A 72,089-nucleotide genomic window follows, 5' to 3' on the forward strand; every position below is an offset into this window, starting at 1 on the left:
TTCAAACATCCAAAACTTAAAAGAATAATTCTGATTCAGCTTGGCTTGCTACCATTAAGGCTTGCCAGCTCAAACTTGCATCCGGTAACCTGCCGTGTCCAGTGACCCGAAGGGCCCATCCAAAATCCAGTCTGAGGTGCAGTCCCAAGTGACCAGAACCACGCGGCTGATCCAATCCCTCTAGAGGTGCCCTCCTGCCGGTAGACCTGACCTGATCCAATAACCAGAACCGTGACGGTCCAATTTAATTACAAAGGACTGTAAATATTAATAGGAAGAACAGTGACCCATAGTATATTTGCATTGTCTTATCTATCTCAACCCATCCCATCTTTAAATTCAGAACCCTGGTATTGTTAGAATCATTCTTGCACTGATTTATCTCTCATCTGTGTTATTAAACCATAACCCATTAGTGATTTGGATTAATGAAAGTAATTCCCATACAGAACGGAAACCAGAGTGTCACACATGAAGAGTTATGAGCGAGCGTGAGTAACTGTGGAGATTCATGTGTGGCATTCTCTTTTTCACAGTCATTAATATAGTGTAATAAAACCGATCTGTCATTTTTAAAAACATATTTCTGTTCCATTTTCGCGCATATTTTTCAAAAACGTCTCTCACTAAAACCTCTATAACTTCTTCAACTTTAGAGATAGAAACGTAATTTCTCAGCTCTCATTGATACCTAAGACCCTTAGCTACCTCCACAACTAAAAACAGCCTCGGAACAGTGTATGTGACCTGTTTTTATCACAAATCGCATAGTAAAAGTTTGCAGTGAATTGACATTTTAGCAAAAGTTCCCCACGTGTCTTTTCCCAACCAAAGGTTTCTTCAAAGCCATCCTGATCTAAAGTGTGTACTGTTGTTTATATTATAGCTCATGTGTGTTAGGACCGGTTTAGTGTTGCTTTCCTCCGAATTTCTATCCATTTAAGCATTTTTGCAATCTTTTGCATTAATTTACAAAGCAATTTTCATCTGTTAGTTTAAAAGTGTCATTTTCCAAAAATGGTTTTCTCTCTTGTTTGGGGAGGGAAGATTGCATTTAAACTCTAGACATTGGGCTTCATTCCGAGTAGGGCGGTAAGGGATACCGGGCACCGGTAAGGAGACCAGTGACGGTAATCCCTTACCGCCCTACTACGAGTTCTCTTAGCGGGCCCCTATAACGCTCACCTGATTCCCGTAGAGGCGCCGGTCTTGACTGGGCGTATACCGTATCTGCAAAGGTGATGTGTAACACACAGCTGGCTCCTTGGGCTGGACCTCTGTGCACTGTATGTCTGACTTGAAGGGTAAGATGTCTGCAGATAGAAAATATGGGATTAAGGAACTGGGTTATTGAATGTCTCTCTCTTCTTCCCTTTCTCTTCTCCTGTAGAACCCCAAAGGTTAACGCTCTCACCTTAGGTAAGTGAACGCCGTGCTCTCCATCTGCCTCGGGGCAGGGTGCTGTAACCAGTTTCTTCACTTGATAAGGGGAGCAGGCCTCTTGACTTCAGAGGACTGCTGTCCGTCGTTTACTGCACGAACGGTAAGTTTCGAGTAGTTCTAATGTCTTTAAAGTCTTTAGTAATGATGTTTCTTGTTTTGCAGGGTTCCGGCGATGGCGGATGATGGGCTGAAGTGAGTTGAAGATGGAGCCCGTGTGATGAATAGAAGCGCCTGGAAGCACGTAAGTAAGCGCTTGTTGCCTGCTTCACGATGCGCTCTAACTGCCTTTTTATTTTGCAGGTACAAGTTCGGAGCGGCTGCAGAGTGCCGGAATACCCACTGGGTTAGATGTGGAAAGGAGTAATGGCACGTGAGAATTAAAGTTCCCCAATGTCTTTAAACGCACCTTGTTTTGTCTTTCAGATGCGGGATGCAGCGCCGAAGGCCTCCGGAGCGTGCGAAGAGTTGGTAAGCTTTTGTCTTTCAGATGCCGGAATGCAGTGTGAAGACCTCCGGAGCGCACGAAGAGTAGGTAAGCCTTTGTCTTTCAGATGCCGGAATGCAGCGCGAGGCGTTGGTGACAGCCGATGGACCAGGTAAGTGAAGAGCTGTCACTGAAGACCGTAATGCTAACCTGTTCTTTCTTGTCTTTATAGGTGTTGCTGAAGACTGGATTCAGGATGGTAAGCCTTTTTCCTTAGGCCCAGGATCAGATGCAGAAGACACGATAAGCGTTCTGCTGCAGAGGATGCAGAATAACGCAAAGCAAGATTCATCCATCGGGTGTGGTTTAAATAGCCTCCTGTAGTGCTTAGGTGTCTCCTTCCACAGCCACGCCTAGGTAAGAAAAGAGTTCCTGCTTTCCAGAAGAGTTCCAGTGTTCTGAATCTAGGGAGTGGCTCCTGCTCACCCAACAGGAAAAGTAGTTCCAAACAGAAGAGGATCAGAGGCTCAACTGGCAGGCAAGTAAGCAGCATGGTCTGCTGCAGGTAAGTCCACCCAAGCATTATGAGCCCGGCGCTTCCAGCGCTGGGACTGGGCATACTTATGAGCCTGGTGCCACTGGCGCCAGGACTGGGTCCAAAAGGTCCCAATTGGGACTGGTTGGCACTCGGAACCTGGGTTATGGATCTGCTTCCAAGGGAGTTGGGAAAACCCTGACCTTTTGGAAGCAGAGATCATGACAGTACCCCCCCTCAAGGCCCCTCCCAAACCGGGCTTCTCCGGGGGTTTTGGCTTGTCAGGAAATGTTCGGTGAAATCTTTTGATTAGGCGAGGAGCGTGGACATATTCAGCAGGTTCCCAGGATCTCTCTTGGGGGCCGTAGCCTTTCCAGTCAATTAGGTAAAATAGTTTAGATTTGGAGATCTTGGAGTCCAGAATGCTTTTGACTTCAAACTCGAGTTCTCCATCAACTAGGATAGGTTTTGGAGATTTAGTTAGTCGGGTTTGAGGTTGCACGGGTTTTAATAGAGAGACGTGGAAGACCGGATGTATCTTCATGTGCGGGGGCAAGTCCAACTTGACCGCTACTGGGTTTACTATGGTAGTGATGGAATAGGGACCAAGGTATCTTGGGTTGAATGTGCGTGGCCCTTTTAGAGGTAGATATTTGGTGGATAACCAGACTTGATCCCCTACTTGATATTGAGGGGCTTCCTTCCGATGTTGATCTGCTCCTTTCTTGTATTGTTCTTTAGCCCTTTGAAGGTGAGAAACAGCTTCCTTAAAGGCTTGGGTGATTGTAGAATGCAGGTAGTCTACTGCTGGTGTTTCAAGATCTTGGAGGGGATCCAACTCCGAGGTTCGAGGGTGACTGCCGTACAAAAGAAAAAACGGGGTTTTCCCAGTTCCCGAATGGACAGAGTTATTGTAGGCATATTCGGCTATCCAAAGGATGTCTTTCCAAGTTTTTTCAGTTTGTTGCAGCATGCAGCGTAAATACTGTTCCAGAGTTTGATTGGTCCTCTCGGTTTGTCCGTCGGTCTGAGGGTGGTGACTGGTCGATAGTCTCACATCAATTTGAGCCGACCGACAGCAACTTCGCCAAAAATGAGAAATAAATTGACTACCTCGATCCGAAATTAGAACCGAAGGAAAACCGTGCAGTCGGACGATGTTTTCGAGAAATTCTCGGGCCAGAGTTGCTGCTGTTGGCAAGCCTTTGAGCGGAATGAAATGCGCCATCTTGGAGAATAAGTCCACGATTACTAGAATCGTATTGTTTCCGGAGCATGGAGGTAGATCGGTGATGAAGTCCATAGAAAGCGTATGCCAAGGGCGAGGTGGGATGTCAATAGGGCGTAAGAGGCCTGCTGGTCTTTCCTTTTGACTCTTGTTTTGGGCGCATACTCCACAGGACATTATAAAGTCTCTGATATCTTTTTTCCAAGACGGCCACCAGAAGTAGCGCTTGATCTTTTCTGAGGTCTTGGCCATACCGGGATGTCCTTCCATTAAAGAATCGTGATAACAAGAGATTACTTTTTTCTGTAAATCTGTGCTGGGTAGGTATAATCGTTCTTGGAAATACAATAAGTTGTCCTTTACTGCAAAGTCCTTTCCCTGCAGATGCCAATTCTGTATGTCTGCTGGAGTTACAAGTTGCCTGGCCTTATCCTTAACTTCCTCTATGGATTCTGTGGCGATTACACCCAGAATTCTTTGTTCGGGAATGATTGGTACAGGTTTAGGGTTGATCAAGTGTTCTTCCACTCCCATCCGAGAAAGGGCCTCAGCTTTACCGTTCTTTGTACCAGGTCGATAGGTAATTATGAAGTCAAACTCGGCAAAGAATAATGCCCAACGGAGTTGTCTAGAGGATTGGGCTTTTGCGGTTTTCAAATATTGCAGGTTTCGGTGATCCGTAATCACAGTAACGTTGTGTCGGGCCCCCAGCAGATAATGCCGCCAAGCCTTAAAGGCAGACTTGATAGCCAGAAGTTCCTTGTCAGTAATCGTGTAATTGATTTCAGGAGGCGAGAATTTGCGGGACCAAAATGCCAGGGGATGCAACTGATTGGTTACCGGGTCCTTTTGTGATAGAACTGCCCCCATGGCAAGGCTTGAAGCATCAGTTTCCACGATGTAGGGGAGTTCGGGGTGAGGGTGTTTTAAGATTGGTGCAGAGATAAATTTAGTCTTCAAATCCTGGAAAGCTTGTTCCGCCTCGGTAGACCATTCAAAACGTTTGTTTTTCTTTAACAAGGCAGTGATGGGCTGGACTATTCGAGAGAATTCGGGGATAAACCTGCGGTAAAAGTTAGCGAAGCCTAACATGCTTTGCACACCTTTTACGGAGGATGGTGATGGCCATTTGAGAACTGCATCGACCTTCTTTGAATCCATACGCACTCCGCCAGGTGATAATATGAATCCCAAGAATTCAACTTCAGTCACGTTGAAAACACATTTTTCCAACTTAGCGAAAAGTTTGTGTTGACGCAATCTTTTTTAGGACCATTTTCACGTGTTTCCGATGTTCAGATTCCGATGAAGAATAAACGAGGATGTCGTCAATGTAAACAACAACACACACATCTATGAGCTCTCTGAGGACATCGTTCATAAAATATTGAAAGGCGGCCGGGGCATTGCAATGTCCGAAGGGCATGACCTGATATTCAAATAGCCCATACTTGGTGCGGAAGGCCGTCTTCCATTCATCGCTCTCTTTTACTCGTACCAAGTGGTAAGCTCCTCTAAGATCCAGCTTTGTATATATGCATGCTTTTCTGACTTGGTCCAGGAGTTCAGGGATCAAAGGTAACGGATATCTATTCTTAACGGTGATCTGGTTCAGGGAGCGATAATCTATACAAGTTCTAAGGTCTCCTTCCTTTTTTGGAACGAAGAACAAAGCTGAAGAAGCAGGGGACTTGGAAGGACGAATAAACCCATTTGCCAGGTATTGATCCAGGTATTGTCGAAGGTGAAGGTTCTCAGGCTCGGTGAGGGCATAAATTCTACTACAAGGAGGAGTAGATCCAGGTATCAGGTCTATCTGGCAGTCATAAGACCTATGAGGAGGTAGAGAGTTAGCCTGATCCTTCCGGAAAACATCTTGGTATTCTAGGTATTCGGGAGGTAACTGGGGAGTCTCTGAAGAAATTGCTGCCAGTGCAACACCAGGTGGAGGGTGACAAGTAGAGACACATTCTGGAAACTGGACCGTTCTTGCTCGCCAATCGATCAGAGGATTGTGTTTCTCTAACCAAGGTATTCCTAGAATAATCTGAAACTGAGGGGCCTTGATCACATCGAACACGATCTTCTCATGGTGTCCATCTTGACTTACTAGCGTCACCTCTTGAGTGGTATGCGTTACTGGCCCGGAGGCTATCTCCGTACCATCCACCGTAGTAATGACGTCCTTTACAGCCTTGGGACAAAGAGTTAGATTCATCCTCAAAACCATTTCATGATCCACATAATTGCCGATGGCACCGCTGTCGACGTAAGCTTCAATTGCATGTAATCGATCCGGATTATCAGGGCTAATGAGGACCATAGGTATCACGAAATGCGAGGTCACGGAACTGGTTTTCACGCTCGGCAAGAGGACCTCTATTCTTGTCGGGCGAGGTCGTTTCCCTGCTCAGAGTTTGTAACTTTGGTAACTGCAGCTCCTACTGCCTTCTTGGCAGGTTTCACCGGACAGTCTCGAAGAAAGTGCCCTGAGTTTCCGCAATAGAGGCATAATTGCAACTGTTTTCTCCTTTCCCGCTCCTTTTGTGTTAGAGGACCTTTCAGACCCCCTATTTGCATGGGTTCCCCGGAGTCTACTCCTTTGGATGGAGTTGGCGGTTTGGAAAATACTCGAGCATCAAACTTGGAACGATCGGCCTTCCTGCTCTGCAGTCTGTGATCTATTTGAACGACTAAGTCTATATAGTCCGAACAATCTTGTGGGGGATTCACTACTTGGGCTAACACATCTTTGAGCTCTCCACGTAGACCTCTATAAAACAGCGTAATCCTTTTGTCCTCAGGCCATTGAGTTTCCACTATCAGTCTGTTGAAAGACGCAATATAAGCCAAAAGGTCTTGATTACCTTGTCGCAACGAAAGAAGCTCATTGTCCAAGGCCTGCCCCTGTGAATGTCTTGCAAACAGTTTTTCCATACTGAGCTGAAAAGCTTGAAAATCATGGAGGACCGGATCATCTTGATTTACTAGAGGGATCGACCAGTCTGCCGCATTGCCACTAAGGTACGAAAGCACGAAAGCTACTTTAGCTTGATCAGTTGGAAAGGCTGCTGGCCGGCATAAGAAATGCAACCGGCACTGATTGATAAATACTGCAAACCTCTTTGGGTCACCAGAAAATCGTTCGGGCGGAGCCAGAGGTACATTCCCAGGTAGGTTGATCTGCACTGGATTCATAGAGGATGTAGAAGGAAGATTTCCCCCAGATGCGGGTAACGGGGTCTGTCCGGCTTGTGACTGTAGCAATTGTCTAGCGAGATCATCTGTTCTCTCCTTGGAAATAATCAGTTCCCTTCTTAGAGCGTTCGTTTCCTGACGGGCTACATGCACTTCTGCCCTTAGTTCCCCAAGTAACTGGGCTAGCTGGTCGGTATCCGAGGTTTCCATCGCGCCTGGACGGGAGTTTTGTGGTAGGCTTTGCGTTCTGTAACGCTCACCTGATTCCCGTAGAGGCGCCGGTCTTGACTGGGCGTATACCGTATCTGCAAAGGTGATGTGTAACACACGGCTGGCTCTTTGGGCTGGACCTCTGTGCACTGTATGTCTGACTTGAAGGGTAAGATGTCTGCAGATAGAAAATATGGGATTAAGGAACTGGGTTATTGAATGTCTCTCTCTTCTTCCCTTTCTCTTCTCCTGTAGAACCCCAAAGGTTAACGCTCTCACCTTAGGTAAGTGAACGCCGTGCTCTCCATCTGCCTCGGGGCAGGGTGCTGTAACCAGTTTCTTCACTGGATAAGGGGAGCAGGCCTCTTGACTTCAGAGGACTGCTGTCTGTCGTTTACTGCACGAACGGTAAGTTTCGAGTAGTTCTAATGTCTTTAAAGTCTTTAGTAATGATGTTTCTTGTTTTGCAGGGTTCCGGCGATGGCGGATGACGGGCTGAAGTGAGTTGAAGATGGAGCCCGTGTGATGAATAGAAGCGCCTGGAAGCACGTAAGTAAGCGCTTGTTGCCTGCTTCACGATGCGCTCTAACTGCCTTTTTATTTTGCAGGTACAAGTTCGGAGCGGCTGCAGAGTGCCGGAATACCCACTGGGTTAGATGTGGAAAGGAGTAATGGCACGTGAGAATTAAAGTTCCCCAATGTCTTTAAACGCACCTTGTTTTGTCTTTCAGATGCGGGATGCAGCGCCGAAGGCCTCCGGAGCGTGCGAAGAGTTGGTAAGCTTTTGTCTTTCAGATGCCGGAATGCAGTGTGAAGACCTCCGGAGCGCACGAAGAGTAGGTAAGCCTTTGTCTTTCAGATGCCGGAATGCAGCGCGAGGCGTTGGTGACAGCCGATGGACCAGGTAAGTGAAGAGCTGTCACTGAAGACCGTAATGCTAACCTGTTCTTTCTTGTCTTTATAGGTGTTGCTGAAGACTGGATTCAGGATGGTAAGCCTTTTTCCTTAGGCCCAGGATCAGATGCAGATGACACGATGAGCGTTCTGCTGCAGAGGATGCAGAATAACGCAAAGCAAGATTCATCCATCGGGTGTGGTTTAAATAGCCTCCTGTAGTGCTTAGGTGTCTCCTTCCACAGCCACGCCTAGGTAAGAAAAGAGTTCCTGCTTTCCAGAAGAGTTCCAGTGTTCTGAATCTAGGGAGTGGCTCCTGCCCCACCCAACAGGAAAAGTAGTTCCAAACAGAAGAGGATCAGAGGCTCAACTGGCAGGCAAGTAAGCAGCATGGTCTGCTGCAGGTAAGTCCACCCAAGCATTATGAGCCCGGCGCTTCCAGCGCTGGGACTGGGCATACTTATGAGCCTGGTGCCACTGGCGCCAGGACTGGGTCCAAAAGGTCCCAATTGGGACTGGTTGGCACTCGGAACCTGGGTTATGGATCTGCTTCCAAGGGAGTTGGGAAAACCCTGACCTTTTGGAAGCAGAGATCATGACAGCCCCTCCTTTAACGCCTTGTCTGACCAGGCATTATGGACGGGACCCGTTAAGGGTCTTCCGAGCCAATAACGGTACTGCAATTTGCGGTACCGTTCTTAGCTCCTTCCCCATTCCCATTGAGCCCTATGGGGGCTCAAATGGGAATGGGGAATGGCTTTTTCAATGGGGACTTACCGGTCCCGCAAAGGTCGGACTTCACCGGTAAGTCCCCATTGAACCATACCAGTGCCGGTACCGTTATTGGAGGCAGTCATGGCGCAAATAGCGCCATGACTACCTCCAATCCCAGAATGAGGCCCATTGTCTTTTATTCCTGAATACTTGCTGATTACTCACATTTGTGTAGGATTGCTCATTTGTACTTCAGTACTTTGCAGGGGGGACTATTAACCTAAACGCTATCTGTTCACAAACCAAAACTGTTCTTTTCCCTGTGTTTTCTATTCTGCATTAATATAAGTGAATTCAATTGCTTGACTTATATTCTGAATTGTATTGTCACCGCTTGGTGATTGCTGTCCCATATTACACAGCCACAGCTTTGGCTGTGTAGTTATGGTTAAGTTGCTGTTTCCATTAGAAGAGCACTTTTTGGGCGCCTTATAACTCTGCTCCCCCTGTACTAATCCTCTTCAGACTTTGCATACAATGTATATGGGCCATTCTGAATATTATTACAAAGTTTGCTGAGGTTTGGTTAAGGGGGGGCAAAGTTATAGGGGGGGTCCCAAAATGTATTTTTTTCCCATAGACTGAATGGGGAAAAAACTTTGCTCACGCCTACAGCCCAAACCACTGGACGGATTTTCACCAAATTTGCGGCAGGAGCAGCGGCTTGGTCCCGAAAGTGTGCTTTTGCAAATTTGGTGAAAATCCATACAGTAGTTATTTAAAAAATGACCAAAAAGTAGGTCAAAATAAATTAGTGATATCTATGTTCGGTCCGCGGACACTTTTCCCTGTTCGCTCCGCGGACTGTGTCCTGATTGGTCAAACGGCTTGCCTCATGTCCGCGGACATGTGACCTGTCCGCTGATTGGGTGGTGAAGAGCGTGAAGCGCGTCAGATTTTTGGAAACGCCCTCCATCTTGTATCCACAGACGTCCGCGGACAGTGCGGTGTCAAATGGTGGGGAAATACAATTTTGGCAAGTGTGTTGGTCTGTAAGACTGTTTGGGGATGGTTGGGGGGTAAGAGATGGTTCAAATATTGTATCTATTTAGGTGGTAGGCACCGCTGTTGCGTTCGTTGTGTCCACAGACAATAGCGCTGTCCTTGATGTCCGCAATCGTTCCATATGGGGATGTTCTAAAGACACTATCCGTCCGTCCTGTCCGTATTGTTCGTAGGCAAGTTGAAACTGTTCTAAGAACACACGCTCTGTCTGGGATTTCTGCAAATAAATGGAAAATGGAGGTGTCCTGAGGACACTATAGATGTCCGTATTGTCTGCAGGCAAGTTGAAACTGCTCTAAGAACATATGCGGTGTCTGGAATGTCCGCAAAGAAATGAAAATGGAGGTATCCTAAGGGCACTATACTTGTCCATATTGTTTGCAGGCAAGTAGAAACTGTTTTAAGAACACACGCGGTGTCTGGGATGTCCATAAATAAATGAAAATGGAGGTGTCCTGAGGACACTATACCTGTCCGTATTGTTCGCAGGCAAGTAGAAACTGTTCTAAGGACACCCACGGTGTCCGCGGACATAAAAAATGCCAAAAGGCCTAGTTATAAATGTTTGATTCTATGGGTGCGATCATAGTTAAAAATGTTTGATTCTATGGGTGTGATCTATGGGTATGATATGCTGCGGTGGCTGCAGCCAGGGCCTAGAGTCGCAGCATATCACACCCATAGATCACACCCATAGAATCAAACATGGGTGTGATATGTTTTGGAGTTGTGGCCAGAGTGTACTCAAGACTGAAGTTATAAGTACTAAAGTTATAAGCTACTATGGGTGTGATATGTTGTGGTGTTTGTGGCAGGGTGCATGGGTGAAGGCTGTAGGCTGTAGGCTATACACCCAAGACTCTAGGTCCTGACCACAACCACTGCACCATGTCACAGTCATAGATCACAACTATAGATTCGATTATCTTTCAAATGGTTTCATACTGTATGATTTGTTGAGATTTGATACATTTTTTACATGAGTTTGGTACCTGGAAGAAGTATTCTTTTTCAAGTTCTGTGATAAAAGAAAAGAGCATGTTAGTGTATGTATTCTATAAAGACTTATTACATTTCATAATAGATATTTCAGCTTTTTATTTTACCCTCATATTTGGTTTACAAACCAGTGTACTGTGCATTTTGCTCAGTTTCTGTGTTTGTTTTTGAAATCATTGGGTCTGTGGGAAAAAAAATCCTTGTCGGATTAAAAAACCCTTTTTTTGTGTTAGGGTACAGTCTATTTGTTTGTTTACTTTCAGTGTTTACTTCTTGTTTCTGGTTAATGTTCTATCTGTTGGATTGTTGCAGGTTTCTGAAGCAGTTAGATACCTGTTGGCGTATTCTAACTGTCTATTTTTTGTTACAATTTATTGGTATTCATTTATCTCTTTGGTTGTTATACAATCTTGGGCTAGTTAGATACCTGTTGGCGTATTGTAACTGTTTATAGTTTTTTAATTGATTTTTTTTTAATGTTGAAGTACAGATTAATTATAAAATTTTGGTTTTAAGAAGATTAAAAATCATTTGTAAGATTTGCTGGTAATCTCTGCTTTAGAGTAATGGTAGTATCATTACATTCGAACCATCCACATTTTTGTTGCAGATTTCTGGAGCAGGTAAATTCCTGTTGGCGTATTCTAACTGTAATAATTTTTTTTTAGAATTTAATAATATTCATTTATCTGTTTGGTTTTTATAGGCCATGCACCCAAGACTCTAGGGCCTGGCCGCAACCACCGCAGCATATCACACCCATAGATCTTGTTGCTGATTTTTGAAGCAGTTAGATATCTGTTGGGGAATTCTAACTGTCTATTTTTTGTTATAATTTAGTGGTATTGATTTATCTGTTTGGTTGTTGCAAAATCTTGGGGCAGTTAGATACTTGTTGGCGTATTCTAACTCTTTATTTTTTGTTATAAATTAGTGGTATTGATTTATCTATTTGGTTGTTGCAAAATCTTGGGGCAGTTAGATACCAGTTGGCGTATTGTAACTGTTTTTTTCTTGTTATAATTTAGTGGTATTCATTTAGCTGTTTGGTTGTTATAGAATGTTGGGGAAGTAGGATACCTGTTGGCGTATTCTAACAGTTTATAGTTTTTTAATCGAAGTTTTGTTAATGTTTAAGTACAGATTAGTTATTAAATTTTGGTTTTAAGAAGATTAAATAAGCGTTTGTAAGATTGTAAGATTTGCTGGTAATCTCTGCTTTAGAGTAATGGTACTATCATTACATTCGAACCATCCACATTTATTTTTTATATATACAGTGTAGTGACCAGATTTTTTTACCAAGTGATACTTGACCATGTGTGAATCCAGTCAGCTTGCAGTTGTTTTTGGTACCATCTGCATTGTAATGTAGAAGCATTAGTATTATGTATTTACTATGTGTTTGTATTAGTAAGGTGGAGCGATTATCTGAATTGCAGGTAGTACATAATCTGCCATGGTTTGCATGTTGTACAAGTTGCTGAAATGGAATGGATTTACAATTTGGTATGGATACATACACAAAGCATTCGTTAGGGATTTCTTCTCGTGTGACATTGTGGCAGAGAGTGCAGGTATATTTCCACATGTATGAAATCTGGAAGATTTCATTTATAGGTATGTTTTTGTTTTCCAATACTTGTAGTAAGTACATTAGAAATTCTTGTGGCTCTTCTTGTAAGTTTATAGTGAATTTCACCATTCCAGCACAGTAGTCCAATTCTTGTCTCATTCCGTGAACACTATACGTGTTGTCAGGATTGTTTGTTGCGTTTCTATGAAGGACTAACATTTGCAAACATAAATTGGTCTGTACTGTGTAAGTAAATGTTGTCAACAATTGGTGGCAATTGAAATAGAATATTCATTGCTCCATTGCGTAACAATTTACACCAGTTACATTTGAAAATTTGAATGGACCAGATAGTTCTGTGCCCAAGTCATTTTTTCGGAGTGTATGTTGCTTCTCTGAAGTAGTACCTGAGGTCCTTTGAACAATAGGGTTTTCTTTACTTATGGTAAATGATGAAGTATTAGCTTTTTTTACTCTCTTTGGAGGATTTGGAGTCAGATTCTGTTGCAATTCTGTTTGAATTAGTTTTCTTTTACAATGTTTTCCTTTTTGTGGAACAGGATATGCTTTTAGATTGGGGGAGTATAGTGTACGTAGTCTATTGTATTCTAGAATGCAAGGAATATCAGCGTTGACTTTACTTGCATCAAAGTTGATTAGAAATAGACCGTCAAGTGTACGTAAACATGATACGTAGCTCATGCCTTCTTTAAAGACTGTGTTACCAATATCTATCAATTTTTTGTCTAGGGTAAGACCTTGGGATTTATGAATGGTGACTGCATATGCAAGAGTTAGAGAAAATTGTTCTCTGCGCACATACATGTCTTTGAAGAGAAGGAATCGAGCTGTTGAGCGCGCTATCCTTTTTACTTCTGAAAGTTTGTCGAAGAGTATATTGACAAACTGAATCTTGTTGTCATGTGGGTATGTTTGAAAGCCAACAACTGTACCCAGTGCCCCATTAACTAGTCCTTGCTCCACGTCAAGGTTAGGTTTAAGCATTACTCTACAGTTTAAGGATAATTTTAATATTTTCTCCAAGCCAGCTGGGTTGGAGATAGAATTTTCTAAGGTATTTAGTCTTGTTGTGGCTTGTTGACACATTGGTAGTGTAATACCATGTACGTCCAGTTTGTCGGTGGAGCAAATTCAATTATTGGTTGCATTTCTTTTTTTAACATTGTTTCATTGAATTTGGAACTGCTTGCAAGAGATGGCACTAAGGCCATACAATTGACATTTTTCTGCGCTAATTGTTCCATAACATCAGTAGCACATGAGTTATCACCATAAAGTGCATGGATGTGCCGGGTTTTTAATATTGTTTGTGCTTCTTGAGATAGTACACCAACTCTAATACTTTTTAAAATGTTGGCGTAGGTGAGGTCAGTAGATTGGCACATGTTTTCTGTTAATTCTTTGTATTGGAAATGTTGCCAAAGGTTGACATTTCCTATGCTGCTAAAAATAGGTTCACCTTTCACTGGTGTCAATTGAGGAAGATCTGCGAAAACAATAATGTGCTTTCCTCCAAAGAGTTCTTCGTAGTTTGTTTTAAGTACTTCTTGCAATCTGAGATGATTCAAAGCCAACATTAGGTTGGCAACCATGATCACTTCATCTATTAGTAGCATTTTCATTTGTTTCAAAACTCTGCATAGTTCCATTGCAGCTTCTGTAGAAAGTTTGTAATAATGTAATTTGTTTTGGTGTTCTACTGGAAGGAGTAGTAATCGGTGTAAAGTGATACCGCCTATGTTGTAGGCAGCTAAACCTGTGGGGGCAGTTACAACAGTTGACAGTTTGTTGTTTGTCAATTGTTGAAGGAACTTGCTGATGATTTTGATTAAGAATGTTTTGCCTGAACCAGCTTCACCACTGACGTATAGTAGTATAGGTTTGTAATTTTGGCAGGTACATTCTTTATTTTCATGTTGTAAACCATGTGCAATTTCTTTTGTTACTTCTGTTTAGTTTTGATTGTAGTGCAGTTAAGTCTTCTGTATCTTCTTCATAGTGACACATGGTGTTTTCGACTTCCGTCATAGCTAATTCTGCCTCATTTGCTATTAGTGGCTATCCCAGTGGTTCTTGGCTTCCTGTTACAGAAGGTTGACTACTGTCGGGAGTGTCATTATCTAGTTTGGCCTGGAGTTCTTCTTCATGTTGCTGTTCATTTTGCAACATTGTTTTGTACTGCATAAAGTTCACATCGGTGATAGTGCTTTCATTTGCTTTGAAAGCGTCTTTGTAGCAGTCATAGTTATCTAGTAACTCTTCTTCTTTTCTCCATGGTTTAAAAAGTTGTAGCAGGGACTTGTAATATAGTTCTTTCTGTTGAGGAGTTTTTATGACAATTTGATATGATTAATTAAGCTTCATTTGGTAAGTTTTACTAAGCTGCCTTCACAATCTGTCACTCTACATGTACCTTTGTTTTCATCAGGTTTTATATTATTTTTGTATGCAAAGTTTTGGGCTATGTGGTATAGACACATGTTTTCCAAAGTGGTACTCCTGTTCGGGTAGTATGTATCTAGTAAATTGTTTTTCAAAATGTCTTGGCTGTTTGGATCATTTTTGGCTATTGTTTCTATGTCGTCATATGATTTGAGAACTCTTTTTCTAGATTTAGCAGGACCAAGACTTAGCCATACTATATTTTCAGATTTTCCATACAAAGCAGTACCGGTTAATGGATCTGCAGCTTCGTAGGCGCCACATTCTCTATGAGAGAACATTTTTATGCCTAAACTGTACAATTTCTGAGATAGTGTTTTGTCTGATGATAGGTCATTCCAGAGGTCTTGAAGCTCTGTTCTTTCTGCTTTTGTTAAGTATGCTGAAACATATTGTGCAACTGCAGTGGAATTGTCTGCAATGTACTGCAAATCTATGTTTGCATTCCATAAGTGGGCAATGATTTGATTGTAATCATTGATATATATTGATTCTTCTGTTCTTTTAATGTAATAAGTGTTCTTAGGTGATCTACCTTTAACACTATGTCTAACTGAAGACAAGGGGCCTCATTCTGAGTAGGGCGGTAAGGGTTAACGGTCACTGGTAACGAGACTGGTGCCGTTAAAACCTTGCCGCCGTACTATGAGTTCCCTTTGCGGGTCCTTCCTTAATGCCTGCTTTTAGCAGGCGTTAAGGACGGGACCCGCAAAAGGACTCTGAGGTCAATAATGGTACCGTAATTTACAGTACCGTTATTGCCGCCTTCCCATTGAGCCCTATGGGGGCTCAAATGGGAATGGGGAATGGCCCTGGTGAATGGTGAATTACTGGTCCCTCGGACCTCGGAATGGACCGGTAATTACTCCATTCACCAGGCCAGAGTTTGGACGAGTTCGGAGGCAGCCATGCCGCAAATAGCGGCGTGGTTACCTCCGAACTCAGAATGAGGCCCATGAAGTTGTTTACTTCACCTGTTTCTGTCACTGGTCTAGGGAAACCAAACCGGCATTTGGTGTAGTATTTCCCTTTCTTTTTGTATTTGTGAATACAATATTGGCCACATTAATGTCTTTGATATTGTACAATTTGTGCATTAAGGTCACTATTTGTCGTTTGTGAAGGGATTTCACAAGTGACATATTTTTGGATGAACTGCAAAACAGTGGCATCACTGTCCTGACCAAATTTAGGAGCATCTTTAATCCATAAAAGCATGTGGACATGTGGGGCTCCTCTGGTTTGATATTCTTTTCTCCAAAAGAAGTGTTGCACTTCTCCAAGTGGAGGAACAGTTTTATTACAAATAAAGTGCAGCATAGCAATGAAACAATGGTGGACATATCTTGAAACATTAACAGGATCTAGAGAGCAAAGTTCTCCAGGTGTTAGTATATTTATGTTTGTTTTGTTTTTATTTGATATGCGTAGGAAATCATGTAAATCTTCCCATGCATATCCTGCACAACTTAATGTAACAAACCAAGTGGGTGGTCCAAGGTTTTTGATCATCCAACGTACATCTACGTGACGTCGAAACCAGTATTCTTTTGTACCACGCATGTTTGCAAACAGATTTGTAATACTTGATTGTAAAACCTCATCTTTTTCTTGCACTTTTTGTATTAATTGCGTAGCTGACATATTTTGAAACTGTGTTCCCGATTTCAATATGTGTGCAAATCTGTAACATAGAGTTGCTAGTTCACTTTCAAAGAGTAGGCGGAATATGTATTCCACATTTTGTCTTAATCTGGGATCATCAGAATACATTCGTAATGAGCGGTATTCTGATGCTGTTATTTGAGTGGGTCTATCATCGTATCTTCCTCCTTTTCCAGTAGGAAATAGTAGAGGAAAAGCACGTGCTTCTATACTTTTTTCCCATATGCTCATTGATGATCCTTTGGTTTGTCGCATTTGGTACGTTTCTAATGCATCATCTATGCTGTCTTTAGAGTGCAATAGATGAATTGTATAATGGTGTAAAATGTTGGATTCTGCAGCTGGATCCAGAAGTTCAAATTGACCAGTTTCTCGTGACTCTTGAATTATTTCAGTTGTTCCCCTTAAGTTTTCTTCAATATTTATTTCTTTGTAGTACTCATTATTGTCTTTTAGATATTGCAAGGCTTGTCTAACTTTATGTAAATCGACAAGTTGTTGCCAATTTGTTTTGTCTTTTGTTGGTACACCATTTACTAAGATAATTAAAGATTGTTCTATTGGACGTTGCACTCCTAGAGTGTGCACATTTCCTGTCAGATCTAATGGTAAATAAACTACTTTGCCACAAATGCCTTTCACCAATTCAGAGGGAGGTAATTTTGCTGTTTTTGGTTGAAGGCGTATCATTGCTTGAAATGGGTGTACTGTTTGAATTATGATGCTCTCCTATAAATTGAGTTGTTGTAGGGGTTTTGGTAGTGGGAATAATTCTAAGTTATTTGTGATAGCATGTGAAGGATTTTGGTTGTTGTCAAGTTTTGTAGTGCAGTAACTGCAAAGTATTAAAGGTTCAGTTATTTCGTATTTGTTTTCTGCTATAAAGTAGAGAGCTAATGAAAACCATTTAGAATCTTCATTGTCGTCTATTTTGTATGTTATGTCTATAGTTTTTGTGTTCGTTTTATAAAATGTTCTGCGGCAACACACACACACATGGTTTGGTATTTCAGCAGATGTACTTTTAAATTTTAGTATTTATTTTTTGTATGTGTGTAGTAGAAGGTTGCCATGTGTACAATTGTTGCTAGTTTGTTGTAAAGGTATTACATTTTCTAAGTGGCTTTCACTTCCAAAATATTTTTTCTGGATATGGTCAATTTCTTCAAGTAGTTCTTTGGCTGTACCATGTAGAAGATTGTTATTTAAATTGGCTAGTGCTAATGCAGGACTTTTAGTATACTACAGTTTATAGACTAGATTTCTTATAGTTGGATGATATGTTGATAGGTTATAGGTTAAAGGATCGATTCAAAAGGATCGAATGGTCAAAAGATCGATTCAAAAGGACCTAAAATAAAAGGATTGAAATTCTTTTTTATTTTCCATTTTTTTTTTTTTGGGTGGGTCCCCCCTCCAATCCATGTTTTTTTGGTATTAAATAAAACATTCAATCCTTTTTTTTCGGCCCTATTGCGTCGACCCTATTGCATTCGATCCTTTTGAAGTCGACCCTTTGACCGGACACCGTGTTGATATCATTTTGATATGATGGAAGGTGTTTTTGCAAATAGGTCCTGAAATGCAGGCTAACGAATGTCCTTGTAGCCCTGTGTATTTATGCACTGGACAGGTATCCATATTTTGCAGCAGTTTCATTTTGATTTTGTCTTTGCCTTTACACATACTGATTGAGGAATTGGCGTAATGATTTGAAAGATTTTTTGGGAATGTTACACATTGACGTGCATGACCATTTGTATACTGGATGTTTTGGTCCAGTTGAATGGAGAGGTAATTCTACGTTTTCAGGGGATATTTTTGTAAGCAGTATTTCTTGGTCCATAATGGTATTATTAATTTTTTCATAACCTCATCCACTGCTATGCATAGCAATTGTATTTGTTTGCTTTTGTTTGTATGCTTCTTCATTAAAATATGGTTCTGTGTTTGTGGTGTGACTCCATTCACCTCCACAGATATTTCAAAAGTTATTTTTGTTGATATTTCGTTTATTGAGAAGTCTTTTTTGTAATTTAGTAATTAGTTTTGTTAGTGGTTTCATTCTTTTTAACACTAAAATAAATAATTTTCTTTTGAGAAGGATTGCACTGCCTATCAAAGCTTCTAGTATTAATTTTCTACGGTAGTGTTTTAAGGGTTGTGTATGATTTCTCTCCTGTTTTTATAAGATTTTGAAGGACTCTGTGGCGGGACATTTTTGCTAAAATATTTTTTTTGTTATGCTTACTTGCCATTATATCAAGATTTATTAGAGCAGTTTTAGCAGTAGTGGTAGCTGAATTCTTTATAATCATTTTCTGTTTCGTTTTACATTTTGATAGAGGAGGCAAAGTTTCTGTACTTGAAGCAAGTTTTGTTTTGCTAAATGACTGTATTAGCTAGAGATGGATGCTTATTTTGGATACTTCTTTTTTCATTTGCTCTACTTCTACGTTGTTTTCTACGGACTTGCTTTTTGGTAGGCATTCTATAGGGTCTGCTGAAAAAAATAAAGAAGGTATGGGTTGGGTTGTTCTGTGATGCATGTGTGCTGTGTGCATGAGTGTCTGAGTATGATGGTAGAGATGTATGTGATGGTGTGTGATTGTGTATTGGGCAGGTACAACTAGTTGGGAAGGCTGTTCTTCTATTTGTTTGTTACTATACTGGGGTTCAGATGACAGTAGAAAGTAAGCTAGTGGTAAGGAGAAGCACAAATACTAAATCGAATGGTATAGGATTAAAACAGTTCTTTATTCTGCAATACTAACATTCTAGAGCCTGAGTTATGTCATTTGTGCACTAAAAAACAGGAATTTGTGCGGCATTCTGCCTACACATCCCTATTTAACAAATGGGGATTTGTGGGCAGAAAGGTGCACTAATCTTTTTTTGGTGCACAAATTCCATGAATCAACCGCACAGTGTGTTTGAGTAACAGCATGAATATTATGGTAGTATTGTACTTACTTTTTTGTGTGGAATGATTAGGTTTCTTCTGAGTTGTTGTTTTTACTTCAGATTCTGCTGCTTTTCAGGAGAGTGGTCTTCACTGTAATTGTAAAGGAAAGAAGTTAGTAATTTTGTGTGTATATAGTATGCAGTTTCCTTTGACTATGTGCAGTCTTTATATTTTATTTAAAATATGTTAGTTCAACATGCTTTGCGAATGTGTAGAATAGGAAGTGTATGAAACTCGCTTGGTTTCTTAAGGCTGTGTTATTGGATGTTAGGAGACAGAAGAAATAATGATATACTTATTTTGCAATTGTTATAAGGTAAATGGCAGATACTGTATAGAAAAGCATGGAATGTATGCATTTGTGAAGGTGTGAGTAATAAATCAGAAGGATGTGATTTAAAGGCAGTGGTGTTATTGCAGTTGGGAGTTTTTCAATGTTAGTGTCTATCTGTGTGAGTGTATGAAGGTGCATGACCTTATCCTGGCTGTGTGTAATTTTATAATACACTACTTAGTGGTTTTCTACAATTATAATGTTATTTCTCCCATCTTCTAATATTATAATTTTTTAGATAGCTGTGTGTGTACAAATTTGTTTAGATAGCAGACAGGTTTGGAAGTGACAGTTGATTATAGCAGTTGGGAAAAATGACAGTAAGTTAATTTGATAGGTTATACAGATTAAGTGGCAGTTACTCTGTTTATATGCATTCATAAGAGTTATACATGTACTATGCAGAAAATATGCATACCTGTCGTTTGTATTCATGCATGTGGATATGCATGCAGCTGCAAGTAGAAATCTTGGAGACTTGTACAGTAGTTTTTGTAGTAGGTGCTTTCCAATGATATGAGACTTGTACTCAGAGTAATCTACAGTACATTTGAAGTGCTGAACTCTGATGATGCAGTTAGATGTAGAGGTCTTGGATGTGATTGGTGGATGGTTGTGTGACTGTTTAGCTTTATCCAATGAGGGAATGGCACAGAGAGTGAAATGGAAATGGTAGAAGGGTTGCCTAGGTTAAGATATGTCTGCGGACATAACGGAAGTCCGTGGACACCGCGTATTACATACAGAGATTTTGGCGTGGAGAGGCATGCAAATGAGAACGAGCAGAGGAATTGATTGGTCAGTAAAGTTTGGTGGGTGTGTTGTGTAAGAAGACAGTTTCTCAGAAGGTCTTTTTCCTGTGAGAAGAACAGTTAGCTATGGCTGTGTGTTTCAGAAAACAGATTGGGCCTCATTAAGACCCTGGCGGAACGGGTTAACGGGTGCTGCAAAAGGATGCGGACCCATTAAACCCTATGGGGGCTGAAATGGGAATGGGGAAGGTCCGTGACCGGGTCCTTGGAGGGAGGAATTACCGGGCCCTCCAAACTCGGAATGGGCTGGTAATTCCTCATTCTGGGAACCCGGACACGATTTCGGTGGCAGGCATGCCGCCAATTGCGGCATGGCTACCGCCGAGGTCGTAATGAGGCCCATTGTGTGCATTTTGGGAGACTCATAGATACATTGGTTGGAGGTGAATGCACAACACTGTGGAGTAGCTGCAGATCTTGGATTCCCTCATGTGGAAGTGCACTGGCATGGATTACGCGGAATGAAGTGGCTAGACTTGCTACCTCTCTTTGCTAGTTTGCAGACAGAGCATCATCCAGACATAATTATAATTTATTGTGGAGGGAACAGTTTGGGACATGTGTCAGGAATTTCATTGCAATTTGCAATGAAAGAAGGACTTGGGAAGGTCATGGATATGTTTCCAAATTCCCAAGTAAAATTTTCTCGTATTGCGTAGAGACAAATGTGGCTGCGTTCTTCTTCATTTGGTCCACAAATGGAGAAAGCGAGGCACAATGTCAATAAGAGCCTTTCTAAGAGATGTTGGCATGTCCTCTTTTCACAATGAAAATATTATGTTTCGTAGCACATACATTTTTTGTAGAGATGGAGTCCCTCTTACTTATGCTGGTAATCAGATTTTTCTGAGAAATGTACAAAATGCATTGCGTCTTTTCAAGTTTTTTAAATACAAAAAAACACCACAAAAGGCTCTTTTCAGAGCCACCACTTCCTCCCAATGAAAAGTGCAATAATTTTGATAGGGCAGCACCCCAAAATGTTTGATGTTCGCGACCTGTCCGCGGACTTCTAAAAAAAAATACACAGGCGCCTGCTCAATTTATTTGCCACTTCTATTTTTTGACTGTGAAAGGCAGCTCTGAAAAGAGCCTTTCTTTGGGGGATTTTTGTTGTTTTATATTTATTTTGTTTTTTTACACACGACACACTAGGTGAGGAGGGGAAAGGAGGGGGAGGGGGGACACCAACCATGGGGATAAGAAAGGGCGAGTGGAGAGAGGAAGATGTAGGGTGGGCCTTACTTAGGTAGTGAGCAGGTCTTCTCATGCTCTGAGACCAGAGTCTCAAAAGCACTTCGAAGTCTCTCCCCCCTGCAGAGTACTGCATCGCAGTACATACACAAAACTGTGACCCTCGAAAGGTAAGGGTCATCAGCATTGTGAATGGCCTGTGAGGCAGCTGGAGGGATGCGCTCTCCCACAGGAGTGTGTCTTGTGGTGAGAGGAGCGGAAACAGAGGATGAAGTAGAGGAACTCAACCTACTACGCTCCTTGCAAGGTACAACCTTGCGAACGGCCCCACCATGGAATTACCTTAGGTGTCGTTTCATAGTAGTCGTACCAAAGCTGTACGAACCAAGTATCCCGCGACTTAGTACCATTTTGCACTTGTTGCAGGTGACTTAGTTTGCACGCGCATTGGATACGTTACCATGAATGGTAAATAACCACCACACCCAAGACTCATGGTGAGTGCTGATAGTAGGGACTTCCACTACCTCGTCCTCGTCATCCTCTTCATCCTCCTCTGCATCCTCAAGCCTGTTCCCCTCTTCAGGCCCTTGGGGAGATGGTGGTGGTGGAGGGGGTGGGGGTGGTGCTGAGGCAGATGTAGCACCAGGTGGCAGTAGAGGAGCCATGGATGCCATCAGGTTTCAGAAGAAAATCTGAAAAATTGGCAGCAAAGTACACCGTGTTCTGTAAGGTAGCTAGAAACACAATGAGGATGAGGTCTGGGGTGTAGCCTTTTATAGGGGTGCTGGTGCGCGGTTCACGGACACCTGTGCTGTCCGCAGACAGGATGAACACCCCAAAAGTGCTCAAAAAGTTCTAAAAAATATGTAGAAAGGTACGGTTATTGTCTGGGACATGTGCTATCTTGCATTTTTAGTATAAAACACTGTGGATTGCCCGAAAAGGTACTTTTAAAATGTTCGGGGACCCAGGCAGTGTACGCAATTCAGGACAAACGCTCAGCGTGGGCGCGGTCACAAGATGGCGTTGCGAACATGTCCCCGAACCGAAGTGGTGTTCGCAGGACATCAAATGACAGGAACGGTTGTGCGCATGCGCGCGGGTGTTCTACGGACAGTGTTCGGTCCTGAAAATAATTAAAAGTGCGACACAAGTGACGCGAACAGTAACGGATAGGCGCGATGTTCGGAGAACTTACGGGTGTGGTGCGCATGTGCGTAGATGTTTTTTAGGCAGAACAGACAGGTATAGTGTCCTTAGAACACCTACATTTTGGTTAATTGGACATCCCGGACACCGAGTGTGTTCTTAGAACAATTTCAACTTGCATGCAAACAATACGGACAGGCATAGTTTTCTTGGGACACCTCCATTTTGGTTAATTGCGGACATCCCGGACACCAAGTGTGTTCTTAGAACAGTTTCAAGTTGCCTGCGAACAGTACGGACAGGTGTAGTGTCCTTAGGACACTTCCATTTTGGTTAATTGCAGACATCCCAGACACCAAGTGTGTTCTTAGAACAGTTTCAACTTGCTTGCGAAAATTACGGACAGGTATAGTGTTCTTCTGACACCTCCATTTTGTTTAATTACGGAAATCCCGGACACCGAGTGTGTTCTTAGAACAGTTTTGTCTTGCTTGTGAATATTATGGACAGGCATAATGTTCTTAGAACACCTCCATTTTGGTTAATTGCGGACATCCCGTACACCAAGTGTGTTCTTAGAACAGTTTCAACTTTCTTGCGAACATTACGGACAGGTATAGTGTTCTTAGGACACCTCCATTTTGGTTAATTACGGACATCCCGGACACCGAGTGTGTTCTTAGAACAGTTTCGACTTGCTTGCGAACATTACGGACAGGCATAATGTTCTTAGAACACCTCCATTTTGGTTAATTGCGGACATCCCGGACACCTGGTGTGTTCTTAGAATAGTTTCAACTTGCCTGCGCACAGTACAGACAGGTATAGTGTACTTAGGACGCCCCCATTTTCATTTGATTACGGACATCCCGGACACCCGCGCTGTCCGCGGACAACTCAACTGCTTTAAAAAAAAATAATAAATAAAGAACTGAATTAGGACACATATAATAATTTTGCTTTATTATATATAGATGTAAATTGTATGAAAGAGAAGGGGAAGCAGAAACTGAGACAAACACAGGAGAATTGGGGGTTTCAAGAGGATTGATAGGAGGAGATGAAGGGATGGAAGTCTCATCAAAACGTTTTTGTTCATGGAGAGGGTTTGGAGATAATTGACTGGGATATGGAGAGGGGGAACAGGTACATGTGGGACAATGGTATCTATTTTTTTCTTTCAAGTGATCCTCCACAAAGTTTTTCAAATTGTTGAAATTTGCCATGAGCATGTCCATTTTTTCTTCCATGCACTGGAGAGTCTTATCCAATATATCTTTTGGTGTACTATTTTCAATGTTTGTATGGTCTGTACAAAAAAAAAAGATATATATGTTAAGTATATATAAAGTAATACTTATTAATTGGTTTATGAAGAGAAGTGTCTACCATTAGGCTCACTATCTTCAGACATTTCCTCACGTGGGAAATTCTCCACACCACTCCAAAGTACCGGACATTTCTGTGCGAAAAGAAAATTATATCACTTTTTTTGTATCTAATACAGAAATTTGACAAATATATAAGAAATATTAAGTACACTTACTAGTTCTGGCTACTAAAAACCTATGAAATTCAGCAAAAAAACCTTTGTTAAAGGGACGTTATGGTTAAGTTGCGCTACAAAAACCTATGAAATTCAGTAAAAAAACTTTGCTAAAGGGACGTTACGGTTCCAAGTAAAACCGAAAACCCCTGAAATACGCCAGTTATGGTAAGTTAAACAACCATAACTTGTGCCACCACTGTGCACTGCTAAGACTAACAACGAGGACATCAAAGATTACATCACAAGTGTTATTGATGACATCACTGACATCACTGATGACATCACATGTCTGGCTCCCCCTTTTTCCTTTATTGATATATGTAGGGCACATGGTTTTCTTCAGTAACAGTCAGGAAATAAAAATTGAAAAGGTACTATATTTGTAGAGTTATCCCTCAAGTATGTTCTTACAGTAATTTCTTTAGGGTCCAGTCACATCATATTAAACATATACATAAGGGAAGACACAGGCTTGAAAGACAGCAATGGTTTCTGTGCATGAAGATAATCAGTAGGGTTATCAGCACTTTCTGATAGATTTTTTTTTATACTGTACTTTCCCTGTATATATTCATATTTGTATACATTGTACTCACACTACTTTCATTAGGGTACAGTCACATCATGTGATACATATACATAGGGTAAGTAGCACCTTTGAAACAGAGCAATCATTTCTCTGCATAAAGATAATCAGTTAGGTTATGAACACTTTCTGCTACTACTGCTGCTTTTTTGCTTACTTCACTTACCCTGTATATACTCATATTTGTATGTGTTGTTGTCTCTTTGTGTTTTGTCTGTAATAATGCAATTATGTAGTAAGTCGGTTTTATTAGCTACTTATTACATGTTTCACAGTACGCAAAACTATAATAAGAATGTATTTATCATTTCAGTATTCAATGTGGCAAACTTATGAATATTGCACTTCCATCATGTATGCTGCACACAATGCCTATGTTTCTACATGAGTAGCTTAGTATACTTGATAGAATTTCATAATAGAATGCTATTTATATCAATGCATTGCTTAATGCACCAAGTAGCTCATGATATTTATTCCAATGATCCTTGACACTTTTTTGTCAAAGTTATAATAAGAATCCATTGGACAGACTTTTCATGAAAAGTAAATGCACATGTGATGTCATCAGTGATGTCATCAATGACATTTGTGATGTCATCTTTGATGTCCTGGGTGTTAGTCTTAGCAGTGCACAGTGGTGGCGCGAGTTATGGTTGTTTAACTTACCATAACTGGCGAATTTCAGGGGGTTTTCGGTTTTACTTGGAACCGTAACGTCCCTTTAGCAACGTTTTTTTACTGAATTTCATAGGTTTTTAGTAGCGCAACTTAACCATAATGTCCCTTAGCAACGTTTTTTTACTGAATATATATATATATATATATATATATATATATATATATATATATATATATATATATATTAAACATATGTGTGATTTGGATATTAAATAAATAAATAAATATTGACCTTTACAAACTAGCCTGATTCCTTGTTCAGTGTGACCTGGGGGGTATTTTGAGAAGGGTGTGATATGAGTGGTATGTCATTCACAATATTGAACTTATAGACAGAAATAGATAAGGGATTCATTGCACACTACATGCTAGGCGACACCTGGGTGTGTGCCTGATTAAAATCCTTAACAAAACATACATCAAAATACATGAAAGAGTGGGAAAAAAGGCTCACACTCTTTCTAGGTAAAAAATTAAAGTCCTAGAAATCCAGCAAAGTTGCTGGGGGTCTCAAAAGGTAAGGGAAATTAGCACATGTATGAGAATTCTCCCTAACAGTGGGAACAAAGGGAAAAACAACAGTCGCTCAGAGCCCTTGAAATTCTGAGACGATAATAGTCTGTCCAAGCAGAGAAGTACGTAAAATACCTTTAACAGATGGAGACACAGAAAATAGGCCTGACGGCGATTCTGCAGTTTTATCAGTGCAATTAAGGGAGAAGACAGGAGAGAACAGACAGACGATCTTCAGGCATATTGCAATTGGATCGGGCAAGTGCATAGACGGTAAGGGTGGGGAGGTCCAAGTGCACCCGGTCGGTGGAGACTGGGGTAAGTGCAGAGAGAGCCACTTTCTTGGGTTATTTCTAAGTGTCGCGAGGGTGGGTGGGTGTAGGGCCCTGAGGCAAGTGTGAGATAGGACTGGCGGGGGTGCCCGGGACCTGTGAGACTCTGACAAACACCAGGCAGCCAGTTATCAAGATGTAAGGAAGAGGAGGGAGAGATGGAGAGAACACAGAGCTGGGTTAACAGGGTATAGGGAGAGCGGAAGAAGAGGAGAAGAGGAAGGTCTTGAGGAGTTTCCGGAATTTAAGAAGGTCAGACTCAAGACGGAGGGCGGCAGGGAGGCTATTCCAGAGGGAGGCACCTGCTGAGGATAAGAATCACCCTCCAAATCTCTGCTTGGAGAACCGGCTCACTTGCAGAAGGTTGGAGGTATATGATCAGAGGGCTCATGAGGGACAGTATTTAGGTAGGCAGTGTTGCAGGTAGGTAGGTCCCAGGCCCCAAAAAGCCTTGTGGACAATGCAGAGGGTCTTGAAGTTGATCCTTGCAGCCACAGGGAGCCAGTGAAGGGATTTCAGCGCTGGAGAGATGCGGTCCCTCGGCTTGAGGCCAAGGATAAGTCTCAAGGTTCTGTTCCGGATGAGATGCAGAGGGCGCAGGGCCAAAGAAGGGAGGTTGAGGAAGAGGCTGTTGCAATAGTCCAGCCTAGAGAGAAGCAAGACTCTGGAGACAGTGAGCCGCTGGGGGAAAGTGAGAAAAGGAAGGGTACCTCTGAGGAGATGTAGCTGATAGACTTTTTAGAGATTTCAGAGATGTGAGAGGAGAAGTAGAGAGTGGAATCGAAGATGACCCCAAGGTTTTCTGCCTTGCAGGTGGGTGCGGGCGCCGGGCCAAGGGAGGCCAGCCAGAGGGAAAGTGGAAAAGCGGGAGCAGGGGTCACAATGCAAATGATCTCAGTCTTACTGGCGTTGAAGCAGATGTTGTTTGCAGGACACCATGACTGAATAGCAGACAATCAGATATGAGCGAGGAGGAGACAGCGGCTGAGGGTATCCTGAAAGATAGTTGCGTGTCATCTGTGTAACACTGGAAGTTAGAGGTAAAAGTGGCAATCACATGTGCCAAGGCAGCCATATTAGATGTTGAAGAACCAGGGGGAGAGGTTAGATTGCCTGGGGAATGCCACAGGTTGAGAGAGTCGAGAAAAAGGCTCTGAGTTCCACCTGGGATGGGCTGTCGGAAATAAAGGAGATTAACCATGCCAGGGCCTGACCTGTGATTCCCAGGGTATAACAGAGACTTGCGATCAGGATGTTGTGGTTAACCATGTCAAAGGCAGAGGAGATGTCAAGGAGAAGGAGGACAGAGGGAGTGTTAGTGTCAGGATTGGAGAGCAGGTCTTCACAGGTGTACAGAAGAGCAGTTTCCGTGCCTCTGGATGCTCTAAAGCCAGACTGATGGTCATGTAAGCAGCCAATAGATTTGGTGTGGAGGGTCAGCAGAGTGATAGCCAACTTCTCCAGGAGTTTGCCCACAAAAGGAGTGATGGGGATAGGGCAGTAGTTTTCTGCTGTAATGGAGGGGTCGGCAGAGGGTTTCTTGACCAGAGGGTGCATAAGGGAGTGCTTAAGGGCAGTTGGGAAAACTCCTGTGGAGAAGGAGAGATTACAGAGATGTTAGTGATGGATTCACCCTCACCCACACCCAGTGCAATATCACTCTGGAATACCCAACGGGAATGGACCAGCTCACCCTTCTCCTAAAAATCAAGACATTCATCCATGCCCCAAATTTCCAAACATTTGCACACGCCCTGGTCAACTTCCACCTGGACGATGGCAACACACTACTCACAAGAGGGAAAACACTAAGAAAAAGGCCTTTCCTGCTGCACACACACTGTCTCTGAAACAAGTTACCAATGTACAACAGGCTATCCCCTCTATTCTTCACTTGACTGCATTTCAATTAAAAACCTTAAAACCCTACTCTTGAATGAACATCTCACTAGTCACGGATCACTGAAGTGCGCTCTACTTCTCCCCCTCCTGAGCTTCTTTTCTCTCTTGCTCCCCCGACCTATCCCAACTACCTCTCATACCCCTGCAAACTACCTGTAAATCCTGGGTGCACCTAGCTAGGTTGACACTGTCTAAATTCCATACAAACATACATATATACATTTTTTGAAATGCTTCCCCACAGCAAGGTTTAGAAGGAAGAGGTTTGTCCCAAAACAATCACCATTTTTGGAAAATGAATTGCAAAGACCGAGCAAGCGGGTGTTTGTGTAAATTGGGTGCAAGTAATCAGAAGTACATTGACTAATTTGTAGAACTTGAATAAAAGGCAACTTGCTCAAGTGCATGTGCCATGTGCCATTTTGACATTCATGTGTAAATAAAATGTGTGCCAGGGGAAAATTGCAAACATTGTTCAATTTGTTGTGTTATGAATCAGTCATTTCACGTTAGCACCTGTTAGAGATCCTGGGAACCAATCAGGATATAGAACTTCCAGGCATGTGGCCATTGATCCTGATGATCCTCATGATTCCATTAGTCGCTCTTGATGACAGCAACTTTCCCTGCACTGCTGCACCCCACACCACTCCTCTCCTGCTTGCTGCCTATGAATTATTGCTGCCACTTGTTCTGCCCGTTTTCAACTCCCGCTCTGCCTCTCTGTTTCTCTCTCTCTCTCGCTGTGCCAACATTCACATGTATGCAGTAGAAAAAGAGACTACCAAACATCTGCTGCTCAGTGTCCATTTCAAAAGTGCTTTGTATTTCTTCTTGACAACTCAAGTGGCATTATGTAACACCCAACTCCACAGCTAGATGCCAAAAGTCTTATTGGCAAGACCCCTGGACAATACTGGATGTTTTGAACCCTTGGTCCTACTTATGAACCCTTGCTTCGCCTGGGCTCAGAACATCCAAAATTGCCTGGGGCTCTCTGTAATAATGCTTACTTGTTTTATTTATTATGTTATGGTATGTTACTTGGCATTTATATAGCGCCTTATGTATCATTGGTATGATCTCAAAACGCTGGTAGGTTGAACACCCTCGGGAACCGTAGTTCAAGTCAGTAGAGAGAGAAAGAGTCATAAGGTGCGTGTGTGCACCTGAAATGTGTGCAGCCGGTGTGGCAGTTGCATGATAGCTGCCTCTTAGCAGTAGGTGTAGTGGTTGGGAGGTCAGGTATATGTGTTCATTCTGGAGGGATGACGCCCAGACTGATTTGTGGCTGCATTAGGCCTGAGGAGAAGCTTAAGCTAGCAGTGTGTGCTCAGCTTGCTGTGTTTAAATAGGATGATGAGGAGTATGTGGTGGGTGTTAGTATGAGAACAGCTATACTGAATGTGTCATAGTATCGCTGTGTTCTAGTTGAGTGTTGGTGTATAGGAGAGAGTAAGCATGGTAGTGTGATATGGTGGTTATCAGTTAGGCGCTTGAGATTGAGCACTCCATCTGTACCATCTATTCTATCCGTTTTATTTACTCTGTCCGTTCATTCCACTTCTTCGGTTCATCCATTTCGTCTGTTGCATCCATCTGGATATCAGTAAGGCGTTTAATATCAAGCACTCCATCTGTACCATCTAGTCTATCTGTTTTGTGTACTCTGTCCGTTCGTTCAACTCCGTCTGTTCCTCCATTTTGTCTGTTTTACCCATTTAATCTATTAGTCCTTCCATCATTCCATCCTCTCAACCCATCATCCACATAGCTTGCTCCAGCCATTCCATAAACCAATTTCATCCTTCCCATCCGTTTATGTGTTCTATCAGTTTCATCCTTCCTATTCATCCGATCAGCTCTGTGTGTTTCACCCATTCCATCAGTTCCATCCACTCAATCGGTTCCATCCGCACCATCCATTCCATCCACTCCATCCATTCCATCCACTCGATGTGTTCTATCCACTCCATCTGTTCCATCCACTCCATCTGTTCCATCCACTCTGTCCACACCATCTGTTCCATCCACTCCATCTGTTCCATCCACTCCATCTGTTTCATCCACTCTGTCCACACCATCTGTTCCATCCACTCTATCTGTTCCATCCACTCCATCTGTTCCATCCATTCCATCTGTTCCATCCGTTCCTCTGTTCATCCATTCATCTGTTCCATCCACTTCATCTGTTCCATCAGCTCCATTTGTTCCATCAACTCCATCTGTTCCATCCACTCCATCTGTTCCATCCCCCCTACCGCTTTATTGGTTCCTTCTGTTCTATCCGTTCCATCCACTCCAACTGTTCAATCCACTCCATCTGTTCCATCCATTCGATCTGTTCCATCCACTCTATCAACACCATCTGTTCCATCCACTCTATCAACACCAACTGTTCCATCAACTACATCTGTTCCATCAATTACATCTGTTCCATCCACTCCATCTGCTCTATTCGTTCCATCTGCTCTATCCATTCCATCCACTCCAACTATTCCATCCATTCCACCTGTTCCATCCACTCTATCTGTTTCATCTGTTTTGTCCACTACATCTGTTGCATCTATTCCTTCCACTCCATCTGTTCCATCCACTCCATCTGTTCCATCCATTCCATCTGTTCCATCCACTCCATCAGTTCCATCTGCTCCATCAGTTCCATCCGCTCCACCAGCTCCATCCACTCCATCTGTTCCATCAACCCAAACTGTTCCATCCACTCCATCTGTTCCATCCACTCCATCTTTTCCCTCCACTCCATCGGTTCCATCCACTCCATTTGTTCCATCCACTCCATCAGTTCAGTCTACTCTGTCCGTTTCGTCCACTGTATCCATTCCATTCACTTGATTCATTCCATCTGTTCCATTTGTTAAAACTACTCATCCTTTTCATTCGTTCAATCTGCTCGTCCGTCACATCCATTCCATCCACTCCATCCGTTCCATCTACTCCATCCGTTCCATCCACTCCTTCAGTTCCCATCCACACCTTCCATTCCCATCCTCACCTTCCGTTCCCATCCACTCTTTCCGTTCCCATCCACTCCTTCCATTCTATTCACTCCTTCCATTCTATCCACTCATTCCGTTCCATCCACTCCTTCGGTTCCATCCACTCCTTCGGTTCCTTCCATCATCTATTCTGTCTGTTTTTTCTTTAATGCATCCGTTCCATCCACTGCATCCGTTCCATCCAATTCATCCATTCTATCCACTTCATCCGTTCTATCCACTTCATCCATTTCTTCCGTTCCCATTTGCTCCATCTGTTCCAGCTTCCATTCGTCCCATCTATTCCTTTTGTTCCATCTATACCATCCGTCCCATTCATTCAAACCAGTACGTTCATTTGCTTCAATTTGTTCACCTTTTCCATCCATTTCATTCGTTTATCCACTTTATCCATCCATTCCATCCTTTCTACGGGTTCGATCTACTTTTAATTTCATCTACTTCATCCGTTCTTTATATTTCATCTGTTCTTTATATTTCATCCGTTCTATCCAATTCATCCGTTCCATCCACTTCATCCATTCCACCGACTGCATCTGTTCCATCCACTTCATCCGTTCCATCCACTTTGCCCATTCCTATACACTTCATCTGTTCCTATCCACTTCATCCGTTCTATCCACTTCATCTGTTCTTATCCACTTCTTCCGTTCCTATCCACTTCATCCGTACCATTCACTTCATCCGTTCCATCCACTTCATCCTTTCCTTCCACTTCATCCATTCCTTCCACTTCATCTATTCCACCCACTTCATCCGTTCCATCCACTTCATCCGTTATATCCGTTTCATCCACTTCATCCATTTCATCCGCTTCATCCACTTCATCCGATTCATCCACTTCATCAGTTTCATCCACTTCATCCGTTTCATCCACTTCATCCATTCTACTAAGTTTATCCGTTTTATTTACATTGCCAATTTAGATTTCTGTTTGTTTGATCGGTCTCTGTGCTAGATTGTTATTTTTGATTCAACAACCTTGGGTTTCTTTTTATTATGGTAGTTTGCTCTGTTTGTGCTAAGAGTCAATTTTAGGGGAAGAGCCACGTTTTCAGTAATTTTGCGGAAAGACATGAGGTCTTCGGTGAGTCGAATGTGTGGTGGAAGTGAGTTCCACAAAGTGCGGGCCAAGGCTGAGAATGATGATCCACCTAACTTGACTGAATTGGTGTTTGGTATCACTATGAGGCGGGCAGAGCTTGATCTTAGAGTGCACGATGGATGATAGGGTTTTAGCTTGTCCTGAAGGTTTTGAAGGTCACCCTTCCTCCAACCCGGAGCCAGTGGTGAGTTCTGAGAGCTGGGGAGGTGTGATTTCTTGTGCCAAGTGCTAGTAGTAGTTTGGCTGCAGCATTGTGTGCTCTTTGTAGTTTAGTCAGGACTCCGAGGTAGAGGGAGTTAGCATGGTCAAGTCTTGACATTACAATTGATTGGACAGCAACAGGTCTATTGGGAAAGGAGAGGTATGGGAAAATGGCCTAAGCATTTTGAGGTGGTAGTGATAGGACTTAGAAACGTTGTTGACTTGGTGCGAGAGGGTTAGGTCAGAGTCGAGAGTGCATCCAAGGTTTTTTACTGAAGTTGAGGTTGTCGGGAGATTGCCCATGGATGATGGCCTGGGTAGAGGGTGAGGAAGAAGTTTGGTGTTGCCCCATGCCATGATTTCAGTTTTGCTGGGGTTTAAAAGGAGGTGGTTTGTAGTCATCCAGTGATCAATGTCAAGTAGGCAGGCAGCGAGGTTGGGCTGGCAGTTGGGTTTTGAGTTAAGGAGTTTTAGGATTAGTTGGGTGTCGTCAGCGTAGTTGTAGCACATGGTATTGTGCGAGCGGATTATTCGTGGGAGGGTGGACATGTAGAGGTTGAACAGGAGGGCTGATAGGCACGATCCTTGCGCAACTCCGGCATTGAGTGGTCGGGCGGTGGAGACAAAGGAGGAGATGAGGGTTATTTGTTTCCTATTTTTAAGGAAGGATGCTATCCACTTGAGAGCGTTTCCACTGATTCCTAGGGAGTGGAGGCGGTCAAGGAGGATTGAGTGGTTGATTGTGTCAAAGGCAGTGGATAGGTCAAGAAGGATTAGTGCAGCGCATCCTGCAGAGTCTGCAGTGTTTTTAAGGCCATCCCAGATTGAGGTCAGGGTGGTTTTGCTTCTGTGTCGGCATCTGATTGAGCGGGGTCTAGGAGATTGTTGGCTTTGACAAAGGCGTTTAGTTGGGAGTAATCGGTTCGATCGATGAGTTTAGCAAGGACTTGGTGTCTGAGATGGGGCAGTAGTTTTTGGGGTCTGGAGGGTTGAGGCACAGTTCTTTTTAGGAGGGGTTTGACATGAGCAGGTTTGAAAGCGTAGGGAAAAATTCCTGAGGAAAGGGATTCGTTTATGATGGTTCTCGCATATTCTCCTGCGCAGGTAGATGTGAATATTTCTTTGAGGGTTGAGGCTGGGCAGGGGTCTAGCGGGGAGCCGGATGGTTTCTGGGCAGAGAGTAGTTACGTAAATTGGTCAGTTGATATTGGTGTGAACGAGTCGAAAGTCGGGTGGGTTGTAATTGCAGGAGGGCTGGCAGGTGGGGTGGGTGGATTGTGCAGTGGTGCAGGAGGGCCAGTTCATTGATTAGGGAGTTTGTTCTTTCGAGAGCAGTGGTGTAGAAGTGGAGAGAGAGTGAGTCACAGAGTGATTGAGAAGGGGTTGATTGGGTGGTGGTACATGATGGTTTGGTGAATTCAGAGATGATTTTGTGAAGTTCTTTGCTGGGGTTTCCACAGTTGAGGATTCAAGAGTTGTAATGGGCTTTTTTTGCTTTCTGGATTTCGGCTTTGTAGTTGCAATGGTGCCGGGCTAAGGTGAATCTGCTTAAGGTGGTTTTATCTTTCCGCCATTTGCGTTTGAGGGATTTATATAGTTGTTTTGCAATCTTCAGTTCTGGTGTAATGGTCATGATGCACATACATATTCTGACGTTTCAAGAAACTCACCCAGTGTGTAGAATAGAAAAGCGCTTGAAAGGAAGGCAGTCCCATCCATTCGACTGTACGGCAGGCAGCAAGACAGCAGACAGCAAGAGCACTGATGTGTATAACCTTGGAAAATGTAAAGAATAGTATGAAAGTTGGGAACCTAAAATATCTGTCTGGTGAGGCTTTGTGACTAGCACCTTTGGGGCATTGTACATTTTGTTGACATAGAATCAGCAAGCAAGGTGTGACGCCATCAATGTCTACAGAAGAAACACCACTCCCTGGGACACAATAAACAAAGTACAGCCTGATGTAATTGCCTACTATGTAGTTGGATAGCAAAGACATTAAAGAGTACAGATGGACTCAAATCAAAAGGATAACATTAAGAGATGAAAGCAGAATGTGTAGAAATTGTAGGAAACTGTGGTCAGCAAAATAATCTTCATTAGGACCTGATTTGTGTAATGAGTCACTGTGTGGTATGTGGAAAGTGCAGTAATTATCATTACAGAAGGTAGCTGCCCTAGATGATATGTTCAGAAAATCATCAGTGTTTCAGGTAAGGTTTTCTTTAAGTGATTCAGACTAAAATGGAATAAATGTGACAAAAGTGTTTAGAATAACTTGAGTTTGTATTATATTTTTTTGTGTCTATTGAAAACCCAATCCAAAAGACATCTTTTTCCATATACTTTTTTTTTACATGAACATTTTAATGAAACTTAAAAAAAATGATGCATGAGTTTTGGAATGTGGCGAGCAGTAGGGGCTGGTGATTGTTTTAATTGGTCGTGTGCACATATTTGCCACAAATGTATAAAAGCAACCGAGCAACCGAGCATAGTGAGGGAGCCCGAACCAACCAGGGGCATCTGTGGGCTGTTCTCCCCCCACATTTGTTTTTGAATAAAAGGTTAAAATGGTGCACTATACAGCACACTTACTGTTAAAAATTGGGTAAAAAGCCAGACAGTGTGTAATCGGTTTTGTAGGATAGTTCATAAAAAAATCTAATTGATGCAAGTCACCAACAGTGCACAGGATCATTTCCCAAAATATTTTCATGATGACATTCCCCACAATATTTGCCAGTATAAAATAAATGTCTGCCCATATTTGCCGTTACCTACACAAAAGAATATACTCCTGTTGGCCATTAAAAATGCCATGCTACAATAAGAACACATGGTCAAACTGGCTGCTCCAATGCAGGTCAGTCCAGACACATAATAGCATTTGTGTCTGCTGCAGTGTGATTCTGTGTTGTCAGAAAGACGGAAGTCTCTTTACACTGTTTACTGCCTTCACTACGAAGAGGAAGAGGTGTGTTTTTCCTATAAATCCTCTGAACGCGGCAGAACCAATAGTGTTTCTGTGTTACCGCGGACCTTGGTACTCGGGAAGAGCGACTGTGTCCAGACTGCAAGCCTCAATTTGGTTCCACCTTTCCTGCTCTGCACCGTTGACCTCGTCCCTCCCATAAAAGACTCTGCTTCAGACGGGTGCTGTTCTTTATTTCTGACCGAGACCATCCAGAACTGCAAGGTAAGGCAAAACTGCAAACACTTTTCTGCCCCCAAAAAAGCACCCTGCACACACAGACATGCCAGGTAAAGCTACATGCAGAACACAAACAAACAAATCAGAAGCCTTTTGGTAAAACAAATGAACATAGAATACAGGAGTGGTGGCTGGGGTGAAAATCAATCAGAGGGGGAAAGTGAGCAGGAGGTAACTTCCCCAGCCAACACTCCACATATGCCAAATGCAGATGCGAGTCAGATAACATCTTATTTCAAGTCCAACACGTCTAATAAATGTGACAAGGAGCCTGCAGTGCCAGGAGGAAATGTGCCATTAGACACAGTAGCAGAATTGGAGAATGGTAGGGTATTACCTTTGGATTTATCTGAATTGTTTGGCAATATCGATGATCGCTCGCACTGAACTTGTGCTACTCTATGTGTAACTCTGCCCGGATTACTACCGCCATCAGAGATACCAACGGAAGTGGGGCGGTCCTACTGCAGTGGTAAATGACCTCGCGATTCAACATTTGTCAGTCTCTCCAAACGTATTCCCTGAGTCCCACAGTGCTACGAACTCACCAGTCTCCCAAGAAGTTCATGTCAGTGATGCTAACGAAGGCCACGTTTCTGTGCATGAAGACAAGCTGGCAAAAGAGTCTACAGAGCACTCTGAATGTTCCTCTAATGTGGGAGTAGCCTCATCACCTGGTGTACTCCATTTTGCAATAAAAATTTTACTGAAGCTGTGTGTGGCCGCATACAAACAGATATTCAGAAGCATAGTGACCAGCTTGAACTTCTGTGCGCCCACCCTCATTTTAAAATGGCACCACATAAGGGAGTCGGCGCGTCTAGAGGCAGCCTGGTAGACTCAAGTCACTTAAGGCCCATTGTAATTGAGTCTCAGGAAGCAGTACATGCAGCGTGTGATATAGAGGCACTTGCCTCCTCCCACCTTGTGTACCCTACTCGAAAGGAGCTTTGACAGAGAGCACTAGCCCACACTTCCTCAAATGGTGATGTAGACCAGCCGATGAATTCTACAATTGAATCGGTAGTCTCTCAGCACCAAAAGTCGTAGCGAGCAGAGAAAAAAGAATCTTGCCGCAGGAAGTGTACTCAGCTGGCTTCGGGGAAGCTAACTAGCTGGTTGTTGAAGGATAACCAGTCTGTTGTGGTAAACCCGCTCGACACGTCTGATCAGCATCTGATCGAGGGAGAAGTGGAGACCATAGTCCCACAGTCTGAGGTGCCTCAGGCTGACCAAGAACCCCAATCATCAGGTACAATAAATGCAGGTCTCACGACAGGGAACAAAGTGCAGCCTACCCCGGATTCTAGGATTCTTTCACTTTGCGGAAAGCCAGAGGCCCAGACAAAGACATACAAATTGTTCAAAAATCCTTGGGTTGTTTGCAAAAATCCCTGCTTTGCGCATCTTGACATCTTGTGAATTCAAGTTTATCGAACCCCTGAAATTAGGCTTTGGTGGAATGTCACGTATACATTGTGTAGTACCAGCAACTGCTTCTCTGATAAGAGCCCAACACAAATCATTGAGTTATTTGACTTACATCTGAGATAGACCTGTGGTCATTGCTTCGACTGTACCAGATATGATATGATAGGTTATTTATAACGCGCTTAATACCCAGAGGTTTCTAAGCTCGGACCCGGGGATCGAACCTGTGTTGCTCCGTGTCGTCTTGCTTCCAAGGCGAACACGTTGCCCTTGAGCTATCCTCCTGAGACTCTAGATGATTGTGTTCACTTCAAAAAATGCAACAACGGAGGGAGTATGACAAGTGGTCGATCCCCAATGGTCCGAGAAACATCTGAGATCTTGGACAATGCGAAGGGATTGCACTGGCTTCAGATTGTATTGCCAGGCATTCAAAATAAGCAAAAGTGAGAATTAATTCTGTCCTCTTGGAATACTAGAGGCCACTGTCACTTTATAACTGAAGGGCTCTTACAAAATGCGTTGTCTGAATGTTGTGTGTTTATGCTACAGGAAACATGGTTATGCTCAAACTTCCATATGTATGAGTATGTATTGTACCAATCACCTGTGAAAAAAAGGTGCAAAAGGTCGCCCATATGGTAGTTTAATAACGGCAATTCGAAATGAATTGTGTTCCTCCCTAATTCTTCCCCTCAAACAAAGTGGAAATGTGCTTGCTGTAGAACTAAGGGTTACTGTATCATCCAAAGCCCATTGCATGTTGTTGATTAATGTATACGATCCCCCAGATGGGGGAAGTACGGATGACATATTCAACTATCTGGATTCTACTGTAACAATGGAAATGATATGGGTCTGATAGCGGGGACTTAATGCTCGATGTAAGGAGTCAATATTCAGAGGCAAATATGAAGCTATCTCTGCAAAAAGCACCTTTGAGAAGAAAAAAAAGGTGAATAACAGGGGTAGACAATGGACCAGGTTCCTGGAGGAGTGGAACATGTCAATAATAAATGGGAGAACCCGAGTGATATCCCGGGGAGACCCTCCTGAGATCTGGGGCAAGTCAAGCCACTCTAGCTTCCCTGTGTGGAAATGTGCCCCTGTTGGAGATGGTAAAAGATCTAAAAGTGCATGATATGGTTTTTAGCAACCACTCTTCAGTAATGTTAAAACATTGCATCCCCGGTATGGCACAGGCTAAAAATGGTCCTGGTATGCTGATCTCAAACCAGGCGGGAAACCATTATCCAGTGGTTGGCAGCCAACATACGCAGGGCATGCAGGGAAATGCGCATCAAGGTGGATGAAGCGATAGAGGCCATGCGATTTATGATGGTCGACGAATTGGAGACATGGTCATCTGAACGGGCACAGAGGACAGTTACCACCAGGGGAAACCTTTTGACGAATGTGGAGAAAAAGTCTGTCCATAACTATGAGCCAGTTATTCGAAAGGCACCTCTCTGGCGTTCTCTGCTCTCCTCCAACTGGTCTCTGCACCTGTTGCCTCTCCAAGCTGGGGTTGACAGCTTTGTTAGTCCATCATCCATACCTATATAGTCCCGCCGTGGCTGATTGTATAACTCCTTTGTTTCTGTTGATAACATAATCCTCATGCCTCCTCTGGGCCACCTCATACCAGTATTAACACAGTCAATGACCCTCATGTCTCCTGTGCTCTTTTTCGTCCTAGTACATTTGGCGTTGGCTTTATCTCCTGTATTACAACAATACATATGTTTACTTTTAATGAAATCTTTCTGAACAGTGGGAGGGCTAGGAAATGTTGGGGAGTGACCACATTCAATGGGCTGTACCCGAGGTGATAGTCCTTGTCCCCAGAGGGGGAATCCCTCCCCTTGAGTTCCTCCCGCATTAAACCGCCCTTAGGGAGACTATTTGGTAGCAGCCACAACTCCCTAGCTTCATGAAAAAGGGCTTCACCTTTGGGAGAAGTGACAACACCTTGTGAATCATCACATTTCTTAGGCAGTGCTCCAACCCATATCACTTCCAAGAAATAGATGGTATTCTCTTGACATGGTTCTAATGACTAGTTAAAACAAAAACATTTCTCCTATAGTGTGTACTGTTACCCAATATGCAAAGCTTTCTTCATGGAATGTCTATCTTTATCGCATTACTACTACATGCAGAAAAAACAATTTGGGCAGTGTGCGTATATTCAAAATGATCCTCATCACTCACTATGAATGCTAGTAGGTGATACACTGTACACTGTTGTTAAAATAATCTTGACGTCTTACCTATTTTCGGGAAGTCAAGCAGAACTCACTGATTTAATAGAAGCTGCCTTGTCAAGCTGCATGTTTATTTCCCAATTTGTCAGCCTCAGTTTGTTTGCCATTTATTTGCTTATGAGCCACCCTTTCCATAGACTCATAAGATAATACAGCCTTTCACAAGATCAATGATTATCCCACAAAGAATATCTTTCAATCATCAGCACTATCTGCTCAAAAATATTTATGATCACTCATAATAAATGTTTATTGAAATTATTACATTATAATATATGCACATTATTAGCCAATTATATGTGAATGGACCACAGACTTTGATTTTACATGCAGCACATACTTTATTACATATATTGCACATAAAATGCATCGCAGTGTTTAAAAAGGACAGAGGTCTAGGTGAAAGCAAATGATGTTAAAAAATAACAAAGACCCGAGCACTGATTTATTTAAATCTGCTACTTTGTTTTGCAGCAATAGCAAGGCATTCCATTGGTGCAATAATGTTGGACATTGTTGTGGCATGCAGATGTATTCCAATTTTTAGACTATGTGTTTCCAGGGCTAAGACTGTAAAAGTGAGACCATGTACAGACTCAAATTCCATTTTTGTCACACACGGGTTTGGCGACCGACTCTTTTTTCTATTTGTGAAGGCCAACATGCAATGCAATTCACCCCCTTTCTGTTCCCATGCACTACCTCGAGGTCTTGCCTGCTGTCTACAATTGTTTCCATTGTGTGTAAGGACAGCTAGCCATGACCTTGCCTTCAATCCATTGATGTTGAAATGCAACCCATTGTGATGGTATTTCAGGCCATGCTATGGATGCAACACACTCAAATCCCCAGTGTGGCAAAAATTCTGTGAGGACCTTCTAATCTTTAAGGAGTCCTTTACCACACACAACTTTCCCAAGGGCTGTGTGAGGCACCAATCTAGGCTCTGGCCATTTCTTCTTCCTCTGCTGTTGCTCATTTAGTGGCGGATGTGTGCAGGCATGATTATGTATGTTTGCATCTTGTGAATATTTTCACAGTTGCAAGAACTTCACCAGAGATGATTTCTTATGGACTGTGACCATTTGAGTAGTTTTTTATAGCCATTTTTTGCCAGCAGCACTTGCTTTCTTGGCAACAGACTATGAAACATGTCAAATATCAAACTGATACTGGATCTGTGGGAACCCCTGTCGCAACAGATGAAGTACATTCTTTGGCCTGGAACACCACGAAGCTTAGCATTGTTTTAGTCTCCATGTCCTGGAGGTGTCATATGTAATGCATAGCCCTACATCCCAAACTGCTTCATGCAATGTCCATGCAATGTCTCAATGTCCATCAAGCATGAATTTCCAGCAGGAGCATAGTCCAGTGCACCCTGAACTTGTAGCCAGATATCATGTATTTCACTAAAGAGGCATTTTCTCTGCTATTTGCAGTAGGAGTTCTTTGACATGAATACAAGTCCCAAAAACGTACAAAATCTAGGGATTTTAGCGGATGTTGATCCACCAAAAAAACAGTGTGCATGAGATTTCCTGCTAGTATATTACCAAGCAGTGGATGAGTGGACCACGAGATGCTGCAGTGCTTGTCCTTAGAGGTACCTTGAATGGTCAAATTTGTTCCAATTACTTTTCTTTTTAAATGATCAAAGGTTTGCCACAACTGTTGCACTGGAATAATGTGTTGCATTTCAACATCTTTAATATATTAAGGGGCAGCCGTCAAAAACAATATATTTTGGTCCAACAGAATACATTAGTATGGCAAATCACTTTCTTCAGCCTCAAACATGATGATAATTTCCTCCACACTTTACATGGTGTAGTCTGGGTGTATGTCTCTGTTATCTGTAGTGCCTTGAAGCTCTTTGGTTCACTTGAAAAGGGATAATCCTGCTGTCTGTTATGTGCTAAGTAATATTGGTGAAACGATCTCAACATTTAGAAAATTGCCCTTAAAATGTGTAGATCGTGTCACTTGCTGTTCAGATTGGAATTTGGTTGTCACTTCTATTGATAATTGCAGGAGAGGAGGACATATTGCAGAGTAGCCATTGTCATTCATTACCTTCCACGGCTCGACAGTGGTGTTCATCTTGAAATCAGGCCTCTGCACATTGGCATCCCTCATGACAACATTGGGTTGAGGTTTGGATTGTTGCAACAACCGTTCTTCCCAAATGACCATTGTTTGGCAGCTTAGATTTCTTGTTTGTTGTGTGGTCTGCGTTTTGCTGTTCTTCTCCACATCTAATTGAAACTAATTAAAAACAAAAATGTAAACTGCATGTTTTTGTTGTTTTTTGCAACCAAACAAGTAGGATGATGGTGTCATCAGGTCCAATATGGTAATATTTCTGCCACAAGTGATTTACAAAATTAAGTACCTTATGCACTTACCCTTATTTTTTTGGCGTGCTGGGTGTTATGTTTAATGATAGGGCTCTGACCTCACTTACAAGGACCAGCTGTGGAGCCACGCAGGTTAGTCCAGGAAGGCTTTATTGTACATATGTTCCAGTTAATCGTACTATGTATATCACAGGTTACAGGTAGCCACAAGTGGACATTACAGGAACAGACTCACCGGCCATCCTTTCATTCCCAGTTCAGGCCCCCAACTGACATTCATAGAACACTCACACACACATTCACTCAACATTCTCATGATTTGTCTGTCATGCATACAACTGCATCCCATCAGCATGCACTCCTGGCCAGTGATACAATACAAGACTGACTTACATTACAACATCTCCCTTCCATAACCAGTCACACACCACAACATCTACCTTGCATACAAAACCACACCCACCACATTCCTAACTACAACCAATAACCTTCCATCTGAATCTGCCACTCCCGGAATACAGAGTCTGCCACATTCTGGCACAACCATCCAGGGGAACCACAAGCAACTAATCCCGACAGAGAGGTGGGGAAACAAAACAGGGGGACAACGGATTGCCCAACGTCGGACCCGGATGCATAGCAAACATCGAAATGTTGCCGGAGAAGTCCACAAACTAACAAGCCGGGAAGGGGGTGTTGTCCATGACAGAAACGCCGAAGGGGAACATCATCCACCAACTTCCACCCTCACATTCAAGACACAAACATCTGCAATCGGCTCCCACTTATCACCCAATTTCAACCATCCCACCAGAATATCAACCACCAATGTACTAGTCAAAATGCTCAAACTAAACTTCAAACATCTGTGTATGCACTATCACCAACATCACCAGAAAACAATCACTAAAACCTCACTAACAATGCAGGCACTCAACACTCAAACATACCAAAAAGAATGGTGGGATGAGGCAGCAAAACAACATGTGCAAGCAGACCTCTCACAACAGGTGGTGGGGTGCCAAGTCCAACATGACCACTAGGAAGAAAACCATGTTCATCATCCATACTCACCCATGCCACATACATCCAGTCTAAACATGCTCACATGCATGCACCATACACACTGCACACACCCTCACCATCACACAAAATATAACAAATTCAACAAATAAGGTAAGATAACTATTTCATTTAAATAATACATAGAACAGAACTAAAATAGAAACTTGGCCAATATTTCTACAATCTAGCTAGCTTTTCTATACTTGCACAATATCTAAACCTCAATACCCACTTGGGTGCACTGTAACATGCTTTTCATTTTAAAATCCTTATGGACATTTCACTCCTCAAGTCCATATATTTGTAACTTTCACATTTGATGCATTTCAACCCTTCTTAGTTCGTGCATTTTTACTCAATTACTTTTCCTGCCCTTTGCGCCAACTCTATGCACATTTCCCAATAAATGCACAGTTTATTAATTTATCCTACCTGACCTGGGCACGGCCAACATCTTAAGAAACCATGGAAATCGTTAGCTTGTTTCCACACTTATACCTTTGCACTGTTGATTGCAGAACTCCTCATGGCAATCAGCTAAACTTTAACTTGTCCCCAGATGCAATACACACTGTAAGGTTGTATGTAATAATGGGAGCCGCACCATTAAGTTAAGTATACACGCTTTAATGTCCATTGGTTGTTCAACACTCGCGGTTCACGAAGCACGCAGGAAAGGCAGGTACACGCAGACATGACATACAGTCAAAGACACTGGGTCACCCACACCCACGCAGCCAGTTCCCTTCAGTCCACTACTCCAATGGTCACCCTTGGAACCCAGGAGAACACACATTCCCCCAGAGGTTCTGCCATCATCCAGAACGCACACACGCACAACACATTACTACACAGTACTTCAAATAGCACTATATGCATACTCCTTACGAGACACGTTTAGTCTAGTCAAAATAAATATTCATTGTGATGCTCCCTATACATGAACCCAGCACCATCAAAACAATGTGGTAGTGGTCGCGGATGACACAATATAATAGATATATTGGGGCCACAACACTTAACACCACTCCACGTGATAACGGCCCAACATCAAGCATTTAAATACAGTGTATCACTCGAACCGTATCATTTCCTTTTATCAATAGTTTTTTTTTTATGGAAACAATTATTTCCTCTTACACATCACCTAAACTAACTCACCATGTTTACTGCTTTGTATAATCTCATAATATCTTCAAATAGAATTTTCCTTCATTATATCACCACAAAAGTAATTTCTCATAATTACTTGTATAACCTAACTGTTGTTGTGTACGCCATGCATTACACCCATATTATATTTACCAGCTATACATTTTGCAATTATCATATTTGTGTCCCTGTATTGGAATGGTGCTGCAAAAAAAAAAAAAAAAAAAAGATCCACATTAAGGATATGCTGGTGTGGTCAAGGCCAACACACGTTCAGAAATTCCAGGCAGATTGCAGCATTCTTCTTGGTCAACAACGTTACAATACTCAGCTAAAAACAAGTTCCATGTAATCTTCTGACGTGGATCTAAACGTATCTGAAATTCACTCATTCGTTTCCCAGCTCCGATATGGATAGCGCCTTCATTTGCACATTAATTCACTTAATCTTTCTGGTAATTCCATGTTTCATTTATACAATAATGTGGTGGTCTTTCGTGTCATCTAACATTTCATTTGATACTGCGGGCAATCGTTGATTCACAGATAATTCGTAGTTGCCTGTCATGTATCCGGTGCCGCAACCGTTCCTAATCTTCATTGGAAGTGCCTTGGAAGTGTAAGGCTCTTGGGCTGAGACGCCTGCCTGCCTCCCTGATCGAGGCTGACTGAGGCTGTAAGGACAAGAGGAAGGTCTGACCCCTTCATAGCGGCGAAACGCTACTGCCGTGTGGACTTGGACAGTTACTGCAAAAATCGGACTTCATTGCCCAGAGTAATTACATCTTTTTTGTGCTTATTGAACTTGCGTATCTCCGCTGTGAAGCTTGGGTGTGGAGCTTCTGGGGGTGACTTGCTCCTCCTCCGTGTTGTGCTGACCCAGGTTGTTTATGTTTGCGCACAATCTCGCTAATGTCAGGCTTTATTCTGACTTTTTTTTTTGTAGATCCTGTGCGTGCTGTGGCTCCGCCCCCCATCCCTCCACTCCTTCAGCCAGCCTACTTACACTCAGGCACGTGCGCATTGGGCGCACGCATTGGAAGTGCCTTGGAAGTGTAAGGCTGTTGGGCTGTTAGGAAGTTGGGATGTGGGTGAGTCCTAACTTATGCTTACATTTTCACTGCTTCTTTAACTGCATACAGACTGCTACCAGGTTGTTGTTGGCACTGTGCAGAGGTAATTGTTTATTTTTGTTATTATTTTGTGTGGGTCCAGTTTATTGCAATATGTTGTTGCGCTTCATGCTTTAATAACACTGAACCATTTCACAAGGTGCTCTCACTATCATTAATTGCACCGAGGGTTAGTACCATTCTACCATGGTAAACGGTCTGCGTAGCGGACGAAAACTTTATACGGTTACACCCAAATCTACCTCAAATGTTATCTTGCTGACACTTCTCCTACAATGTCCGACGTCCATTTTATTGTTCCCGAGGCTACTATAGCTTCTATTCCTAAAGAGCCAGTCCCGTCTCAGATTGAAGAAGATTTCATTTCTTCTGCGTCATCTGAGTCTGGGAAAGCTCGCCCTATTGATAATATGCTCACAGATGAGCCATCACAGGTTTCTGATAATATCAAGGTAGATTCTACCTGCCTTGCATCTGACACTAATTTTGTGCCACAGGACGCACAGCTGAGTCAAATGATTGTTAGTGACTCAGTGATTTTATCAGGTATAGGCGCACAAAGTGGACATAGTAATCCCGAAATTTCCGTAAATAAGTAAGCGCTTCTGCAGCATTCACTTCACTTAGACAGAAGCGACATTCCGGGAGCTTTTACAACAGCACCCGATGCTCATAATGGAGTTCCTGCTGTTGGTGATATTTGCCATCCCAAGGCAACTAGTGAAGCGATATGTACTCTTTTTGCGCAAGCTAATGCAATCTCAGAGAACCGCACCAATGCTCAAGTACATAAACACGCTGTAGGTTCTCTAATCCTAAAAGAGGCAAATAAAATCTCACCCATAAAATGGGACAATGAGGATGATAAGCTGGACTGCACCGCAGAGAGAGAAACCATAAAAAGATTGATGGGAGTGGAGGGTGGTATTACCCATCACGCTGATTTTTCAATGCTTGTTCCTGCAATTGAATCAGAGCTAGGAAAGCGTATAAGGCTTTCTAACGAACCCTCGACTCCCGTTACTCAAAGGAAATATGGCATAGAAAATGTCTTCTTGTATAATAACTTGTCTAATTACTCATATAGTGCTCCATCGCGGAATTTCTCATGTAGTGATGGGCGTGGTTTTGATGGTATTTTTACCCCTAGAATTCCACTGTTACCTCCTGCTGTTAGACAAAAAATCAGCTCCCCTATATTAGAAAAAACTGTATCTCATCATCCTAATAGCATTAACACCTTTGAACAATCATTGGCTCATCATCTCTCTGAGGCCGAACCATTTAATAACGAACCTGTTCATGAAACAACAGCAAGTTTAGATGAGGTTCGAGTGAATCCTGAAGCATTTCCAGTTCTCACTCGAATACTCAACTTATTGGACAGGGGCCATGAACAAACACATGGTGAGGTTAGGATGTTCCAAATGCAGATGTCTGAAATGATAGGTAAGCTCAGCAAAATTGAGGGGATGCTATTCACCTGTGACGCAATTTCTGCTCCTACCCAGAAGTGCGATAAGAAGCCAGAGTCTCATTCTAGGGCATCTCAGACTAAAACATTTTCTGAAATAGCGGCGCACAAACCCCATAACGAGTTGCCATTATGCCAAAGCATGGACTCACAATTTTCTCAACTCATTGCAACTAATGCAGCCAAAATTGCAGAATTGTCATTGAGATTTGCAGCACCTGGTCCTTTACAGTTGCCCAATTCTTGTTCTAACGAAATTGGACTAGTAGGACCAATTAATTCTCGAGAGATTGAGAACCTGGAAAGCCCCACGGCCCTCACAGATCTCATTGGTCTCTCTGAAGACATCATAGAGTCAACAGTAGGACCGGGTCTGCCTGAGAATGCTTATGGTAATAACGAGATCTTTAAACCGGTATTGACGCGTAAACAAAAAAGAGCTAATGCCAGAGTTGAGAAACGCAAAGCCTTTGAAAAGAGATCTATGACTAAAACAGAAAAAAAACAAAAAAATGTACCTTCTGAGAAAATTGACAGCCATAACACCCATATGAAGAATATATGTACTCTGTCGGGTGGTGATGCAATTATTAATCTAAATCAATTGAATACAGAGTCTAAGCTAATGCTTAATTTACCTGTGCTCCAGTCACAGGCTCAGTTATCGATCAATCTGGTAGCTGAGCCAAAAACAAGAAAAATTAAAAAAATTAAAGCACCTCCTCAAGACAGAAATGATTTAACAGATTTATCTGAACAGAGCTCAGGTCCCAATGATAACAAAGGCCTACTTAAATCATCTAAAGGCGCTAATCTAGTCTCCAAAGGACTTACTAAAGGAGCCTCTCTACTCTGTGGCCCTTCTGAAACGTCTGAAACAAAGCAATCTGTTCTCTCAAATTACTACCCAATTTTGCGCATCAGGAAAACTGAAAAAGTAATTATTGGCGCAACAAAAGATCAATGTGTTAAAAGTTCTGTCAAAATGGCATCAACCAGAGTAAACAGTGCATTAATATCTTCTGCTGAATGTATGGTAAATATTGGGGGGAGTGGTTTTAACAAAGGAGTACTTATCGGGGAAGTGCCTTCCCCTGCTAAATCCAATGATCAAGAAACTATCTCCCCCCCTCCCAGGCGTAGTGAAGATCAAGAACAAGTTATAGAATGTAATGACCCTTCTCCCCCTCCTATAGAGCTTAACTCTGCTTCAATAATGGGCTGGCAAAGTGATTCGAAATGTCACAGCAAAGCCCGTTTGAATCGGATGTTTCTCCTAAATGCTTTACAAGAGATTCCAGCACTACGCATTATAAGATCCAATGATTTAGATTGGATCAAACTAGCCTCAGTGAATAACAACAGAATGATATGCAGATGGACTTCTCATTTTATTCTCAAACTTGTCTGGGAACATAGAGAAGATCTGATCTGTATTGGTTTAATGCCGCACTTATTCAGTACAATTGAGGATGCTGCTCGCTTTGTTGAAACTCCACTACCTCCCGTAGTTATGACAGCTTTAGGAACGTCCCAGGGTAATCCTGCTACCATAGATGAACACACTATGAAACAATTTATGGCTTTTGTTACAGCCATAAAAGGAATGCCATGGATGGATCCTTGTACTGCACAATCTACCTTGAAATCTCATAAGGTAAATAACTGTTAGTTCTGCTAACTTTTCTGTAATTTCCTGGAATTCCTGCGATTTAATTAATTTTAGACATTGGTGCAGGAACAAAAACAATTTCAACCCAGACATTATTTTCCTGCAATTATCTATGTGTCTGGCCTCTTTTACAGTTGAGGGTTATTATACCTTCTGTGAACCATCAAAGCGTGGTTCCTTGGGAAGACCCTCAGGAGGTCTAGCTATTTTAATCAACACAGCATCTAGATGCTCCACTAAATTAAGTAGCAATTCTGATGCGTTTTTGGTTATTCAGCTAACTGCTGACAAGGATCCAACTATAGTCTTCCTGCTTATTTGCATTTATTGGAATAAGTATTCGAAGTCTCTAGTTTCTATACTTGATGAACTGACTGCAACATTGGAATTGGCTTTCATAGAAAACCCCACAATAAGCATAATCATTGGAGGAGACTTCAATTCATTCTGTTATGACACTGCTCTTTACTCTGAGGCAAGAGTCATAAAGCCTTCAGTTTTATCAAGGCGTAATGGTCAGGAGTGGGTTGACCTACTTTTGACCTGGGATATTCAATCTCCCCCTATGATTTTTGACTCCTTTAATTATACTTGGTCCAGGGGAACTAGTTTCTCTCTAATTGATTTCTTCTTTATTTCTTCTGGTTTACATCAATATATTGCTCCTGTTAACATTCTTAATCCTGAAGTGGGCGATCACATGATGATTGAATTATTGCTTCAAATTCCAATTGCTCGAATTCCCTTATGACCATTTGTTACCTTTAGTGGAACCAGATCATCCATCTTTATCTGTAAGATGGAACCCTTCTATCTGTCGTAGACTCATTAAGAACATCAAATTGGATAAGGAAATTATTACTCACTGTTGTGGTCATGGTAATTCTCTTTATGATTTGGATACTAATAACTCCTTGTGTATACAATCTCATGTAAGGAGGCTTGCACTAGAAAAATCCAATCGTACCAATCTCCACTTGCATCATGTACACTCATACAACTCTAACCTTGCTGTTTGCAAGAAAGAGGAAAATGTTTTAATTAAGCAGTTACTTAAAGAAAATCAAAATAACCTTCATTGTGAAATGTTGAATGAACAAATAAGAAAACAAGCCTATAAAAATAAAATTAAATGGCTGCATACACAATTGCATATCACTGACAATCAGAATATGATTGGTCATCTCTTAAGACATGACACAAGGCATGTATGGTCGTTTTTGTGTACACTAACCTCTTTCCCTGCCACTGTAGTGGAGTGGGTCATCTCTGCAGAGAAATGGTCAAGTTTTATAAAGAATAAATACTATCTGCCTGATCGCTTCAGAATATTGAAAGGCTCGCACCCCAAATTACCTTTGGGTATACAATCCTTGTGGTCCTATGAAGATATTATATATGCCATTGGACAATTGAATAATTCTAGGGCCCTGGCCCCTATGGTCTTCCCCCCTGTGTGTATAAATCGGATCCTAATTTTTGGGCTCGGATTTTCAAATTCCGATTTGACTTGATTACAACAACTGGGACTGTTCCTTTGTCCTGGTGTTCAGCACATATTATTCCAATTTATAAGAAGGGTCCTCCTGAATCCCCTCTTAATTACCGTCCAATTGCGCTTACTGACGCTTCCTCAAAGATATTTTCACTTTTATTGTTGAATCAATTACAAACACATATTGCCCAAAATAATCTGCTCTCCCCATATATGGTAGGGTTTCGCAAATATATTGGCTGCCACTTGAATGGTACCATCTTAGGTCACCTTCAAGCTCAAAATTTTTCATCTAAAATGGGGCCTGGTTATTTGGCCAGTCTTGACCTCACTGCAGCTTTTGACAGCGTGATTCGAGAAGTTCTCTGGTCCAAAATGCTAAACTTAGGAATTCCGTCTTATTTGATAGCTTTAATCACCTTATTACATTGTGATACTACCTATCGTATCAGACTAAATTGTGAGGGGGCCCTGTCTTGTCCAATTCCAACTGAGATCGGGGTGAAACAAGGGTGTACCCTAGCAGCAGTACTCTTTAATTTATATCTTCTTGGCCTTGATAAGTCTTGGAGTAGTTCAGTGACATTTCCTGCTAAACTTGGGTCTATTAGATTGGATTGGATTTGTTTTGCTGATGATCTTTTACTCATAGACAGAACACCATTTGGTCTACAAGAGAAATTAAACTGCTTTGACAGTTATGCTAAAGAACATAATCTCTTAACAAATCCAAGCAAATCTCACATTATAACCTTTAGAGATGGTAAACGTAAAACAGCACGTTTGAGACGTTATAATCAATGCTCCCCTAATCCCCAGTCTCAATGAGACAGTTATAATACATGTTCCCCTAATTCGCTATTTGGGTTACCCATTGACTGACTCCTATTCATTGTCCATGTGGAAGAACTACCTAAATGTTAAAGCAAAATCATTGATTTCAATGATGAAAATTATATTTCACAAGTATTGTATGTTTTCTCTCCTCCCTCTTATTCAATTTTATTTGCTGAAAGTGGATCCTATTCTTCTCTATTCATTGGACATCCATACTTTTGAAATTGATTTCTATCTAGACAGTCTACAGGGTAGAATTTGGAAAACTGTTCTTGGCCTGGCTCAATCGATTCCAAACGCTATCATATTTCATGAACTAAATTTGCCACCCCTCTCAGCTAAACATAACTGGCGTCGCATAACTATCCTCATAAGAATTGTTGACCCTCCTAAAAACACCCTTTATGAGAATTTGAATAAAATCTGGGATGATCCAAAAATTCCTTCTTTGTACAAATTGACGTCAAAATTAAAATTGCTGCTTAATGATATTAACGAAACCCCGGAATCTATGTGTGCGCGAATGCCAAATCAAAAATTGAAATTCGAGCGTTACCATTGGTGCATTAGTTTGCAAAGGTAGCGGGCGCCCCTCTCTCGACAGAACAAGGCCTGATAACCTGTTCAGTGGTTATTAACCACTTGAGAGTTCGCAGCCACTGCTTTTACTCACTGTGCCTTTCACAGATGGGAAATATCCATTTGCATATCAGTCTTTGTCCTGCCCAGGGGCAGTCCAGCACCGAAATGCAATGGCAACTCCAACCTGAACGAGAGTACCACCAGCAACCCCATACACGTGTTTCACCCTTGTTGGGGATCATCAGTGAGGTGAAGCTGATGCCTCTCTAAGCACAGTGAGAGGGAGACCACGTCTGGTTGCCCCCAGGAGACCTAGGGTTACCAATCCCAGGTTCCTTAAAATTTAGTTTGCAAAGGTAGCGGGCGCCCCTCTCTCGACAGAACAAGGCCTGATAACCTGTTCAGTGGTTATTAACCACTTGAGAGTTCGCAGCCACTGCTTTTACTCACTGTGCCTTTCACAGATGGGAAATATCCATTGGTGCATTACGTTGGATTTGATTGGGGGTTACCCCTCTTTCTCCGAGTACAACTTATATCGAAGGAAATGGGGCAATCGCCATAAATATCTAAATCAATTCCCTTTCCCTTATGCAAGGAAATTGTACCTTCGATTTAGACTCAATCAATTACCTGTTTTTGCTATAACCAAGTACTGGTATAAGAGTCAGCAGCAAGTAGGTTCAGGTTTCTGTCGCTTTTGTACCAGGAATGAATGCGAAGAAACCCTAAACATTTGGTTATCTCTTGTCAATTTTTTGAAGTCCCTCTTGCGCGCATTTTTGACCTAGAGATGTCACTCGAGGGTCAAATCAAAAGAGAATTCTTATGGAAACGATGCATGGAGGGCTACAGGCGACACTTTATCTTGAAGTTGATTGAGTTTCTTGGCCATATAGAGGCACATCTAACGGAATTTGTTGAACTACAAAAATTATCCCTAATTGACTCCTAAATCTTCTTATATGTTGAATTTACTTATATTTTTCTTCTTTATATCCCTATATTCAATATTTTATCTTGAAGTTGATTGAGTTTCTTGGCCATACAGAGGCCCATCTAACTGAATTTACTGAACTACAAAACCTATCTCTAATTGACTCCTAAATGTTTCTTATATGTTGAATTTACCTATATTTTTCTTCTTTATATCCTTTTGACCTAACTATATGGTGATAATAACTGATGCTGTAATGAATATCGTGTTTATGTTCATTGACAGGGGCTGTTGTGAATTCTTGTCACCCTGGATTAACAAGCTTATTGAATTGGGATAAATTTGTCTTGATTGAGACGCATTGTGAAATGAACTGGTTATTTGCTTAAAGCATGCACTCACGTATGCCAAAGATGTATATATATTAACAAAATGATATTAGTTTCCAACATATTAGAACTTTATGCACTGACTGAGTGACTTTTTATAATGTGGGGACAATTTATTTTTCGTTTTTTTTGATGAATTGTAAAATTTTATGAACTTGTTAAAATGTATATATTCTGTATTACTATGTATTGTTTCTAACTTTTGTAAAGGTTTTTTTTTTAAACCATATACAATAAAAAAAAATAATCTACATCACTTCTTAGAATGCACGCAGAGCACATCTCATGTCTCAGTCTTCAAGTAGTGCCCTGCTAAGTAAATTGAGTTGCTTTGGCAACAGGATACAAGACCATTGAGTCCACATCAGAGGACAAACATAAAGGTTTTACCAGCCTTCATGGCGGTTGGGTGCTTTATTCTAATTTATCCAGTGCGTAATAAACAGTTGTCCTCACAACGTTCTGACTGCCATCTTCTCTCCCGGCCTGCTTTCGCCATGCCAATTTGGCCTCCTGCTGACATCATCAGACATATCAGGTCCTCTTCAAAAGCCCAAACTTCCTCTACTACAATGGCCACATCCTCAGGGAGGCCCTGGAAACAACGCTGCCTCTGGTCTCATCATAATGTGAATGTCATACCGCTGGCTGGGAGAAAAACGTTGCGAGCCGGAAAAAAACACGATGCATACATCGCTAAAAAAATTTTTTTCCCATTCTGTTCCCACTGACACTTTTAACCTAAGGTTGTATTGTTGAAAAACATACTTCACGCTGGCAACAGGAATCACCTATCCAGGACTTATCATGTGTTGGATTGCATGTTCACTTTGTGACAGGCTGGCTCAACCAAATGTTAATGCCACTTTAATACTAGAGGCAACAAGCGCCACACTTATGTTTTTTCAGAGGAGTAGACTCTCCCTCGCTGGGGTTCTCTGGGGTATATTTCGTTGGTGGGGGCCAGCCACCCAGAGAACCAATTTAATGCTTTGCTGGGAGAGGATGATATATTTTTTAAATGTACGGGGGAACGGTGGGTATTACTGCAGCTGCTTCCTCCTCCCACAGCTCTCCTTACTTTGTTTAGTTGCTTTCATTTCTTACTCTGGTCCAGCCATTTTCTGTCCTGTGTTTAATCTCTTCTCTTGATGTGGTTTATTTTAATCTTCCTTATCGCCAATGTTAGGTTTAATGATAGGGCTCTGACCTCACTTACACAGACCAGCTGTGGAGCCACGTAGGTTTGTCCAGGCAAGCTTTATTGTACATATATACATTTCTATAAGTTCCAGTTACTTGTAGTATGTATATCAAAGTTTGCAGGTAGCCACAAGTGGACATTACAAGAACAGACCCACCGGACATCCTTTCACTCTCAGCTCAGGCCCCCTAGTGACATTCATAGAACACTCACACACACATTCACTCAACATTCTTCTGAGCTATCTATCATGCATACATCAACATTCCATCAGCATGCACTCCTGGCCAGTGATACAATACAAGGATGACTTACATTACAACACTGTGCTACAATAACTGAACTTCTACCCGTGGCTGTCTCAGGCTACATTGTGATAATTAGAAAATTGTACAGTTGGACAAATGGCATTATTATATGATATGATATGATATGATAGTTTATTTATATAGCGCCTATACACAATGTGATTCAAAGCGTTTCAAGGCAAGGGAGGGAACAAGGGAAAATACACAGACATTCGTACAGGCCATGAACAGTAAGAATGTGAAAATAACTATTGTACTCGGCCTGCGACATTTCAGATAGTGCAAGAGCTAAGACATAGATAAGGAAGGGAGGGAGAGAGTGGGAAGGAAATGGAAACAGACAGGCGACTATTGTACTAGGCCTGACAACATTTCTGGTAGAGCCGGAGAAAAACAAAAGGTGAGGAAGAGAGGTGCAGAAAGGGAGGGGAGGAACAAAACAAGCGACTATCGTACTAGGCCTGATGACATTTCAGATAGTGCTGGAGGAGTGGTGGGGAGGAAAAAAAGTAGGGGGAGAAGGGATGTGACAGACGAGGTTGCTATCATACTAGGTCCAGGGACAATTCTGATAGAGTAGGTGCATAGAAGAAAGTAAGGGGAGGAGGGGAGGAGATAGGAAAAGGGAGAAAGGGAGAGGAGGAGAGACGAGAGAGTAAGCAGTCAAAAAGAGTGTTGAAGCAAGAGGGGAGAGTGAATACAATTTCAGAAGTCAGTAGTAACACATAATGTTGCAAGCCAGGATACAAGATGAAGATGGGAACAGCATGATTCACGGTCACCATGAGTACAAGATGCAAAGGAAGTCTAGCATGAGAGTTGAGAAAGGGTGGTGGTGAATATGACTAGCACAGTATTTTATGTACATCTACACAGAACATACCCAAAAGTATTTCGTTTTGTATTGAAAAACATTTGCTAGTTCAATTACTTAATCAGTATACATACACGTTTTGAAGTTCAGGCACGAGGACACTACTGCAAATGCAAAAAAGAAACATGCATGGCATACCTGTTCACTTGCGTTGTGTTGTATGATTGTGAGAGAAGAGTTGCCATCACAGTCTCCTCCTGCAGTACAAGCAAAACAGACATATGCGTCCAGGACACAATTATGACACAAGGATATGGTATGTTGCTGAACATTCCACTAGGCCTAGAGACAGCACAGACTTACAATTGTGACATGCATGCTTCCACTTGTAGCCATGGCCCCCTATCCCAAGTAAAGGCCTCAGCAAAAACACTTGGGTTACCTCGTCTCATTGGGTTCTGTCATATGGTCCTGAGAGAAGAGTCGCCATGATGGTCTTCTTCTGCAGGACAAGAGATGAACAGAAAAATAAGTCAAAGGCACACATTTACATAAGAAGATTGCATGGCGCTCTACATTCCAGTAAGCTTAGAGGTAGAACAGACTTACAAGAGCGACATGCATGCTTAAAAACCCGGATAAAGCACAATTCTAACCCACTTGGCATACCTGCGCTCCATGGGAAGTGTCGGGTGGACTGGCAATGGAGCGGCCATCACAGTACCATCCTTTTGAAATGTGATCAAGAAGGACAGAGCAGAAGTCAGAATAATCATATAAGCAATGTGAAGGGGCAATTCTTTTTCATTGGCCAACCCACTACAATGACAACATGAATCTCCCTGCTGCTCAAAATTGTCATACAATAAAATACATTTGCAGCAATGAATAAAGAAATGGTGACTCTGATCAAAATTGGTGAATGCCAGGTGTCAGAGGGTGATGAGACTGCTGTGTGAAAACACATATTTTCCTGCATGACAGAACATCAATGATGCATTTGTCAAAGTCACTTTAATTATGACTCTATCGAATGGGATGGCCAAAACAATTAACCCTGTCCACAAACTGTAAATAATAATAATAATAATAATAATTTGGCATTTATATAGCGCTACGAACCCTCAGGTATCTGAGCGCTGCTTATTATTACCCACGGTGTGTGGTGCTCATTTATCGACCTCGGAAGGATGAAAGGCTGAGTTTGGCGCTGCCGGGATTCGAACCTGCGTTAGCAGACTCTGCACTGATGCCAAAGCGAGCGCTCTACTCGCTGTGCCACTTGACCGGCTAAATATTCAAGATCTCAATTGTATACCCCTAAACCTGCATCCCTAAGACACAAAGCAACACAGGGTAACATACTTATGCATCGTCAATTGTTTTCAAGAATGCTGTGAAAGCTACAGACATCCTGGTCTCTTCCGGTATCATAGAAAATAAATGTGAAGAATACATGTTTTTATAACAAGCAATTTTGATTTGTGGAACAGTTCCTACTCATGCCACACAATGAGACGTTTGATTTTGGTCTATTGATATCTCCCGATTGAGAAGACTTTAAAAAAGTGCAAACCAAGCATGTCAGGCATACCTGTGTATCAATGAGTAAAGAAACACTGATGGCTGTGGCCTTCTTTTCTAAAACATAACACATGAGAAGTGAGAAAGCAGATGTTTGAACAAGCTCAAACAGAAGAGGACAGCACACTGCACATGCCAAGGACAATACAATTAACGATAATAGTGCCACATATTTAATCACTTGTCAGAATACAGTCTGTTAAACTGAACAGATAAAGAAATGCTGTATGGCATACCTGACCACTCTGTGAAGTGTTAGATGATTATGTGAAAGCATTGGACACCAATGCTTTCACAGTGCTTTCACATGCTTTCCAATGCTTTCATTCGTAGTTACCCCCCCTGTGGATAACTAGAGGCTGTGTCACTGATAGGATACCAGAAAATGTGATAGTACGTACTTTGCTAGCAGCCGAATCCTCAAATGAACAATTATCAATGACATGCCTGCTGTCAATCTAAATGCCTTTTTATGGACCTACACAATGCACAAAGCAACTCACAGTGCAATGCCTGCAATCCAAGAGAAGAGTTGGTTGGATCTGTAAGACTATTTGATATCTCTGGAGCCTGCTGTGTTATAGAACTTTAGCTTGCGCCGCACCTAGATAGAAATGTGATTGTTAACATACACCAAACTTAGAATTCTGAACTTTAGCTTGCATCGCATCTAGATAGAAATGTGATTCTTAACATGCACCACACTTAGAATTCTGAACTTTAGCTTGCGTCGCATCTAGATAGAAATGTGATTGCTAACATACACCAAACTTAGAATTCTGAACTTAAGCTTGCGCCGCATCTAGATAGAAATGTGATTGCTAACATACACCAAACTTAGAATTCTGAACTTTAGCTTGCGTCACATCTAGATACATATGTGATGGTTAGCATGTGCCACACTCGTATGGAATTCTTAACTTACCGCACCTAGATGGAATCCCACAATTGCAAGGACAGCAATGTCAACTAACCAACCTACTAACATTTTCATCCCTCTGCATACACCTCTCAAACTCTAGCCAAACACAACCACAAGCCTAAAACGCAGCAATCCGCACAAACGTCACAACACTGCAAAAACAAAACAAACCACACATAGACTTGCATAACAGCACACAACGACTACCGATCGTAAAACACCCCAAGCCCAGCCAACGGACCCACCGGGCTGAGGCTGCCAAAAGCGCATCACTGCTCTCTTGCACTTTACCAGCTTATTCCCACTAACCCACCCCCCTCCTCCCTTTTCAGAGCCACCAGAGAGCCAGGGGACTACTCCGGTGGTGATAGTGCGCGGTACAAATATACTTTAACATTAACATAGATAAGAAAGAGGCCAAGAGAAAAATGCATAGTTATGAAATCAGCAACTGTGATGGAACAAGGCTTTAAACTGTGCATAGTTTTTACAGAGAGTGATTATTGGTGACATGACCTGTAAGAATGATAACTGACTAGGACTATTTCATGCACAGCATACAATAACCATAAACATATATGGAGCTTTTAGTGCAATCTATTCATGTGAACTTAAAAAGAAATAGCAGAATAATTCTCATGTATAGTTCAATAAATAAAATGGTTCTGGACGCAAAATAGTTGAAATTGAAACATAAAAAATATGCTTATGACTGTGCTCCATTGATCTATATTATACTCACGTCCATGAGCAAAGATAATGGGTGCAGCTGCTGCATGTAACCTCAGAACCAGTCTTGGGTAGCCCTTCTTTGTATACTCAGAAGACGTGTACTTCTCAGATGTGAAATGTTCACTGCACACCCAGAATTGATTTCCCCGTGTATGGGTCTAGATATCACTGGCATGGATATCGATTGTTGTCAGTGCCCCATCTTTCAGAAAATGTGTAGCACCCTCCCAGGTATCTTCAGATGTGTCTTGTTCGGATATCCCATGACAATGAAAAATACATTGTCTCAAAGAGAATTGTATCTTTTTGGATAGTATTGATATCAGGTGTTTAAAAGAATGAAGAGGAGAATAGCTAGTATGTCACACAAAGAATACCACTTACTTTTGGTGCTATGTGAGGTTCGCAATTGTTGGATGGATAGCAGTGTGTAACAGTTGAAAGTTAAACATAGTTATATTTTAGAGTCAAACCGTTCTTCATACCCTATGCTCTGCAGGTGCAAATATAAAATGTGGGTGGACACATGATGAGCAGTCAGTAAGTAAGTAAGGGTGCAGAAGTAAGGCTTGTACACAACAGTGGCATACATTTGGGTACAGACTTTTATATTTTTTTTAAATAAAGGGAAATGCCTCTCTGTCCCTAAAGCTAAGAGGGGTTTTCCTGCCAAAAAGAAAGCTAGCAAAATCGTTAGAATGTCCAAAACCAAAACGTCAGTCAGTGTCCCAAAAGTTTACTTCTGTCCCTAATACTAACAACTTAAGCTAACTGTGCAAGGATGAAATCTTCCCAAAGTAACGTGTTTGGGATAGTTCCATTGAAGGAAAAAGGTCTCAGTCTCTCAGGCAAAAAAGTGTTGAAATAAACAATGTTCATAAGCATAGAATTTATTCCAGGGCTAGGGTTGTGTTCCTTTCCCCTAGACCTTTTGGGCTTCTGAGCCACTTACCCTTTTAGCCAGAGTTCTTTTTACCCCATCAACTTGGCACACTTTCCTACCAAGCACAGGATTATGTAATTTTTGCTTCCAAGGTGCTTGATGCCCTTGTTCTCAACCTAGGACCCCATGACCCAGACCCGCAAAGACAGACACAGTTTGGTTTACTCTCCTGCCAAGCTGTTGTCCTCTCATGGACAGTCTCCTGTTTCTCCTACGGGGTCCCAGACCCTCTTATTCATCATTCGATTAGACCTTCATCTTTCATCTTGTGGCGTCCCAGTGTAGGAAGGAAAATCTTTTTCCAAGATGGCCACCATGAAAAGGGAAGGTCGAGGGTCCCATACAGGGCCCCTCTTCTCTTTCCATGGCAGCCTGCAGAAGGCAAAAAGAGAACCCTATGACCATATTACCACAAGCACATTTTCCTTCCCTTTCAGATCTATCCTAACTTGTGGTCATGGCCAGTAGCCAGATTGTCCGGATCATGACCTTATTCCATGACCCGGACTATCTGGCCACTAACCTTGGCCAAAGGCTACCCCTCAGTACAAAAGGTATACCGCTATTTTTTGTAGCTACATTATGGCACTGTCAAATAATAAAACACTGGCACATTTGCAAAACTATGCTTGTAGGTCCTTGCCAATTCTCCTTACGCAAGGTTGCTGGAAATCCACCCATGTTTTATTTTTTCAAAAGTGTCAAATGTATGCACATACAATCGTCATATAACCTAGCCCCCACTTCACAAAATCCATTCAGACTTTACAAAAACATCTATATCTAGAGCTATAATCTTTTTGCAAACCTTTGTATAGATTTGTCAAATGGCACCACATTTACAAGGCTTTACAATATTTTGGGACCCCCCTCTAATTTTGCTCCTTCTTGACAGAATCCCACCAAACTTCGTAAAAACATGTATATCTAGATCTATTATCAGTTTGCCAAATGAAGTGTAGATTCGTCAAATGGTACCTCATTTATAAGCCTTTACATTATTTTGGGACCCCCCTCTAATTTTGACCCCTAATGACAGAATCCCACCTAACTTGCATACTCACTCAGAATCAGGTCAGGAATATACATGCAACATTTCATGCAGTTCCATTAAGTGGCGCCAAAGTTATAAGCCATCCAAGAACTGCATTTCACCAACCCTGTAATGCTGAGGTGTCTGCAAACGTTCACAGGACTGTTCGCGAACATCCAAACTGTTTGTGGACTTTCACGGCAAAAAACACGTGTTTTTTTGCTTCTTGCAGCCATATTCTATCCCATCCTCATCACCCCTCACCGTCCCAGAGATTATTTGACAAGTGCAATGTTGTGTTTTTTAATATGGTTTACCGCAATGTCTGCGGACACCGGCCACTGTCCGCAAATCCAAGATGGCGGGCGTTTCCAAAAATCTGACGCACTTCACGCTCTTCACCATCCAATCAGCGAATATGTCGCATGTCCGCGGACATGACGCAAGCCGTTTAACCAATCGGTGTGCTGTCCGTGGAGCGTACAAAGATATCACACATTTGTTTTGGTCATTTAAAAAAAAAACTACTGGACGGATTTTCACCAAATTTACAAAAGCACGCTTTCGGGACCAAGCCGCTGCTCCTGCCGCAAATTTGGTGAAAATCCGTCCAGCGGTTTGGGCTGTAGGCATGAGCAACGTTTTTTTCCCCATTCAGTCTATGGGAAAAAAAGACTTTTTGGGACCACCCCTATAACTTTGCCCCCCCTGCCCCCCCTGGACCAAACCTGGACCAAACCTCACCAAACTTTGCTGTGGGCCATGTAATATTAATATATATGGTTACGTGATCAAGCGCTCAGTCGAGCGTGAAACGCGTTGTAAGCGGGCCGTGCCTTTTGGCGTCCTGCCTCTGTTTGCATATGCTGTTTTCCCAGCCTTTTGTTTTGTGCATTTGCACAGCTTATAATTGATTAAATATTTTTCTTTGTTTCTAATTTGTGTGAGCTGCGCTTTTTTCCTTACTTGGATATGAATTCACGGAGAGTGCGGTCCTTCCCCTCTCCTCCTTTTGTTTACATATATATATATATATATATATATTTTGTTTAGCTAGCACCCTTAAGCCTCTGGGTCGGTGGCTGCGCTCTACAAGTCAAATATATATATATGCGCTCTACAAGCCAATGTATATATATTTGACTTGTAGAGCGCAGCCACCGACCCAGATGCTTAAGGGCACTAGCTAAACAAAACAAGAAACACAACAGCAAGGGGTCTCTGAACATATCACAACAAAACAGAAGACAGAGGAGTTCAAGATCACAACAGAGGCATTTAGTTAAAAAGTAGGGGTTTCAGGCCCTTTTTGAAGACTGTGATGGAGATTTCCTCACTGAGATTGATGGGCAATTCATTCGAGGAGATAGGTGCTATTGAATAGAAGTTTCCTGTTTTTGCTTGCATGAGTATACAGGCAGGAATATTTAACAGGGAGCCATGGTTTGATCTCAGATTGTATTTACTGGTTTTCGGAACCAACACCTCTTTAAGGTACTCTGGGCCAGAATTATGCATACAATTAAAAGAGATCACCATAAGCCGGAAAAGGATTATTTCCTTAATAGCAAGCCAATGAAGGTCCCTTCTGGCATCTGAGATGTGATCTGATCTCTTACGATCCATCACAACTCTTACCACATTATTTTGCATTACTTTCAGTCTCTTCAGCTCGCAGTTAGGCAGACCAGTCAAAAGGCTACTGCAGTAATCTATTCTAGAACTTATATGGGCACGAGCCAGGGATTCTCTATTTGTTCTTGAGCGAAAGGGCCGGGCATGAGAAATAAGTTTAATATAATATGCTGAGAAAGCTATCAGGCTGCTGACCTGAGCTTTCATATCTAAATTGCAGAGTCTTAACCTTTTTCTTTATCTCAATACTACAGTATCCAATTAGGAGTTGTGTATACTGTCTGTCTAGGTTGCAAGTTTTTGCTTTGGTTCTTACGAGCATCAATTCAGTCTTGCTTGTGTTGAGTGCTAGGCCGTTGGCACACATCCATTTTTGGATGAGCTGGTATATTCTATTAATGTTTATTTCATCAGCCGCAAAGACACCAGTAAGTGGGATGATACATTGAGTGTCATCAGCGTAATTCGTGAATTCAATGTCGTCAGTGTCCAACAAATTCAGAAACGGTACTGTGAAAAGATTATAAAATATGGGAGACAGGCAAGCCCCTTGTGGGACTCCTTGGGTCAGCTCCATTGCATCTGCATCAGCTAGATCACTACTAACTCTCCACTGACGTCCTTCGAGGAACGATTTCACCCAACTGGCTGCCCATGTCACAAAACCCGCCACCTCCTCAAACCTGGTGACCAGACCAATATGGTCATCAGGTCGAAGGTGGTAGACTGGTCCAGCAACATCAGCATGGATATCAAAGTGTGATCCTTTTTTTAGTGATCCCAGAGGGACATTTACTTTTGTACAAGTGCCATAGACATTCTAGCTTCAAATAATATTTGCAATTTCTTCTTGATACAAAAACTGCACACAGCATTAGAAGTTGTCACTGTTAATTGGTTGATTTTCATGTTTTCCTAACTTTGAGTCATGTTAGCGAAATAAGGGATCAGTCAAATAATACCAAGAATAACAATGACAATATATGAAATACTTTAATAGCAATGTCTTCAGTGATGCAAATTGAACATTTTGCAGTACATTTTTGATTTTCAAAAACATCTGAAACACAAAAATGGTCCATTCAAAGCTTGTTAAATATCGTTGATGCTCCAGAAGCCATTGTATTGTCCTGTCATACTTGTGAATTCATCCCTTATGGCAAGTGCAATGCACAATGGCATGACCCTTTGCAATTGGACTCCAAGTTTTACATGAATCCCCCAGGTATATACTCAATATGTAACATGACAGTGCCATCTGTTGATAGAATGGCAATAGTTTCAATTGACAGAAGAGAAGTACTTTGATACTAGTTGAAGCTAATCATTTTCAATGATTCGCTATGGGACAATAAGAGTATAAATGACATGCAAGCATGCCTAAATGCCACAAATATAGAATTAATGCAATAGAAAAGACTGGCATCAGGTCATGGGAAGTACTTGGGAGAACATGACAATGAAAAAAGTTATTTTGAAACATAGTTATATTAGTGTTTCTTTTAATACAAAAAAGAAACATTTACAAGCATAAATTGTAAAGACAGAAATATACACATTACAGGATGAGGTGTAGTGGGTGACAGGATAAAGAACATCAAAATACTAGTGGCATCACATAGAAAAGAATACATATGGTGGGGCATGATCAAAGTACAATAATGTTTGTAACAGTAAGGCTGGGCAAATCGTTGCAATAACTTGATAATTACTCACTGAATAGTGGGAACACGTGTACAAATATTGCCACGAAGCTTGTTCACCGGGACCATCAGCATTCTGAGCAGGTAAGAAACTGAACCCTGAAGTCACTTTCTGTGTTAAGCACAGTGGGGGAGGAATAATAGCGCGGGATCACGGGTTTGGAGGAATGGGTATTGCCCATTCCCCCCTGAGCCCATTCGGGAATTCCCCATTCCTCATTGGGCTCAATGGGGTATTTTCGCGCTCTTACCGCCAGCACGGAATTTCAGCGGATTTCCCCCCAGCTCAGACCTGGGGGGAAATCTGCCAAACCCATGATTTGGCAGACCCTTAAATCCAGCGGTAATAGCACTACCGCCAGATTTAAGGGTTACAGCCAAACTCGTGATGAGGCCCTTTGTCTTGCTCCCATTCCTTTGTCAATGTATTTAGGTTCATACATGGACACATGAAGTACTGCCATTGAAACTTTCAAATATGCTTGTAGGAAGATGCATGAAGTGAAAGATACATGAAAGAACAGACCTCTTGCAAAAAATACAAATGAAAGGGGTATTAGATTACACATTTTGTAAATATTTGAAAAGGAAATGGGAGAAAATGTGCTAATACAAATTAATTTCTCAATATAAAACTTACTAAATCATAATGGATCACTGATATAAAAAAACAGATCGCTAGAGAGGTCGTAGGATAAATGCGGGCATGACAGTCGAAAATCCTTTAATTCTTGAAAATTGTAGCAACAGATGTCTATGGATGAGAACATGCATTCCTACAAAAACTAGACAGTGCATCGATAAAAGAAATACTGAAACTCAGACAACGGTAGTGGATGATCTTATTAGGAGCAGTTTCAAAATGATTCAGTAATTGATATGGCAGATTGAAAAATGATAAACAACTAGACACAGATGAAGACAAATTACCAACAAGGAGACATGCACGAAAAATGAAGTGAGCACAAACATGGCTTTCTTTATATGTTTAGTTTTCTAACACGTCTTGTGTATTTCCATGACAACATGTGATTGAGAAAATGCATCAAGAATGCCCTTTGCTCCGGTGGTCGCATATGTCACAAGTATTGGAGAATGCTCTATGTTAATGCCACGAGGGCATTTGACCTTAATGAGATCGCGTCTGAGATAAAGTCATCACATGATGGCAAAGCCACATGCAAGTTGCAGTGATAAGTGTTTCAAAATGTAAAAAAAGGTCAGTGAATGCATCACTGTGTGGTGTATAGCGGGTACAATGAAGATTTGTGGGTATAAAATGCGAGTCCATCATTTATTTTATTGAAAGCATGGGCCTGTTGCACCAAGCTATAGACGTTTGTACACTAATTACTCTTAACTTTAGGTTTTTGTGTGGTGCATACGACATGGGATCATTTAGTAAATGCATAATCATGTATTTGTCCTACATGCTTAGTGCTGGAAACTGGGATATTATTAGCTCTACAGTGTGATTAATTATTTGTTTTTAAACATTAATGTATTTAATTATTAATTATATTACAGCAACTTGTATGTATTTATTTAGTTTTGTCTTCTGCCTTGATAACATTTGAAATAGATTAAGTTTAATGTGGCTATAGCTCAACGATCATGACCTTTAAGCATTCTTCTTTAAGTGACCCTTTAGGTGACCCTCGATGGCAAATATGCAAAAGGACAATTCTAGTTTGTGAAAATGCTGTATTGCTAGCAGTAATATTATGAATTGATGTGACTTTGAAGGTGCTACTGTTATCGCTTAGCTGAAATATAATGAGGCTGAAGATGGTGATGATGATTATTACAATCCCTTATAAACTAAGAAAAGCTGGCATAATCATGGAGACAGTAAAGTCTCAGAAGCACACTGAAACTGTGACTACATTTGAGCAAAACCTTCAGTTTCCATGTTTAAATCTCGAAAAATGGCCTGAAAACGCCCTAATTTATGGATCTATAATTGATATTTAAACTGAGCCATTTGTTCACTTATCGATTCGCCACACAACACAAACACACCCCGCCATCTGTTTCCAATCATCCCACCCAAAGATCGCCCAACACCACACACAAAATGCCACTCCGTTTTGCAGTGACAGTATTTTTCTCCCTTTCTTTTGAAGTTTGGTTTAAAAAGTAATTCTGATTCCCACTGAGGTTAAGAAACAATATATTGTAACTCTAAAACATATCTGTTTGTAAACCATACCTCTTTGAATCTAGTAATTCATACAAATTAACAGATGTGTTTTTACCCAAAAGTTCTTCTGATCAGGCAGTAATGATTTTACAGTGTTGTCCTGTTTCTCTACTCTGCAGCAGTTTGCTAAAGTCTACGTGGTGGGTATCCCTACATATCATCCCCACCAAAAATATTGCTGTACATATGGTCGTTTGTCTCGCCATAGGCAATATTTTTGGGGGGGATAATTTGTGGGAGCAGGGGTTGCGGGGGTGTCCCCCGCACATTTAAAAATAATACAGTGGTAGCATGGGTGTCCCCTGCAGGGTCCATGGCTCAATATCATTGCAAAAATATGGCGATATTTTTGTATCGCAATATTTTTGTGGGGTTATTAACACATGGAACCACGTGGTGGTGGTGAGCATGGATGCAAGAGGAAAGGAAACACATGGAGAGGTCTTAGTGTATAGGCTGAGATGGGCAGATTCACAGACAGGCTAGTGGGGGAAGAGGAGAGAGTGGGAAAAGTGGAGAAGGTAACGGATAAAGTCTTCCTCCCACAAGCTCAAATGGATGAGTTGTGTGTCGCCCACAAGGAGCTGGAAGACAGAAGCAGAAGATGCAACCTTTGTTTTTTTGGATTCCCAGAGAAAGTGGAAGGAACAGATGCAATGGCATTTCTAGAGAAGTGAATACCAGTGGAATTTGAGTGGAAATTAGAAATACAAAGAGCGCATAGAGTGCAATGGTGGAATGGAAGTAGTCCGCAAACACCAAAACGTATGTTCTCCCATTTCCTGGGGTACCCGCACGTACATCAGATCCTGTCTACTACTAAACAATCCAATAATATGGGAAGGCCAAATGATAGATATCTCACCCAACATCACTAAAGAAATACTGGGAATGAGGATGAGGCTTCTAAAGATGAGGCCAACAATGGGAAAGTGAGACTTGAGCTATATCCACTGTTACATCTGGCAAAAATGCTGGTTACGAAAGATCAGAAGGCAAGAGAATTATAGACCCATCAGAGCTCTGGAACTTCCTGCAGGACCTGGAAACACAGGCAATGCTACCTTGCAGCAGAAGACTGAAGACAGACACAACAGAGAAGAACACCAACAGGAGGAGAAACAAGGGAGGAGAAGAGAAGGTACATTCAAAAGAAATCAGGTGGTTCGTTGCAAATTGATTAATGATAAGTAGCAGCCAAGAGAGGGATCCAATGCATATAGACTAAGGTAAAAATTGAGGTCTCCACTGAAATCACAGAACTGAGGCAAGGTGGTGTATGCAGATGAAATAAGAAGTTCAGAGGTGTGTCCTAAGAAGATATGGACAGGTCAACGGAGAGGAGAGTCAGTCAGAGACTGACATGAAAATATCCTAAAAATGAAAAAAATGACTGCAATTCAGTGTTAATGAGAATAAAAATTGAAGCAAAAGTAGATTTAAAACTTCACAATATCATATACAATAAAAAAGAACGTTTTACAACATTTCATAAAACCTGGCAGTCAAATAGAAAATCATTTGAACCAGATAACAATCAAAATTAATATCTCATAAACAATAAGAAAAAAGACATAGGAAGAACAGGAGGCTAACGAATAAAAGCCTAACACAATGACAAACATGTAACTATCCAAATGAATAATTTAAAGGTGTTTTTTAAAAACCACAATGCCGCTAGATTCAAAGAAACAGACTTTCCGTACATAATATTCCACCACAACACATCTGTCTGTCTAGCAAACCACTCTGTATGGAAAGAATTTCATTCGTAGGTAAAACATTAAATCTGAAACGCATAAAATCATTTCTCAGTCTCCTATTCGGAAAACGTTTCAAATATGGTTTAATACTACCCAAAGCTTTATGATGGGAAATAATCTGTCCATATAAGTAAGATCATGCAACTATATCAATAGCATTTGCCCAATAATTTCTTTGAATGCTTGTCTTCACTTGATTGCGGTTAGACAGTAAAGTTTCCAAAGAAATTCCCATTTCATCCAGTAGCCGCAGGCAATAAGTGTAATATGCATCAACAAAGCCATCCTTCAAATTACCTGTCTTAACCTCTTTACTTAAGACAGAATATAAATTCCTTCCAGAATGTACATAGGATTTTCTAAAAAGTGCAAGCTGTCCACACTCTACATAACTTTGCAGAGATTGGAGGCTCAATTCTTAACAAATGGCTGGAAATGTAACACATTTAGGAATACAATAGAGTATGTTGCGCCAAAACATAACTTTATACTTGTTATTATTGTGGGAATAATTCCAGCCTGTAACAAAGTCCTGGAATCACTTTCGCTATATACAGTTTTAAAACAGGCAATAAAGAAAACTTTCCGTATTTTTGATTGACCTTTTTCATTTGTGCTGCCGATTTGGTTGTTTTTTCAGCTAAAGAAATTCCTGTAAAAGCACTGGAGCGGAGTGGGGCAGTCATTGCAGTCAATCCAGTGAGAGGTCTGTCTACACTTGCTGTTAGAGAGAGGCAAAGCTCTCTTTGAAGTGCTTTCCCTGGGTCCGCGGAGCGTAGTGGGGCAGAGTGAAAAGCAATCCTTGCAGGAAAACAGTGAACAGCGTCCTGCCTTTGCGGGAGTGTTGCAATTAGAAGATTTTGTGAAGTCAGCTACAGTGAGTGCCGGGGGAGGTTTTAGTTAATTTTTTTGTACCTCTAAATACCTTTGTAATCACATGCTGAAAAGTGAATAACTTGCTGACAAACAGCTTTAAGCAGCGCACGAAAAGGAGAATACCTGAAACACCCTCATGCTTGTGAGCACCTCAAATACATCTCTGTTTAATTCGAAGGAGACTGCAGGGCTAGTCCCTTTGATCCTTCAAATTCATCACAACAACAATGCGAGAGCGAACGAAAAGTTACGCGCTTCGGAGTACCAACCTTCATTTGAGGGGTGACTCAACACCAAGTACTGAGACCAACCAGAGTGAACATCAAATGACAAAGGATCTAGGAAAGATTTCAGCCTTCTTCCCTCCTCCCCCAAGTCCTCGAAAATGTTTAGCGAAGTAATAAAGGAGTGGGGTGCTGCTACTGATAAAACAGAAATACTTATAATTGGAACACAATCTACCGCCTCATGCGCTGTAAATTCAGTGATAGACATTCTGGGCCATGAACTGACTGTAAACGAACATCAGGAAAATGCCACTATATTTGTTATCTGTGTCTGCCTGGAAGATGAGTCACAGGCAATTCAAGACTTTCGTGAAAGATTGAGCATGCCACCTAAGCTTTTTCCAACCCAGGACAATCGAACTGCCAATTCAGAAGTCTCACTTCGTCCTGCGAACATAGGAATGTATGACTCCACAATTCTACGAGGCCATTCCTCATTACCTTTACATGGAAATACCTCATTCAACAATGATACAATCGAAGGCGGAACTTCGTCCTTGGCAGCCCTTAACATCGTGCTGCAGTCATTTATCCACCTTTAGGACACGGTGGTGCATGATGCCTCTGGGCTAAGTGGGTGATCCAATTGCCAAATAAATAAAGTGAGGTACGGCTCAACACTCATTCTTTGAACGAAATAAAAGCTTTACTTACACAAGTACTGGTTCCATGCAAACCGCATTTAAGCGAGAAATCTGCCAACCCTGACCTAGCCAGCCGCAACTAGAAGATTTGCAGCCAACAGATACACAAGGAAATAAGAGTAGATGCTCTCATCAGACGGCGATTTGAACTCCTCTGTGAGAACTGTCCCCGCATCTAATGGAACAGGAGTCGACATTCGAGACAAAGTAGAATCTAAGAAGCAGCCACTCAAACAAAAGAAAAAAACGAAAAATATGAGAGGAGCCCACAAAACCTCTAACAAGGGATCCTGCATGTTTCTATGTAATATGTTGCAGTATGTTGCAGCAAAAAAAAAAAAAAAACGGGCTCTTCAACAAAAGTGATGCTGATACCCCGAATTACATCATCAGTATTAATGACGAGGGTTCGAGATCACCTACTACAATGGGGAACTCGACATTTAAAATAAAAATTGCTTCTACAGTTCTTCCAAACAATATCCGAATAAGGTCTTCTAATCAGTCCACACACATAACACTGAAATCTCAAAGGTGCACCGAGCCCAATCGAGTAAAGAAACCAAGTACTACTTGGAACCAGGATGTCGGAAAAAAAACATAACACCAGGATCGAAAACCCTACCTGACTCAATCCAGCTACAAAGCTAGACCCCGTTGATCAACCTGACTAAAAAGACATGCCTATCTACCAATATTCGAAGGCATCAGCCCAAAGAAAACTTTGAACAAGCCAAAGTGGCTGGGAACACAAATATCAAGTCACAATCTGAAGAAAAGTCAGAGAGTCTCTTTCGAATAGAAAAGGAATACTTCCTAATTTTTTAATCCATACACGAGTGCGACAATAATAATACCCTGTTCAATAGAGGAAGACTGTTATCACTCGTGTGGTCTATACAGCAGCTCAAGTCCATTTCATCAGACAACATTAAGTTTGGACATTTGTTTGATCCTAACCATCTGAGAAAATGCACTGTACATATCTACTAAAAATTGTTTAAAAATCCATTATTGAGCAATAGGAAGCAATCCTATTAGAAGGTTTTGAATGTTACTATAGGCGTACAGAAGAAGGCCAAAGCATACTCTCAGACAAACCAAGGATCACAGTTACACGTCACTTCGACTCGGATTATAAGTACGATCACACTTCCAGTTATGAAGATCAGAACTGGGGTTGGGTCCCCTCAGAGTTACATGCCACAGGGCGAAATTGACCTGGCTTTTGTAGAGGAGGAGCGAAATGCCTCTACCAGAAATCCCACCCATATTCTGCCTATATGTTGGAAGCCGGAAATTGCGACATGCACAACGCCAATAATGATCCTGATACCACAAAAAGGTCTTTGAAATAAGGTATCCATTGAGAAGGCCCTATAAGATGTAGCCCTAGAGAGATGACAGCCTCTTAAGTGAGGTCCCTAAAGAAGTGTAAAGCAATGAACACAAGAGGATGGTGACATCACAATAAAGGAGAGTGACGCACTGAGAAGGGTGATCAAAGAAGAGTCTACAAAGTCCTTATGAGATCTGATGACGAAATAAGGAATCGAGTAACAGTTTATGTGTGAAATGAAGATTGCACGAACGAAGAACACTGAAGTTGTTTCATAGCTGTACAGATGCTGTAATGCAAGTAGACTAAGTAATCATGAAGGCTGGCTATAGGCAGTGAATAAACTGCAGGTGGTGCCGCCAATGTATATATGTATAGGGTCTGGATGTTCGACGTTGCAACCTTTGTAAGCCAGGACTTGTGAAAGAGAAGGGCCAAAAGTGTGCTGCAGTAGAAAAGAAGGATCGAGAAGGCTATCTGGCCCAGTGTCAATGGTTGGATCAGCCAAGAACTGGTTATCTGTTCAAGGAGATACAATGAACATGAGAAACAAGGCAAGCTCCTGGTAATGTACGACGGAAACACTATGAAAGCCAAGTTGTATTCATTTAATATCATTAAATGCAAGGAAAGGAGCTCAAATGTGGTCACGTGGGATGGGTGGAAATGGAAAATGGGCTCGCTGCATTGAGACTGAAGATAAGAACTTGATAAGAATGTGCTCACACTCCCTTCTATTGTCAGGCACAGTGATACTCTGCAAGACCAAGTTCAAAGACAATTTGAATTGCAGATGGATTGAGTGATGATGGATGGTGAGCTAATTGGATGGGGAGGCATGGTCAAGTCCACCCACAAGCTCCAGGGGTACCAGCTTGCATGCTGCTAGATAGTCGACTGTTCCAGAAGGGTACAAGCGTGCCAACCAATTATAGGGGGCAATGTATTGAAGAGCCCTGTAGTTTAAGAGCCAATGATGTGTTGTGTATCTAACAAATATTGAGGATGACTTGCAAAAGGGGTGGGCATAAGTTGTCCACCTGACATAGAGACCCAATCACAATCCTATCCCATATAGAAAGTATACTTAGATGTTCCCCGTTGACCTATCACAATCCTAAGTACATTTTAATTTGCCATGTAGTGTGATGTCATTCATGACGAGATTATGCTGTGAGACGTCCATTGATGTCTGTTGTACTCCCTGTTTTAGACAGTTGAAAATAAAACAGTTATTGTTTGTCAACTTCCTGAGTCGGTCTGGATATTGGTGTGAGAGCTATTCTGCACCACCATTCATGTAATGAAGCACTTTCTCATTTAAAAATGACCT

The sequence above is a fragment of the Ambystoma mexicanum genome, chromosome 4q (assembly GCF_040938575.1).
Source record: "Ambystoma mexicanum isolate Mex_15411 chromosome 4q, UKY_AmexF1_1, whole genome shotgun sequence".
Classification (NCBI taxonomy): domain Eukaryota; kingdom Metazoa; phylum Chordata; class Amphibia; order Caudata; family Ambystomatidae; genus Ambystoma; species Ambystoma mexicanum.